The sequence below is a fragment of the Spinacia oleracea genome, chromosome 5 (assembly GCF_020520425.1).
Source record: "Spinacia oleracea cultivar Varoflay chromosome 5, BTI_SOV_V1, whole genome shotgun sequence".
Lineage (NCBI taxonomy): Eukaryota > Viridiplantae > Streptophyta > Magnoliopsida > Caryophyllales > Amaranthaceae > Spinacia > Spinacia oleracea.
Genome location: NC_079491.1, coordinates 19,382,918 through 19,449,473, shown reverse-complemented (window position 1 = coordinate 19,449,473; position 66,556 = coordinate 19,382,918). Strand labels below are relative to the sequence as shown.

Here is a 66,556-nt window from a genome sequence, read left to right as displayed (position 1 = left end):
CTTATGTGGCATAACAAGCTAATTATCAAATTAGCTTACTATTGGAGATGCTCTTATTGAGTTATTGACCCCGTGAAATTCAAACAACTACCGACTAATTTTGTCCAACCCTAGAATTAAAGGAGAAAGAGAGAGAAGGTTCAAAGACACGTAAATTTGCAAATCAATATCAAATAGAGTTCAGGGAAGTTGTGAATTCATCTAATTGCGTGATTAAGTGATCGGAAGAAAGCGATTTGTAGAAATAAAAGACGGGTATTCAAAATTTGGCAAAATGAAGTGTTTCAAGAAATGAAGGTGGATTTGATTACCTTTGAAGCTTATGTGAAGATGAATAACATCCTCGCGAGGAGTAAGAGCAACTCCAATGGTTGGAAAATGGACATGCTCACGAAAAAAAAGAATATATGAGCAGGTATTCCGCCATTGTTGCAATAATGACATCAGCAGCTACTAAAACATTGTAGCTATTTTGGACAGGTAGCTCAAAAAATAAAAGGGGAAAAATATGAATTAAATATTATAGGGAGGGATTATAGCCCACCAATGTGAAAGTTTGTAGCTTAAAATAATTGTAGCTAGAAATATGATGTGACAAACTCAGCTACATCACCTTGTAGCCCACCATTGAAGTTGCTCTAAGCGGCACTGTCGCACTGGAGGACCTTCACAGTCGCCATCAACGTCTCCCATAAAGTTCAATCATTTTACAAAAAAATGGTTATGTAAATGGATGGGGAAACGGGGAAAAAAGGAGCACAGAGAAATAACTAAATTTTGGAAGACAGGAAAGTAAATCCTGCAACACACTATTCTTAACAGAATCTGAATTTTTATGAAGAAGGATCCTAAGGTTATTGTGGCCATTATGAAAACGGTTTCTCTAACGTGTGCCCATGGACACACAATAAACCAACAAATTCTATAGTAATTATTTGATTATATGGACTCTTTGGCGGTTTTAAATAAGTCCTCTACTTAAATATGTAAGTATAAACATTACCTAAAAGTTTTAGAATAAATAATTCTCCAATATCCTCTTTTCCTTATTAAGATTTGTTATTAATGTTAAAACAGAAAATCAAAGAGTTAAAATAAAAAATAAAGAATAAAAAAAATGAGAAAGCTCTTATTTTATTTCCGTCTACATTTCTTCCCTATCTAACCTAACAAAATTGCAATGTTCCATTTATAGAAAAGAAACTAGTTTTGGGGCCGGGCGATGTCCCGGATTATTATATTAATAACATTCACATTTACTTTTATATTTTTATTTTTTTGCAATGATAACATGAAACATGTGATAGTTTAAAGTACTCCTAATTTTTCAATGGAGAACAACCATCTAAATTTCTAATTACAATTTGTTGTACCAGTTTCTTTTTATTTAAAACAAAGTTTTATCTTTGAGGATAAGCAAAATCTTTTGATTATACCTATTTAATTAACATAAGGTTTTGTTTAATTATCGGCGACAAAATCTCCAAGAATCTTAGCCGTCCATAAGTTTGGTGATTGTTCGTTAATGGTGGTGAGAACAAAAAATTTCTTGTTTAGTATGTGAAAAAAGGATACATAAGAACTTTAATTTATGGCATGATTAGAATTAAGCCGTTCAAACTTGAGCATCCATCGTCCATTTATAAGAGTATTGGACTATTGGGTCTTATGACTATCGATCACCTCTAGAGCCCTCTTTTTTTTTTTCCCTTTCTTTTACATACTGTTAAAAAAAATTAATATGGAAAAAAATCTTAATAAAGAAATGTAGAATAATAGAATAAGTTATATGAGAAACACTACGCATAATGGCAAGGGGGTATGAAATACACTTTCTGAATTTAATACACTTTCCAATTTATAAGAGTAAAATATTTCATATAATCAAATAATTACTATAGAACTTGTTGGTTTATTGTGTGCCCATGGACACACGTTAGAAAAACCGTTATGAAAATTACTAAGGGTGAACTTTTGGATTTTTAAAGGGTAAGGATTTCGTAACAATTTGACAAAAAGTTTAAATAAAAAAAATCCATCCATCATACCTCACAAGATTAAAACTAGTTACGTATTAAAAAAAAATTAAATTTACCTAATCAAGACGCTACTTGTAAAATTTGCAAGTGTTTGGCAATGTAGCGGTTAGTGGTGAGGTAGCGGTTGAGTAACTTTTACCAAACGTAGCGTTTAAAGGTAGCAACTAGCTTTTGATAAATCTGTAGTAAAATTTTAAATAATATATATAGCTTCTATCGTGTATTACGATATCAACCGCTCTATTTACCGAACACTCATATTAGTTATCCGCCACTTTAACCCGAATCCGGATTAACCCTAAGGATGAATCGGGTGCAAACACTAAAAAAAATATCAAAAGGTCTTGCATGCACAAGGTGTACACCAACATAACTTTTACCCAGTTTTCTCTAACTTTTATACAATTTTCTCTAACTTTTACATTATTAAAAAAAAAAAAAGGTTAATAGATAAACATTTTAAAGAGCTAAATGATAAATTTTATACATTATTAGTGATTTTGAAGAAATATTTTTTATTAAAATAAAAAAACAATTCAGTAAAAAATAGATAACTTTTACGTATATAAGAGTAACTTTTAAGTATATTACGTTAACTTTAACTTCGGTGTACAATATTTATCGTACACCCGTATAAATAAGAATTTGTGAAAAAATATTCTCCTCTAATCGACCCAACCCAAGCCCAATTCCCGAGTAGCTAAAAGAATACGAGCACTCCGTAAGAAATCCATAAAGAACATGAATCTATCATCTGTCCAACACAAATTGAAGAAATGGCTTTCCTTTAACTTTGCCGCGAACACAAATTGGGCAGCAACTTTATTTCACTCTCCAAAACTGAAATACTTCAACCGCCCTTCCACTCAACCACCGGTAACCATGGCGGATCAACACTCCATGAATTTGAAACCCTCTAATCGATTTTTGGGGAAACGGACAATTTTTTATGATGATGAAGAAGAACAAACCCTAACCCTAAATCGCTGCACTGTTGGGAGCAATTCTTCGAGCTCCAATCAATTTACATCATCTCAATCGTATTCGTATAAGAGGCATACCAAGTGGAAAAGTAGAAAGCTAGAATCTTCAAATACGCAGGATTTTCGAAATTGGAGTTATTCGGCGGATTGTGATCCTTATGATATTAGAGGTAATTCCACTCTGAAATTAGAATCAATCAATTTTTTTGGTCATAATGAGAATGTTGCGTGTTTTTCTTCGTGAAGTTGGTGGGTTGATTTTGATTTTTTTTTTAAGCTGAATTGCAGAAGTTCATTATAGGAGTAAAGATACAGCTGCTGTTATGTTGGATTTCTGTTTCTTCAATGCATTTTAGTAATTTTATTTGTTATATATTCAAGGATTATGATTTATAGAGTATGATATTAGTGTGTTATAAAATAGATTTCAACACACTAATTAGTGAGAAAGATAAGTAGGATAGGGAGTTAGGGACTCGTTGCGGCTGGTGGGACACTTGCCCTACAATTTTTAGCAAAAGTGAGCAAAGTGAAAACAATATGTAGTGATTTTCGTGTACTGAAAATGATATATGGGCTCAGTCGTTTTCCGCACTGATAAAATACTTGCGACAATTTTTTAATAAAGGAAGAATTTTTATTGTAAACACAAGTTTGTTATGATGTGCTACCACTGTAACCCCAAGTTATTGTTTTAATTTGCTTTTGTTTCCCCATCAAGTTATTGTTTTAATTTGGAACTTGGACTAAGATATTGAGTTTTATGTCTAGTGTTCAAAGTTTTTTAACCTACATGTCATTACCAAATACCAATGGTTATTTCTTAATAACTAAATTAAGGCAATAATTTATGGAATTTGAAGTTTTATATTTGGCACCCTACCAATCTTAGATTCTTGGATCCGCCACTGGTTGCGGTATAGGGAAATACAGGATTAAGACCTGTCCAGGATGTAAACCTTTAAGTTGGGGCTTGCATGAGGTGGAGGATACAGCATTACGGCTGATCATAACTTGTGGTTATTCTTTAAGAATACCCATACCATTCTCAGACATGTTTTTGGGTTGTGGAATGACTAGAATCAACAATTGCTATTCGAGAATTCAAGAGTACTTTAGAGTTGCTGCTCAAATGTTCTCTCATGATTTTAGCATCTTAAGCAATTTATGGATGCGGACATGTGGCCATCTTCAATTCTAACCGTAGTCACAATGATAGTCTCATGTACAGTAGTGGTGGTGTTCTTGAGGTGATGGTCTTGAATTGTAATGCGTTAATCAGTTGTATTTATAATGATGATGTGTTTCCCTTGCAAATGCAAGCCTAACCCATGCAAAAATAGAGACACATCTTCCAGACCATTGGTTGAAGATACATCATAGTTTCGTGCTTTATAAGAATATATGCGGATTATATTCACTGAGATAAACGATTTAGTAATTTCAATCCGAAGCTGAATTGTTGAGATTCTTGTAACTCTGTGTAGAAACCAATAATCTATGTTTAAATATCATATTTTCTTAATAGAATTATCATCCCGGATAACTGTTTTTCTTATTTCAAAAGCATATTAAGATCTAGAACTTCCCGTTTCTTCTGCTCTTTGCTGGATCTTTGTGCTTGGAATTTACCTCTCTTACAGGCCAGATGATCTGGAACTTTATGTAGTTCAGGACCATGTGTCTGAATTTCAAAAACTTTGGTCTGTTTAGCAATTTCCTGCTTTACCCCAAGATTTCAACAACTTGAATTGTACAACTATGATGGAACCTTTTTACTTGGTCTAATGTAGTATCAAATGTTACATGAAAATAATGTGGAATGGAGATTTTCCGAGTTTAACTAACCTGGAATTACTGTTCAATTCAGCGTATTACAATACCTAATTGTATCTAAAAGATGAATAAAAACACGAATACACCCTTGGGCTTAATGCTTAACGTTTATTCTAGGGGTTACGGTCTTGTTATGGACAGAGACATACGTGGGGAACAAATTTCTGATGGTATCTAGAAGGCACATTATGGTGCAAGTCTTTCATATAAGTAGATGCCTCATGTTCACCAGGATGGTGGATATTGATAGAAAATACTGTTGCATATCAAAACAAGTCTATAACTACCATATAGGTATCTGCTGTCATGATGCACTTCTATTCCTGGTAATGGAATAATGGCATTTGTGGAAGGGAAGTGCAAATTATCTTAGCTCTATTCATAAGCTATGCATTCTTGTGTATCCACCCCGTTGAAGTTTCTTGAAGCTTGCAACATGTTTATGTAGTATAAATGGGTGTATTGGTGCTTCAATGGATTTCTTGAAGGTACCTAGTGTTGAAATCTTCAATTGCTATTAGCCTGTTAGATTTACCATACATTAATCTCTATTTTAGTCTTCATCTTTGTGTCTGTAAACACAAATTTCAAGTATGCAAAATAAGAGAATCAAAATATGTGAACAAAATAATATTTTATTGATTTTTGTATTTCGGGTACAATCTCTAATATTTTCTCCTCTGATTCGATCTCCACTTTGAATTTGACTGGCTCACGCACTGGTTTGTTTGATATGGTTCACGGGCAGATTTTATTCGGTTCACGGACAGATTTGATTTGTACTTGAATGATGGCCTTTGGGCTTGATCTTGTTCAAGGATTTTGATGTAGAATAGTACGACATGTCAGTTTTGGATGCTTGTTGTTCTTCTTCTACGTGAAGGATTTGATGTTGTTCACGAACCAATTTGATCGGGACTCCGGCTTGATCTTCTTTAAGGTTGATTTTCTAGAATGGAAATGCACGTCAATTTGGATGCTTGATGTTTTTCTTCTAGGAGAGAGTTGTGACTAGACTGGCAGAGAGAGTATTTGAGAGTTTTAGGTTTTGCTATCTCTTTCTCCTCTACATGGAGAATGAACTGGAGCACTCTATTTTTTTAGAGTTAGGAGACATCTAGGGTTTTCAATGTGCTTTGGGCTTTTAGGTTGGACTTAACAATCACGACCCATTAAATAGTTTTAACCTTTTTTGTTGGGTTTTAACCATTAAAATAAATGAATTCAATAAAAATAACTAAAATGGGTTAAATTATATTGGTTACCCAAATTAATTAAGTTTAATTGACCATCAAATATATACCGAGTCAATATTTTGACTTTTGACTTTAATAATATCCGACATGGCACATTTGCAAATTTTCCGGGCCTACAGTGTCGATGTTTCATTTTGCTACTCATTTGTGGACATATCATGAGGATATACATCATTAGCGATTTAGCGTTGGATGCACTGGATGTATGCAACATATCCGTTGTATAGTTTAGATAGTGAGTCAGAGACACCTTGCAACTTTGCAAGAGTAGGCTAGCTTGGTAAAATTACCGGTAGCATTGATGCTGTTGCCCAATGTGATAGTTCTGTAGCAGATTTTCATTTAGTTTAATGTGTTTGTAAGAAGTCATCAAGCATGCATTATCCTCAAGAGTAAGGATGACTTGGGATTTGTTGCTAGGTGGCCTGATTCATGAGCTGGTTAGAGACTCAGGTTATCAAATCTTGACTTGCAGACCATTACTTTGACAAGCCTTGTAAGTTGGCTTATGTATCCTAGTATATAAAAAGGCTCAAGGCGCACCGTCGATCGTCGATCGGGTCCTTCTGTGCCTAGGCACACCTTTGGGGAGCCGCGGTGTGCCTCATTGAAGTGAGGCGTATCATATAAAAAGTAAAAGAATTTGACTGATGTGTGCCTCAGGTTTGCTGTAGTGTGCCTCTTTAAGGTCGCCTTGAGTGGGAAAAGAAGGCGCTTCAACCCCACTCTCTAGTGCGCCTTTTTATACCCTGTTGTATCCACATTTTGGTGGTGTTCAATCCACAAGTTTTTATTCCAGCTTGGTTAACCCGGGATTGTTCTTTGCTCTTTTGTTTGGCGACACTCCGGGTTGTTCTTGCTTTGTGATACTTGGATTGTTGCAGTGACTCATTGAGCTTGTTCTAGGTTTCTCTCTCCCCCTTTTGGTTATATTAAAAGGACGACAAAGGGGTGTCAACAATATACAAAAGGAGTTAGTCATAAATCGTCATGCCCCCAAGTAATTTATGGAAAAAAGGATACACTATTCTAATTGTTCCTCTATTAATATGTGATTCAGAAGGGTAGCCTTGTATATGTTCTCTGCAAAAATAATCTCGTGGGATAGTATAATACTAATTTTCTATTTTGATTTGGATTCTGACTTGTTGTCCATTTCTGATGGAGCCAAAGATTCATTTGTTCTTTTGGCTTTTAGATGTAACGGACTCAATAAAAATGGCTCTTAAAACCTCTTCGCTTCCTTTCCATGAAGTAGAAGATGGCCTTCCCGTTGTCCCGTTATCGCTTTTGGGTCAATTGGAAACAACCTCTCTGCAATTGCAGGGGTAAGGTTGAGTACGTCCGACCCCCCCCCCCCCCCCTTACTTCGCTTGTTGCGCGAGCCTCTTTGAGGCAATGGGGTAATGATAATGATGAATGATTTGGATTCCGAATTGAGATGCAACTGTTTGGACTTTGAATCTGATTGCAGTTTCTCCTTCGTTTTGTTTATTTATAAAATTTTACAGATAAGATTATCCTCGTATCATACAACATTTTAGCCGTGGAAAATGCATCAAAGCATCCTCATTTGTATTTAAAGGTTCCATTCAAGTACGTGAAATGGGAGCACCGGAGGGCAGCCATACGCAAAGAGTTAGCTCAGTACGGTCCTAGCATCCTGTGTTTTCAGGCAAGTCCAGTTTCTTGTTTCCTTCTCTGAATATGTGATTTATGTATATATTATGACTTCGAAGGGGATTGGGTGTATGGTGCAATACTAGAATTTGATTTCTGTTCTTCTCGAGGGAGATGCCATAGCTATTTGTTTTGCAAGATTAATATGTTCACCTTTCCCATCTCTTAAAAAAGTATTTCTGCTTTTGCCCCAAGTTTCTTTTCACTTTTGGTTTGGTGCCCTTTTCAGGTTTCAACTTTTTGGCTTTGTAGAAATTTAGATTTCTTATTCTTCTTATTTTTGCATTTGACTGCAGGAAGTTGATTGTTATAGTGATTTACATGATGCCCTTCAACAGGATGGATTTGAAGGTGTTTTAAAGGTATTAAAGCCTTTTATGCTACCTTCAAAGGGACATGTTGACAAAACTTACTTCCTTTTCTTGTCGTAGGCTCGCACTGGTGATGCTCGGGACGGATGTGCGATATTTTGGAATTATAAACGGTAATAATTTTCTGCATCTGGTTAACACGAGCTCTCTGAAAAAATGTTAGTAAGCATCTGAATGAATGAATTTTTCTCACAGTTATAACGAAGTGCTATTAAATATGTTAAAAGTAAAAAACTTCCCCGCTCCTTTCACATTAGTCCGCGGAATATAATGACCGAATTTCTTAAATTGCTTTAGTAGAAATTCTCTATAGCCTCGGAGAAGTGATCTCCAAAATGTGTGATCTGTGAGAAATTCTTCTAGTTTTCTACTTTTTTTATGGATTTTGGGAATATGGCTTGACATTTATGATTTCTACTATCTGGCTTAATGTCTTATCATGGAATTAAGAAAAAGCTGGTGTGATGGATTCTTGAACTATGCTGATATGTTTCGCATCCACCACCCTCCTTTCAATCCCAGTAACAACCTATTCCGTTCCTCTTCCTGCCTACAACCACCCGTTCACTCCCTGTTCACAAGCACTGCTACAGCCCACTACTCCCCATAGACAACCACCACTCCTACCTTGCACAAAAATATAGCCGCACCATAACTACCAGTCTAGCACTCCCTATGAAACAAAAAATCACAACGTCTATCATCCCCCATTGGCCACTAGCCCACTACTATCAAAAGAAAAATCAGGTCTGGGAGAGAGAGGAAAGAAAGAGGAGGCACGCCACCATCCATTCAAGCAGCAAAATAAAATCTTGCTATTGAGTTCCCGCCTATGGTGGTTGGAGCTGGCCAGAGCCAAAGGTTTCAATGCTAGAGCTTCATCTGTCTCCGGCCACCAAAGATTATACGGAGTATCTAGGATGGTGATTAGTGGAAAGATAGTGTGGTAATGACATGAGAAGTTGCTGGCACTGGTGTGGTGAGAAGGCGGCAAGGATTGGTGATGTCAGATGGTGGTGGTTGATGGTAGGTGAATTAGGGGGCTGAATGTCATGAATGTTGATGGTGCTTAGACCAGAGTTGAAGAGTGGACAGATGATTGGGCTGCTACTGGAGAGAGCTAGAGGGTGAAGGATATGGTTGTCGTCCTTTTTTTCCCATCCTAAACAGAGGAATGAGATTTATTCCTCAAATCAAACAAACACAAAGGTTGTTTTCCTTTCTCCCTGGTGAACTCCCCTTTTTTTTTCTTCCTGTGTTGCTGCTGTCTAGTATCCCTTTGTACGGAGGATTCTTGAGGGTTTTGCTAAAAATCCAGTGACCTATGAGGGGATTTGTGGTCATTAAAGGGGAAGACAGGAGGGACCATTTTGTTGTTAGTATGCAGAGGGTTTTTTTCGGAGCCAATTTTTTAGTAACAAGTTCTTGTGTGGTTGTGATAGCTTTCCTTGCATCTTTATTGAGTTTTACGGCTGGGGTGTTCTCGTCATAGTCTGTGATAATATATACAGTGTTTGTAGCATTACCTTTGCGAGTTTGTCTTTGGAGGGCCCTTTGTCTGTTTATCCTCCTTCGTTTTATATTAATTTCTTCTACTTAATGAACCATTATACCAAAAATAAATGCTTAGATCTTTTAGTGGTACTGGAAAAAAAAGGTCTTCCTTAGTACTGACTGAGAAGGTACAGCTTGAAGGATATTTCTCCAAGATGCTGATTTTTATGATTTTCAGTTTTTTACCATCATTTCCTTGTTTGCTGTGGAAGAAATTTCATGGAGATTATTTGGATCATTAGTCTTTAACTATTTACACTTTTCAAGCCCTCTGTTGATTATTCTCAAATCCTTATTAGAAAATTACAGGTGGTAACTGTACACGTTTAGCTCATTTCAGACGAGTTAATTTTGGTTCAGCTTTAATATTGAGAATTTACTTATCATAATGATGATTTCTATCTGCTTGGGTATCTTTCTCTTACTGAAGTTTACTGCACTTTTTGTTTGGCTGATGCTATATTTTTGCTCTGGGCACAGGTTTAAACTTCTGCATGAGGAAAGCATTGAATTTCAAAGCTTTGGTTTGCGTGACAATGTTGCACAATTCTGTGTACTGAAGGCATGTTGATCCCTTGATATATAATATGTTTATTAGGTTCCTAGACATGAATGCTGTAGCTAACTGTAGCACTACATGACATTTGGTGGAAGTCTTAACCATGGTTTTTTGTGATTTTTAATATTTTAAATCATATTAGGTTTGTTCCTTTTTTGGGGAAATTCTGAATGGTATCAATCAAATTTTGCACATAACATTTGGTAGCCAAATTGTTTTTCAAATATTAAAGATAGCCTTGTTACTGTTTTCTACTAAGAACGCATAAATGATGGAATTAACGTAAATTTAACTGTTTAATGCTAACTATGGTTAACTAAGGTTAATATCAAAATCACCTAAATGGCCCTACATTATTTTTGGAGACCAAGAATGTACTTTCACCCCTCAACATAACTCACCATCTCCCTCAATCTCTGATCATTCAACAATGCAAAACCATAGCAATTCCTCTCTTTCTTCGCGTGTTTTGCTTTCTTTGCAAATTCACAAGATTTGAATAGATGCATTGCAAGTTTTTGTAAATAGAGACATGTAAAAATGTTGAAAACAGCTGGGTTCAAGAAGTTTGGAAGTTTGGTCTGCTACTCAGGAGAAAATTTCCCAAATGGAGTCTGTAAAGGGAAATAGTTGCTATTCTTCCATAGAGAACTGGAGTATTCTTTCCCCAGTAAGAAGCCTATTTGACAAAAATAGATTAATATTCTTTGCCCCTAGGTTGCTTTTGGTTTAGTGGTCCAGAAAATGTCAATTGTATAGATTGAAAAGAGGTAACATCTGAATCACTGACCCTTTAATTAGACTGGATAGCGGTTGGAAGCATGAATCCCGATCTGCCCAAATCACTGACCATTTTATTTGACTGGACAGCAGTTGGAAGCATGAAATAATTTAAATTTTCCAACTAGTCACATCTAAGTTGAAATGGGCTAATTCAGAGTTTAGAAGCGGCGAGGATGTGATATTAAAGCTTAGTAATGGAGTACTGATAACACGGGTCTTTATTCCTAGACAAAGATGCCAGAGAAATTATTGAAGACGTAGTTTGTTTTCTGTCAAAGCTCCTAAATGTTTATGTCATAGAGGTGATTTTTATGTTAGTGTTTTTCTGTAAAAATCTACTTTGTCTCGTGTGTTCTGTCATATTTCCCTCTACCCCTATTGAAGTGACAGCTAGTGGCAGTGGACTGAAGAGTACGAGTTACTGGTCTTATACATGGTATAACATTTTCTCATTGATAGCCCTGTCCCCTGTGTTTTAGTTGATTATATTTTACCAAGGACAGAAAATGTTTTCGTAATTGACCCTGTATTAATGCTGATTCTACCTCGTGAGACGTGTGACTGATGATTAACTATTGGATAGTTTTCCCATTAAGTACATTCTATTAGGGTTAAGTAAGTAAATAACAACAAAAAACCGTATAAAGAACACTAATATAGGGTCATATGAATTGAGTTTTATGCAATATCATGACTTGTATGATTTTGTGTTCTTTATTCAATATTTCAATGATATACTCCCTTCGTTCCGTGAAGATCATCCCACTTTCCATTTTGGGCCGATCCATGTAGTTTTTCCTACTTTCACTTTATTCAGTTTTTGTCAAAGAATACTATTATTTTTATCTCAACTTGGTCCACTTTGTGAGGTTAATTTCTCTCCTCGAAAAGTAATCACATGCACTCACTTGATATGTGGACATATAGTAAGCGGGAAAAAAATCTTGGAGCGAAGTGAGTAAGTCACCTTAGGGCTAACTTCCCAACCTTTTCACTGGTTACCAAATATTTCAGCGAAAACACAGGGCTACCAATAAGATTTCCCCTTTAATTTAAGGTGCACAAGTAAGTGCTGTTATTTTTTTCTTTCCTCCTCCACACCCTTTCGATTTTGTGTGCCTCGTCTGGAGGAGAAAAGTTGAGGAAGGGGGCGCTGGACTCTTTGTTCATTCTTGGTTTTTGTGTGTGTTCAATTTATTATTGTTTCTTCTTGTTGCTCTAAAATTCTACCTGGTGTGCCAGACATTTTTATTACTTTGTGATGGTTGAGGTTCCACTGAAAGGATGAACCTATACCCCAATTGATAGAATGACCTTGTGTCTATTGATCTTTTGTAACAGATGAATGATGATCGATTGAATCCTGATTCGAAGATGTCCAAGCCTAGGTAAATCCTGTATGTATTAACTGAGTAAATACTCCAGAGTTTTATGGGTTTAAGTGAGGGCTTTTGTAATGAGTTGCAGAGGTCTATGAAAGTTGTTCTAAAATTTAATGTTAGAAATCACACTTATTCTGCTCTTATGTTAGGAAAATATTTTAGCGGAATCAAGTGCTCTCCTTTATGGATCCTTTTCTGGATTCTCTGGCCTGAGAGTGGGAAGAAGAATGGAGATTGGTTGTGGAGCGGGAAGGAGATGTCACACTCTAAAAAGGATAACCTTGGGATAATGTGTAAACTTTAGAAGGGGTTTTGTTAATTAATACTTCCTACGTTTCACTAAAGTTGCAACACTTATAATTTGCTCAATATTTTTGGCAAGGGGAGAGAGAAAGCAAATATGTTGCAAACCCATGTGATTATGCAACAAGTACCAAGTACAAAAAGTATATTTTAAGGAAGATAAAGAGTAGAGAAGAGAGAATTAGTGGGACACGTTTGATGAAAATAAATGGGTTAAATTGTACTTCCTCCGTTCCACAATAGATGCATCGTTTATCATTTGCGCACTATTCATCAATTAACTTTGACAATCATTTTTTCACTGTTGTGTAGAAAAAACATAGTCAAGTGCGATCTTGTTAAATTCGTATTAATGCAAGGATTTCAAATATCAACTTTTTATATTTTTCACTTATACGCATTTAGAGATATTAATGTTCAAAGAAGTGTGTTGGCATGCGTGCAAATAGAAATGATGCATCCTTTGCGGAACGGAGGAAGTAGAATTTACCAAAAAAGAAGTGTGACAATTTTTTTGGAACATCCTAAATTAGCATGTGTTGCAATTTTAATGAAACGAGGAAGTACGATGTACTTACTAGTTACTAGTATACTCTCATATTTTTTGGTGATGATTAATGTCTCTTATAGGCTACAGCGTAAGCATGAATACTACTCCAATATATATTTAGAATTATCATTTTAGGATTTGGGTTTTTTTCAAATAATTTAACATTTTTATCCTGTTATTTATTGGAATGTGAGATTTGAAGCCTTTGAAATACTCCAGCATCTTCCTTTTCTCCCGACTAAAGGGGTGACTTTTAAGAGTCATAGGAGTAAATGGTTTTTTTTTAAGAAAGTAAATGCTATTGATGTCTCTCTTGCTATTCTCTTTTGGGCCCTTTTTTCTCTCTCTTTATAGTCATCCTTGTAGCCTGCTAGACTGTTACTCTCTTTCTTCCATGAGCCTGTGACTCCCATAAAAGACTTACTTTAGGAAAAGAGAAAATATGCGTCTTAGTTCTTGTGCCAATCACTAGAATGGCAATTATAAAGAAACAGAGGGAGTCTTTATTGCTGAAGTTCGTTCACTTAAATGATGTATTTTTTTAACAAAATATAGTTTATTTAAGCAAATTGAGCATAACCTTTGTATTTCCAATCAACTTGTGAACTTATCTATCACAAGTCTTTCTTTTTAAGAAGGATCTGAGATGGGTTGGCGGAAAGATGAGTGTAGGATTAGTTAGTAAACACTTTCATGTTATCACTCTGTTGTTTGTCTTTCTTATTTCATGTCAGCCCAGTTACAGATACTTCATACAAGGTATTATACGAGTCTTAGCAAAAAAAATAACTGTTTCTACCTGTGGCTTCATGTAGATGTCTGGTTGTCGGAAATATACATGTTCTTTTCAACCCAAACCGAGGGGACATCAAGCTAGGACAGGTACTGCAATGTATAAACTATTTACATCCGGCTTCATCAAATTTGTTTCTATTTTGTCTATAGACACCACTGACTTGCCTTTCAAAACAATTGTTCTAGATACGTCTGTTTCTGGAAAAGGCACACAGACTCTCAGAAGAATGGGGTGGGATCCCTGTTGTACTTGGTGGTGATTTTAATAGTGTTCCTCAGGTATTCCTACAGTTTCAGCTATGAAAGTTTGCTGCGTCTCATAAGTTATTGTCTGATAAGAGTATTTGTTTTTTCAGAGTGCTATGTATCAGTATATATCCTCTGCAAAGGTAAGCAATAGTCTTTCATGATGAACTATCCTTGATTGTTAATATTGTTATACATGTGTACGTCTTATTTGCAGTTTGCTAACAGGTATGTTTTGTGTCTTTTGAAGTTGGATGTTTTACAACAGGATCGAAAAAGAATATCTGGGCAGATTGAGAAGCCACTATGTCACTCTTTTTTAACCAAGGGTACATTCAGGTATTTCCTTTAGTTCCCACTTCCCAGCCTCTCCATGAGGCGTTGAAAGCCGCATGCAAATTTCATAAAAAAAGGCTTGCTTTCCTCCTTCCCCTTCTGTCCTCACCTTTTTCATATAAAGATTGTCTTCATACAATTACTTAGCCTCTTAGGTAATAGTTGTCCTTGAATTTGTTGTTTAATTAACTAGATGAGCTTACAAATTAGATGGAAAAACTGTTGCATGCAAAGTGTTTACCAATTAAATCTTATCGGCGTAGTGCAAGTGAAAAAGAAGATCCATCAAGGATGAGATTTTAACTAGGAAAAGAGATGATGATTGCAAGAGATTCTAGATCATAATGCTCAAAGCCCCAAACTCATTTGTCCTGCTTCTGCATCCTTTGGTATGAAATTCTCCAGAATTTAGCAAAGGTATGATGTTAAATCTGTGATATATTCTTGGGATGTTATAAAGACTTTTGATTGAAAGATGTTATCCTTGTGATTGTCCACAAAAGGTGCTTTTATGGATGCTCTCTTTAAGTCAAGGATCATTATTTGTGGCAAGACTTTCTAGATTTTGAGAAGCTTACTATCTTATGTCAATGCGCAAGAGTGCCTTAAACAATCATTGGCTTGTTTTAATTGAAGATTCTGAATGCTGAAAATGAAGATAAAAGTTAAGTTGCAAACCATTTGAAGAAGTGTGTAAAATCTACAAAGCGTAAGATGAAACAAGTTATCTTGTCCCCAGATCTTTTGTTGTTACGGTCTGTTATCTGGGTTCTAAGGATGTAAATGCAAGAATTAAGAGAACAGGAATAAAAAAAAAACCAACCACCTCCATGCAAAATATAATAGGAAGTTTTGCTAAACATGGGGCTCTTATTTCACTGCTCGTAGTAGTGGTACATATTCCAAAAAACCAGTTCCTCTCAACCATCTTCTGAAACCCGCTCTTTCCAAACATGAAATTAATTGGAAACTTGTTTCATCTTACTCAACTCGGGTATAGTTAGCCGTTTGAGGATGTTGGAGACCAAAACCTTGTTCTCCATGACTTCCATGACCGAATTGTGGGCATCTGGTTTCTATTTCATGGGATGAATGTTACACCACTGCCACCTGATTATCCTCTTTCAGTTTTCTGCCGGCTTATTTTTCAAGGCAAAGAAATGTTGTTGTCCTCCCTTTCCGAAATCCTTATCTCCGATAGTTGGTGAAAAGCCATTAGGAAGAAAAGGAGAGAAATTGAGGTACTTGAGAAAAACAGAGTTAGAGAAAAGAAGATGATGAGTTAGATTGATGGAGATAATTCATTGTTATGGAGGATAGAGGAGAGAGTAAAGGGTTTTGGGAACCTGTGCTTATAGCGTGGGAAAAAAAGGCAGCTTTTATCCAAAATATTATATAAAAAAATCAGTTAAATTTTATACTATGCAAGGACTACAGGATCACAACGGTAATGCGTCTTATATTTTATTTGGCATTTTCCATGAATTATTGGTAATTTTATGCACATCAATGTTGATCATTTTTCATGTTAATTGTTATTGATACATACCTTCTTTTAATAACTACAATCAATCAATATGGTTATTACTTATTGGTAATACTTAACTCCGCTAAGATATAGTGACCTTTTTAACGAAATATATGATGGAAGAAAACACAAAGAGCGAAAGTTCAGTCTTTGCATTATGTCTTAAAAAAGTATCATAATGCAAAGACTTTTAACTTTGACATATTCAATGAATAAGGGGTGGGTAGACTTTGAAGATGATAAAATAGTTGGGATTGAAGTTATCCGTGAAAATTCATTCTTTGATCACTTATATTGTGAATTGAAGTTTGTATCAATTAGGTTCACCTTAACACTTTATCCTTCCCCTTTATTACATGGACCCTACTTCGAATCGACTTGATAATGTTTGAACTCTTTCTAAACTTTGAAAAATAAACATTCGTTTTAAGAATTATTTTGCATTCTACACTATCAATTTAATTGTCGCAATTTAATTGTCCGTCCCAATTTAATTGTCGCAATTTCCTTTTTCGTCCGTCCCAATTTAATTGTCGTAATTTCCTTTTTCGTCCTTCATAATTCAGGGTGTGTTCTATTCAACTTACTGACCCGAACTACTACTCCCGCTACTACTACTTTAGAACTTCTTTGGTTGAATATGTTTGGAAATAAGCTTTTACAAGGCGTTGTGAATTTTTTATACCCCCCTGCACTTGTGTGAGTTTTGTTCAACCTTGCATTGGGACCTGATTGTTGTTACACCTTGCTGGTGGCTTTTCTTTTTTACTTTGGTTGGTGATTTTAGCAAGATTTTTGTCTTAATTAGGTGGCATTTATGATCTTCAGATATTTAAGTGATGGTCTAATTATCCTTATACACCTTTTTTGCTTGGCCACTTAACAACTCCATATTCCATAGCCACAAACCTAGTAGTGCTATATGCAGATAGCAAGAGTATAAGATGCATCTAATCAGTATTCGGAAGTTTTAATGTGGATGTGGTCAGTATCAAATTAGATATATTTTGCTGACTGAATCAGTTTTCCCCTTTGTTCTGATCTAGTGTACTTCTCATGGAATGGCAGGCAAAAGCGATTGACATATACATGGACTGACGAAGAATTGAAGCTTGCTACTGGCAGTGAGGAAGTCACTTGTCTACAACATAGCCTAAACCTCCGCAGTGCATATCTTGGTGTTCCTGTAAGATGGTCTCGGGTCCCCAAACATCTTTCACATCGCTATGGTCTGTTTAAGATATCTTCAATTTTGGATTTCATTGTATTGCCTGATGTTTGGCAATTGATTTGGTCAGGGGACTGTCACAACAAGAGATAATCTCGGAGAACCCTTGGTAACATCATTTCATTCCAAGTTCATGGGAACTGTGGATTACATATGGTAATAAAACCTGCATGTTTAATATCAGGAGTTATTTGAACTCGAGATTAAGAGCTGCTTATATCATTTTGTTGCTTGCTGCAGGCACAGTGACCAACTTGTTCCTGTCAGAGTTCTTGAGACACTACCTAGGAATGCATTGGAAAAAATGGGAGGGCTTCCCAGTAAGGTACTTTATAGACTGAAAGTTGTTAATCTGTTATTCACCATGATTATGAAATTTCTTACTTCCTCTCTTACGGTTGATATGCTACTGCCTGCTGGTAAAAGGATTGCTTGGTAAAGAATTTTTTTTTGTACCAGCTGCAACCTGGCCTTTATTGGTTGTTCTTAAAATTTTGTTGTCAATAGCCAAGTGTCTTTGTCAAGAGCTATGATCTTCCAGGGTTAGGCTCATCATGAAAGTCTAGAATATCTGGTCTCCCCATACTCATATGAACATAGAATTGAAATAGCTTATGTAAACATCCTGAAGTTGGTCAATGAACTAAAATTGTCTATCTTGTGAATTTTTGGTATATTGTTGAGAACTGGGATTACTTCATTTCTGTAGAAGGAATAAGAACATTTAGGGTTGGGGGAAAAGTTGGTCTCCGAATGAATGCCACTATGAAGGGTTGATGGTCAATCACAAAGCGCTGATGGTTTGTGCCTTTGTGGTTCACAAGTTTGTCAAATCACTAGTGGTCATAAACTGTATACGTAAAATTTATGGTGGATATGCTTTTGATTACAAAGTTATTAGGAGTTGAACTTGTCTGGTACAATTTTGCTGCTTTTTAAATTTTTATTTAAAACTGATGCCTTGGCCTCTATATTGCTTCAAAGCAAATAATAGTGAGTTGACAAAGTTGTTGGTTGTGGTGTAGATTTGGGGCAGCGACCACCTAGCATTGGTGTGCGAATTTGCTTTTGCCAAGAATGAAGCTTAAAAGAGGTAGCAGCTGCTGCCTGCTGGCACACTTGTTCCCAAATGGAGTTGCAACCACCAGACTTGGAAAAGTTTGGTAAGTCTATTTGGTTTCCCCCAATGAAATTCTCAAGCAAATGAACTATTGGATGATTGTGATTCAATCACTCTTTTAGAATGCCAAGTTACCGAGCTGTTAAGTTGTCTGAGGAAACAGAATAGGATGAAGAAGGGGGGGTCAAATCACGAGGACGAGCATTTCGGCACTGAGTCAATGGCAGCTAGCATGGGTTGAGAAGGTTGGGCATATGACTGGATATTTACTTAATTAAGGCTTAGGCAAAAAAGTATACATGGGTTGAGAAGGTTAGGAATAGAGAGGAAGAGACAGAGTGCAAATGGGAAACATACCATAAGAGGTGTGAATCAAACTCAAAGAGATATCCCAAGTGATACGGAGCAATAAAAAAGGTACGGAGGAACGAAGAAGTTCCATTTGAGTATATTCATGGTCCTTGTAGGCTAATTTAATGTCATTTTTGGGTTGTTCTTGTTGATGTCTGATTTGATTATTGAGGTGAATTTGCCATATTTGACCATGTGAGGTTAACTTGTCGTATTCAAGCTCATTCTAGTGTAGTTATGGACTTGTGGTCAATTTGGTTTGCTTTTGGTTTGTTTAGAATCGATTTGGCACCAGCGAGGTATTGGCCTGGTTTTTAAATGATTTTCATACTTCCGTATATCAACAAAAATCAAGGAAATGATGAGAGAATTAGTGAAATTTGATTTTTTTTTCTTTTATTTATTAATGTAAATGTTACTTTTAACGTTATTCACAAGTTTTACTATGACTATCAAAACACTTATCCTAAAGTACTCTGTAAATAATTAAGTTAAAATTCCCGAAAAAGTCTTTCTAAATTACTTTCTCTGTTTCTAAATAGTTGTATCATTTTGACTTTTAACACCATTCACTTGTCTTGCTTTGACCTCAATTTTCTACTAATAAATAAAATTAAAAATTATTATACAAAGTATTATTAGGTTTGTCTTAATATATATTTTAAATATATCAACTTTTTATAATTTTTACTAGTACATAATTATAAGTGTTGATGGTCAAAGTTATGCGTTGGCAAACGTGAAAGTCAAAACGGTGCAACTATTTAGGAACGGAGGAAGTACAAAACAACACTTGGATCCTTGGATATTTCTCCATCCTCGACCATTTCAACCTATAGCTCTAATAGAATTACATCATCGGATCAAAATCAAAACTTGCCTTTATGCATCGTCAAAAAAAAGTCTCTCCCTCGCGACGGCTAGGGTTTGAGTGTACTCTTGAACAAGCAAGTTCCCCCTTGCCCTAGAGCAAGTTTCACCCCGCAATGGCGGAAGATCTATCACAAATTTGCGCTCAGTTAACGATCACTGACGGGGAGGATGATATTGTTGACCTAGTCGAGGGATCAGACGGCAAGGTAGATGCAAAAATCGAACTATCGCTGGTAGGGAAAGTATTAACGGAGAGGTCCTACAATTTTGGGGCGATGAAAAATACGATGAACCAAGTATGGTCCCTTTCAAAGAAAGCTATTTTCCGGGAGGTAGAGAACGGATTGTTTGTTATTCAGTTTTTCCATTGGCGAGACAAGGAAAAGGTGCTCGGGGGTAGGCCTTGGTGTTTCGATCACAACTTGATCATATTACAAGAATTATCGAGTGGTGTTCAGCCGGGGGACGTGGTGCTCGACAGGTGCCCGTTCTGGGTCAGAATTTATGACCTACCTTTTGGGAGGAGGACTCTGGAGAACGTGAAACTCCTAGCAGGGAAGGTGGGGGAGGTAGTGGAAGTGGAGGAAAATGAGATTGTATGGGACAAGTCAATGCGAGTTAGGGTTGAGATGAGCGTCCACAACCCGTTGCGAAGGATGATTCGTTTTAGAGGAGGGGCTGGGGAAGTTCTGGAAGCCAGGGTTAAATATGAACGGTTACCACACTTCTGCTATCGGTGTGGCAAGATGGGACATACAGAGAGGGATTGCATGGAGGAAGCTAAGATAGTGGAGGGGAGAAAACAATTTCTATGGGGGCCTTCCTTAGTGGCATCCCCGCGGAAGGGTCGAGCAATGATGGAGGAGGAGGTTATGGAGGTGAGGAAGGGGAAACGCGAACTGGTGTTCCACACGAAGCCGAAGAACCAGATAACAAATGAAGGAGAAAGAGATAAGAGAGTGGAGAGGGCTAAGGAGGGAGTGGGTAATAAAGTGTCGGTTGTGGAGGGGGATAAAGGGCTGGCGGGGAAGGACAGTAGCGATCGAAGAAGGGAAGAAGGGAGTGGGGTGGTAAAGTCAGTGGAGGTGGTGGAGGTAGGGGATAAGTGCGTAGGTGATGAGGGAAGGAAGGTGTTATTAGGGGAGGGCAAAGATAAGGGGGGAGAGATAGGAAGAAGGAAAGTACGAAGGGTACCAAGGAAATTTGGAGATGTGGATGGTAGAGAAGGCGAGATAGAGGTGGGGAGCCATGTTGGTTCGAATAAACGGGAAAGAGTAGAAGAGATGGAGGTTGATGTGAGTAGCAATCCCCTGAAGAAGGCCTCCATTGGGAGTTTGTATGACCATCCTTTGGAGTTTGTTCGTAGGGAGGAAATTCCCAGGGCGGAGGTTGGCGTGCACCAACCCCGCCTCCCACAATGAGTCTCCTTAGCTTTAACTGCAGAGGGCTGGGCAATACCGCTGCAGTTAATAATCTTCGAAACCTGGTTCGAAGGGAGGCCCCGTCTTTGATTTTCCTAGCAGAGACGAAGTTGAGTTGTGGCGAGATGATGAAGGTAAAGGCGAAGTTAACGGGGTATGATGGGTTAGCGGTTGATAGCTGTGGAAGGTCGGGGGGTGTCGCATTATTATGGAGGAAGGAGATTATGGTGGACTTGAGGTCAATGTCAGTGCATCACATTGACGTCTGGGTCAGGGAAGGTTTAGGGGATGTGGAGTGGAGGTTCACAGGATTTTATGGGTGGCCGGAGATACAGAATAGACACTTGTCTTGGAAATTGATGGAGGAACTACCGGCTCAGGTTAATGCTCCTTGGGTTTGCATGGGTGACTTTAATGAGATAATGTATGATTGTGAGAAAAAAGGAGGAAGGGATAGGGCGACTTGGCAAATGGCCAACTTCCGAGAAGCTGTGGTAAACTGTGGATTGCGTGATTTCCCGTGCTCTGGCTACGAGTACACTTATGACAATGGGCAAGCGGGGGAGGATAATGTGCAGTGCCGACTTGATCGGGCACTAGTTAACGATGACTGGATGGGGGGTTTTTGGTGATGCAAAAGGCTCTAATATGGACCGTGAATGGTCCGATCATGCGGCCGTCAAACTGGTCCTTCGTGGAGATGAGTTGGGGGTTGAGAGAAAGGAGCGGTTGTTCCGGTTCGAGCAAGTGTGGACGGAAAGTGAGAGGTGCGGAGAGATTATTGATGAGGCATGGTTGATAGGAGGTCCCACGGTATCGCAAAAGATAGCTGCTTGTGCCGCGGACCTCAAGGCGTGGAGTGACAAGGAGTTTGGACAGCGGTTTAAAGAGCTACGAAAGAGGAGGAAGAAGCTCAAAGGCCTAAACAAGGGGGGGCTCTCGACAGTCCAGTTAGTGCAAAGACGAAAGATTGTCAAGGAGATAGCTGATTTATTACATGTAGAGGAGCTTTACTGGCAACAAAGATCCCGAGCTATCTGGTTGTTTGCGGGCGATAAGAACACTACGTTCTTCCACCGAAAAGCTTCACAAAGAAAAAAGAAAAATACAATTGGGGGCTTGGTGGATGAGGATGGTGCTCGAAAGGTTGGGGATGAGGAGGTAGGTCGTATTGCCCGATCATATTTCTCGAGGTTGTTTTCCTCTCCAGGATGTTTGGAGATTGATCGAGCATTGGAGGGAGTAGAGAGGCGTGTCACAGAAGCTATGAATGGTATCCTGCGTGCCCCCTATAGGGGGGAAGAGGTCCTCCAAGCGTTGAAACAAATGCATCCGCTAAAAGCTCCGGGGCCTGATGGCATGTGCCCTTTATTTTTTCAGACCTATTGGCATATCGTTGGGCCGTCGGTCACAAATATGGTACTCGCGGTTCTTCGAGGCTCCCCTTTGATGGACGAGGTAAACTATACGTTCATAGCTTTGATTCCGAAGAAGAAAGAACCGGATAAAATGGTGGATTTTCGCCCAATAAGTCTGTGCAATGTAATTTACAAGTTGGTGTCAAAAGTCCTAGCTAATAGACTGAAAATGTTCTTGAGTGATATTACCTCTATAAATCAAAGCGCCTTTACACCAGGAAGGCTTATTACAGATAACATACTAGTGGCTTTTGAGATGTTTCATTTCATGAAGAGTTCGAAGCATGTGGAGGGATCGATGGCCGTAAAGTTAGACATGGCCAAAGCATACGACAGGGTTGAGTGGCTATTCTTAAAGGCGGTGATGGAGAGGTTGGGACTCGATGGTGAGTGGGTCGACAGAGTTATGCATTGTGTGACATCAGTATCGTTTGCGGTACTAATCAATGGTGCCCCCACCCAAGAGTTTCGGCCTGCCCGGGGGCTTCGACAAGGCGACCCTTTGTCGCCATATTTGTTCATCCTTTGCGCGGAGGCCTTGTCGGGTCTCCTAAGAGTGGCGGTGGAGAGAAACAGCCTTCATGGTATCCGCGTAGCCCCTTCAGCACCGTCGATCTCACACTTGTTTTTCGCCGACGATAGCATCATCTTCGCGAAAGCAAGTGTTGAGGAGGCTAATACTATTAAAGAGATTCTGGGCATCTACGAAAAGGCCTCGGGGCAAATGGTCAACTTTGATAAAACAACAGTGTCGTTTAGTAAGGGTGTCGGGAATGATCGGAGAGAGGAGCTGGCTAGAGAGTTAGGGGTCCAAGCTGTTGGAGTGCATGATAAATATCTTGGCCTCCCCACGGTGGTGGGGAGGTCAAAAAAAGTTTTGGTGAAGGGCGTGCGGGAGAAGGTATGTAAGAGACTTCAAGGGTGGAAGGGAATGTATTTATCTAAGGCGGGAAGGGAGGTTTTGATTAAGGCAGTGGCCCAATCTATCCCTACCTACGCGATGAGTGTGTTCAAGTTCCCTTCCTCTTTTTGTGATGAATTGCGGTCATTGGTGTCACATTTTTGGTGGGGAAAAAAAAAGGAGGAACGGAAAATTCATTGGGTGGCATGGAGGAAGCTTTGCAAGCCTAAGGCGGCGGGGGGTTTGGGGATGCGGGATTTTAAATTGTTCAATGCAGCTTTATTGGGGAAACATGCGTGGAGGTTAGTAACGTGCCAAGGGAGCTTGGTGGAGCAAGTGATGAAGGCACGTTATTACCCGCATGGGGGGTATTTGGATGCGGAGTTAGGCTCAAATCCTAGCTACACTTGGAGGGGCATCTAGGGGGTGCGATGGGTGGTAAACAGAGGGCTCCGAAAGAGAGTGGGGGATGGCGCGAATGTGAGGGTATGGACGGATAGATGGATTCCAAACACTCAAACTGAGTTGCTGATATCTCCCCGTGGAAATGCGGACGAAGACTTGCGTGTTAGTGAGTTTATTAGGGCTGATCTGGTAGGATGGAATGTAGAGCTACTTGATATGTTTCTGCTGCCTTTCGAACGGGATAGAGTATTAAGCATCCCGTTGAGCACTCGGCGGCCAAGGGATAGCTGGTATTGGAGCTTGGAGAAGAAAGGGGAGTATTCGGTAAGATCGGCATACCGGGCAATTTTTGGTGAGGATGAAGGGGAGCTGCGGGCTGACTGCTCAGAGACGAAGGTGGGGCTATGGGGCAAGATTTGGCACGCAAATACCATTCCAAGGGTCAAGTTGTTCTTTTGGCGTGCGTGTTTGGAGGCTTTGCCAACTCGAGCAAGCCTACATAAGAGGATCGAAAGCATGGATAGCTTGTGTGGAATATGCGGAGCGGAGGAGGAAACGGTTATTCATGCGTTGGGAGGGTGCATTTTTGCGAGATTGGTGTGGGAGCAAAGGCGGGTGTGTGAGGAGGTGGACGGGGTGTTCAGATCTTTTAGGGAGATGGTGGAGTGTTGTTTCGAGAAGCTCCGAGCGGATGATAGGGCTCTACTAATGAACCTATGTTGGGTTATCTGGGGGGTCGTAACAAATGGGTTATGGAGGGGGAAAGATTTGATGAGAGGAGAGGGGTGGAGTACGCGGAACAACTGTTACGAGATATGGGGGATGGAAGGTGTGGGGGCGAGCCAACTGGTGTGCCGAGGGGAGAGGGAGGTGGAAATGTGGGAGGTGTGGGTTGGACCCAACCGCCTAGGGGTGTGGTGAAGGTGAACGTTGATGCGGGCTGCATGCAAGGTCTAGGGTCGAGTGTGGGGGTTGTAATCCGTGATGATAAGAGGGAAGTCTTGGTGTGTATGATGGAGTGTTGCTCGGACCTATGGGAAGCGAAGGCAATACATATGGGCATGAGACTAGCGGCAGAGCATGAGAGCATGGATACAGGAGAGTGGTGGTGGAGGGTGACTGTAAGAGTGTGATTGATGCAATTCAGACGAAAGAGGCGGGTCGAAGTCAATTTCATATGGTTATAGATGACATTAGTCAGGTTTCAGAGGTTTTTAATAGTGTTTCGTGGTCTTTTGTAGGGAGGGAAGGGAATAAGGTAGCCCATGATCTTGCTCACTATGGGCCTTGGGTAATAGGTAGGAGAACTTGGCTTACTGATTTTCCTGCTAGTGTAAGTGCATTATTGCGCAAAGATTTATCCAGCAATGTAGCTTAGTGCCTGTTAGGCTTTACTCAAAAAAAAAAAAAAAAAGAATTACATCATCGGATCGTTTAATACTTTTACTCCCCTCCACTCCTAAATAATTATTGTTTAAACTATCTTCTTCTATTTCTTAATAATGGTTATTTATTGACTAGTTTTTGGGCTCGGGCGATGCTCCGGGTTACAATATACACTAATAACATTTATATTTATTATATTATAACTTTTGTAATTATAACATGAAACAAGTAATAGCTTAGTGGTAAAAGTTTTATCGTATAAACTCAAGGCTAAGGGTTCAAACCTTGCGCCTTTTAATATATAGGATAGATGTAAGTTTCACTAAAATAACCTAAAGTATAGATAAGAAAAACTTAAAGAGTCCGATTATTTCCAAGATAATATAAACATTGACGAAGCATTGAAATTGATTGTTTATTTTTTTCCCCCGGTATATGCCTCAAAAGATCAGCTATAAAGGAAAACAACGAATTACGATACATCAGTGGGGAATTATGGACGAAAATTCTAATTTATAGGGTCGAAAATAAATATACATGGTTCAATCATGCTATGATAATTACTTATAATCAGATGACCAATTGCTTGTTGGTTCAGTGGTGATTGAGGCTGAACTTGGTAGGGAGAACTCGTGTTCGATCCCCCACAACAACAATTGGGTGGGAATTGGAACCTGACCAACCAAAACTCGTCCCGAATCCTGATTCACCCTAAGGGTGAACCGAGTGCTAAGTGCTAACAACAACAACAACAACGACAAAAACTTATAACCGGATGAAAATTAAAATTAGTGCATATTAATTAAATACTCCGACCGTATGAAAAATGGTCAAAGGGTGTATTACCTCATAACAATTAATGAATGAATTAAACATAATTACCTACTAAAATTTGTCGTAATACTTGGCTAATTATTAATCTTTAAAAAAAACACATAAAAGAAAAAAAAATTAATTAAGCCTTAAGCATATCTTTTCCAAATCTAAAAAGTGTGCCCTTTCAAAAAATGTGCGATAATCAAATTATTTTCTATGCAGCTTCACATAAAGAGAGATTTCCTTTAATATTGTTTAAAGAACGTCAAATTCCCAAAATGTGCTACTTTTTAACTTAATTCTCATCATACCGTCCACGTCAACATTAAAACCGACCTTTTTTTTTAAACGAAGCGGCACTAAACCGCTATCTCAGGTAGCGGTTGACTTAAGTAAACTGCTATCTGAGATAGCGGTTTATAATCACTATTTATAAATGATAAAAAAAAAACAACCGTGCGTCAGGTAGGGTACGAACCCACGACCTTCTGCTTAGAAACAACACACTCTATCCACTGAGCTACAAATGCAAATTGATGTCACAAGAGGTTACTTCTAAGTTATATTTCTATTTAAACTGTAATTCATGTTAAAAATAATTTACAACTAAGCTTTAAAACGAAACCGCTATCTCATATGGCGGTTCAATGCTGAACCGGAAAAAAAAAATTACTTCTCTTTTTACCTTGCTTACATGGACGGTATGGTGGAACATAACTTAGAAAGTAACGTATTTAGAAAATTATTAGATCTTTATACAATATTGAAGGAAATCGCTCTCACATAAACTCTAACAAACAAAAAGTTGGACATAAACAACATTCCAAAGGCAACAACAACAAAGACCCCGTTGCTATTCCATAAAGTACTCTTCGGTCATCCGGAAGTCCATATATAGAATTCTGATAACTTGATGCTTTCAACAAAAAATAGACCATTTCTTTTCCCTTCCCAAATGAAAAAATTTATCATAAGTGACTCGTGATAGAAATTTTACTGAATGGCAACAACCACAAGAACACCACTCGTATAATTACCTCACTACATAATTACAAATAATATTTAATAGCAGGAGAAACAGAATAAGCCTTAAACTTGAGCATAGCAATTCCCAGTCAATTAATTTGTACCCACGAACCAAATAAGCCTTAAAAATTAAATCAATGTAACATAATGCAATTCAAGGACATAAAATCAACAAGCTATCAAACAAAGTCGTGTTACATTTTATGAACAAAATGAAGGGCTCACACTTAAACATATGGTCTATACAATACATGTTGCATATTCGCCATCACACTGTTAAATACGGGCCTGGACCGCACCCGTCACCAAGAGAGAGAGTCCACCTAACAAGATCGTATAAGTGACCCAAGATTTCTGTCAATTTCACATTAGGATCCGACATATCCGACTGATATCCGGATCCACTACGTTCAGAGCTACTCGATGTACCACTTCTGACGATAAAATGTACGGAGTAGTTAATAAATTGTAGTCGATGAAAGATAAAATATCAAGTCTCTTAACACAGCGGGCATTGTTTACCCAGCATCAGAAGTAAGCTTGATATACTGCTGCATTTGGAGATGATTAAGCCCAACAGCCCCAACTCGTTGGTTCAATTCTGCAGTCACACTATGCCAGAATTGTTCCGAATAATATCTTGATGGTCCAAGTTGTCTCCCTTCCTCGTCAAAACGAACTTCCTTGAGCATTTCATCAACAAATTTATACAAACCACAACAAATTAAAGGGGCATAGACAAGTACAATTTTAAGTGTTCAACTAGTTAAATATCAGGTGTATTAAATGTTGGTGTTCAACAGTACGTACAAGAGCACTTGAAGGGAGAGTATATATCTCCCCACAGCCTCCAACCATGGCCAACAATGTGCTAACTCATGAGCGACACGAAACTTATTAATTATTACACTTAATTTCTACCAACCTAAGACCAATACTTAGCTACATTCTACCACTTCAGAGTTCACAAGTTACTACGCTCAGTTGTTTTCATTAACAACTTTTATCATTTACTTGCTAACACAACAGAGAACTCATATGCCACGGTAACACTAGTTTAACTAGTAGTTTTCAATCAAGGAGTAAAACAACCATCAATTTCTATCATAAATTCATTTTTTTATAACAGTTGCCTAAAAACTAGTTAATTTGGACATGAAAAACCACTACTATATCTCAGTCTCACCATTATAGGATTATCATAAACAACTAACACTAAATTTGTACAACACAAAAAAAGAAAGAAGTATTAAATATTTTTTTGATTAAAACTAAACAAATGATGCATGTATAATTAACGAACAATTTCAGAGACTTACACGATAATCATCGAGAAAAAGGTCCTCCGGCGAGACAGACATAGCTGAATCAACGGTTTGCTCTCCTTCCTCCTCTCTTTTTCCCATCTTTTGATTTTGAATTTGATGACTCATACCAGCTATTTAGAATTCAATGAAACAAATATATATATATATATATATATATATATATATATATATATATATATATATATATATATATATATATATATATATATATATATATATATATATATATAAACTAGAATTTTAAAGAGGAAATAAGAAATGAGAAATTGTCTTAAATAAAGACAACAAGAAAGAGTAACATTGTTTTGGCTTCTTTGAGAAGCCTCAGCCTCACCCAGTCACTTGCCTTTCTCTATAAGCTACGGAGTTGTAGTAAATGAGACAAACACAATGCTTTGATGAGTATCGACTCTAATCTCTAGAAATGCCCTAAATATATCTAACTAGATTTTAGCCCGTGCGATGCACAGTTTCTATTAAATGGTTAAGTTTAAATAAAACTCTTATGTATATACCAATTTTATATTTTTTTTTTTTTGGTAAAACCAATTTTATATATTTGGTATTAGATTAGAATAGTTTTTGATTTTGCATTGAATTTTATTTTAGATTTTTTTTTTTAATGATGAGAGTGTTTGTTTTTGGATGAAATTGTATATGCATAATATTAATAATTAATTAATTAAAATATCTACGTGGCACTTAATTATTTATCTACGTGGAACTCGACTTTTTTAATTCAAAATTAATTTTGAAATTTTATTTTTCATTGATCGAATCCATTAGATTTCCTACGTGGCGCTCTAATATTGGATTAATGTTTGATTTTAAATTGTTTTTTATTTCTGATTAGTGTTTGATTTTTGACGAATTTTATTTTAGATTTACTTTTTAATTATTAGAGTGTTTGATGGAGTTGTATATATTAGTAATTAATTAATTAAAATATCTATGTGGCACCTATTTAATTATCTACGCGACAATCGATTTTTTTTTATTCAAAAATAAAGTAGAACTTATTTTTCATTGGCCGAAACCATTAGTAATCCTACGTGGCGCTCTAATAATTCAGCAAATATGCTTATTGGATTAATGTTTGATTTTTAAATTGAATTTTATTTATTTTATTTTAGATTAGTGTTTAATTTTGGATGAATTTTATTTTAGATTTATTTTTTTAATTATTATAGTGTTTGATTTTAGATGGAATTGTATATATTAGTAATTAATTAATTAATTAAAATATCTATGTGGCACCTAATTAATTATCTACGTGGCAATCGATTTTTTTAATTCAACAATAAATTAGAAATCTTATTTTTCATTGGCCGAAACCATTAGTAATCCTATGTGGCGCTCTAATAATTCAGCAAATATGCCTCCTTTATATATATATATATATATTAGATTTGGTGTATGTTAATTTGAGAGCACTTACCTTTAGAAAACAAATTAAATATATGATCGAATTGGAAATTACTTGGCATATAGGATAAATAACTTAGTATGTCTGTCTAATTGACGAACTTAAAGGATTCTTTCACTTTATGGACTAATGTGATTTGGTCAAATTGAAGTATATATACTCCCTCCATCCCAGATTAGTTGTTACATTTTCTTTTTTCATCTGTTCCAGATTAAACCCGAGCAACCCGAAAAGTAATCGGTCAAAATCCCGATTGAAAATCATTTTGTTTATAGTAATAAATGAAATTATGAGGAACTTTAAGCATAGCAAACACGTTGTTGTTACTAATGTTGGGTGTAATATCATTCAGGCATCCCTCAAAACAAATCCTTCCTTAGCAAGTTGTACATGTTTAGCCATTAACCATAAAGGTTTTGACAATCCCGTGGGCCAAAATGTTGAATCAAGTCCCAATTAGTCAGAAATAAGTACAAAAAGACGGGGTTATTTTGGCATTGTAGATAACAATATTCAGTTCAACTTACTGTCGACATACAAGTAAAACTGGAGATGCTCAAAATGATTCAACTAGAGCAATTTCCCTAGGTTTTTTGCTTTCCGAACACAATCTTGATAACTTCGGACCAAATTAGCGCATTTGAGTGAATCTTTGGTGTGCTCTTTGTAACATGCCGAACATGCCTCTCTCTCAGACTGACAGACAATAGATTTCTGCTGAGGAAGCTTGAATTCTTTCTCATGTAGTTCCTTTGATCTCTGTGTCACTTGTTTCAGCATGTTCTCTTCGTGTTTCTGCATTTTCTCCAAAACAGCTTCACTCTCCTTTAAAACAGATCGAATTGCTTCCAGTTCTGGATTTGTGGACGGAGGCACGACGGGCATAAAGAATGGAGGTTGAAGAGGCCATCCAGCTGATGGAGTTTCTTTTTGAGCTTTAGACTCGTCAGGAAGTTGCTGCTTCTGAGGTACCTTCTTCTGCGACTTCTGAGACTCCCTTGGTACCTTTGGCTTAGTTTTCTTCGGCTTTTTCTTTGACTTGTCATTGTCATCGATAATCTGACATATTAAGTTTTGACTGATTTGAATACTGTCACCCATGAAGCAGCACTAATAGAGAACCTGAAACATATGGTAATACCATCAACATCAGGTAGGCACCAAAGATTATATACTGTACAACTTTTAGCAAGTGCACTATAAATGAGGATAGTCGTAGGTTTCTCATTTACATTCCCAAATATCCTTCAAATTTCAAAGACTGCAGTTATCCTGAGCTCATTAAACAACCACAAAATCTCTTGATTCTGTACTCTTCACCACTCCAACTTTTGAAATAACCATAAAGAACAAAGTATATATTCTGAACAGAGTCAAAATTTTATTATCCATGTGAACAGACATGATGTAATAGACGCAAAGGCTAGTTTTAACTCAACTTGACTTTAACCTGAATAGCTAAGAATTTCTAAAGGGTCAGAAATAGGTGAAGTTTTTCACATATTAAGATGTCATGCAACTTCCAATAATGACACAAGAGATGGTGATGTCATTGAGTAACAAAACCAAATGGCAGGAATGTCCTGAGTTAGGTAATGTCAAAAGTTCCTTGGGCTCAACCTCCTCGATATGTTGTTAAATTATACAAGTACATAAATAAATAATTCAAACAAAACAAACAGAATACAACACTCCAGCCTAATCTGGTGTTGTTGGATAAGAGCTTGTAATGAGCTAATTTGAGGTTTAGCATAACTCATATCAGGCTCAGTCAAATCAAGTTGGACCCAAAGACTCGCAGAGCCTTCTTGGCTTAGCGCCAACCTCTTAGCACGGAAACGAGAACTGGGAATGCCAATTTTCAAATAACTAGGTCATGGGGAAATGCTGACAAAAAAAACAAAGTTCTACAAATACCTGAAAACTTAACCAAATAGGCAATCCAACAACAAGTCAAACATGACCACAAATTTGATACAACTGTAAAAAAATTACAACTGGCCCACACGAACACCAAGGTGCGGCCTCATACCATGCCACAGAGAGGCTACAGGCCCACAAGCTCACAAGTCAATAAATTGCAGAGAGATTGAGAAAAGAGATCAGCAAAGAGTAGTCAGAAACCAGTCAAGAAATGACACAACTAAGTAAAAAGAAGTTCCAGCAAAAAACACTAAACATTCTATCACAAAGGAATGCACCCAACAACCCAGTAGAATATCAAATTCTCCTAATACCAATGAACTCCAAATGATTAAAAAGGAAATTTGCATTACATTACAATGAACCCCAAATGATTGCAGACCACAGGTGAGAAAGAACAAGATAAACTTGAAAAGCTCACAGGTTCTACCGCCAGTTGAGAAATCAGAAAAAGAACAGCTTAGAAAAAATCTCTAAACAAAGAGCTACATGTCTACTTAGGACCTGCCTGGATTGTCTGGAATAAGAGGGGAATAAGTTAGGGAGGAAAAAGTATGGTGTTTATACAGGTTTGGATTGAATGTGATAATTCCATTGGATAATTAGTTCCCCTATAAATAGGGGAAACTATTCCCCCATGAAAGCTTTACCCTTCTTCTTCCTCATTTCTCATCCATACCTTTCTCTTTCTCTCTCCTCTGAAACTTCCGCAACCAGCACGCTAAATCGCTAACTCTAATTCAGCCCAATTTGGTGTTGTCGACAGCAAGATATCAAGAAATCTTCTTCTTTTGATTTAATTGAATTTGGATCTCCAACTTATGAGAATCATGTACTCATTTGAAAATTATCTTTGCTGAATCTTTTCAATTGTTCTGGAATTTATGAAATTTCTTAATAATTTGAAGATTGCCAATTTTGTTTTACAGATTTGTTTTTGGTTGATTTTGATGTGTTGTTTGTGTAAACCTGTTAGAGAGAGTAGAGAACGAGTCAGGAAAAATTACTCCTGGAATTATTCTTTGGGATACCAAAATTATATTTTAGAAATAGTTACCCCCTTAATTAGTCCCCAACTAATGATTCCCCCATGAAATTTTCTCCCCTAATTACTAACCCCAATCCACGCAACCCCTTAGTGAAAAGAACCACAACAGCTAATGAACAAGCACAAAGAAAACAACATGAGAAACAACGACAACATCAGCCCATGATGTGCAGGAACAACTTGATCTCATGAACATACATCAATCACCTCCTCCCCCCCCCCCCCCCCCCCCCCCCCGCCCAGCTGCCCGACACCTAAATTAAATTAAAAGCAATCATTAAGCCCAAAGCCAAATTTTGGGCAAGGTGTGCAATTCAATGACACTAGATTCGTAAACCAAAATGTCTAGTTACCCAACCTAACAACACCAAACAAACAAAATGAATTAAAACAAAAGCACAAACAAAGACAAACGAATAAGTGAAAACCCACACAACACCTCTCACAAAGACAAATATTTGAAGCCAAGATTGGATAAATTCAAGGTGGCGAAAGATGACGGATGGAAGGAGATAAGACATAAAGATTATATGAAGAAATTGGTTTGGAGCATATAGCCCTTGACACAGGTGAACGGAGAAAGAGGATGTTTGTCAACAACCATTGGTGATGAAAATTATTTGGTTCATGCAGGCTACCCAGTGTTAACTAATTCCCTAATCGCCTCACGAACTGCGAACCAAAAAGGCAAATTATAACATGAAAATTGCACATTTTTGTGTCTACTTTAGCAAATTAGATAGCGAAGTGCGAACCCGTGCCTAATCTCATACTAGCGAATCAGATAACAGTGAGCCGACTGCATCCTATTAGAATTAAGGATTTTACATTGTTGTTCTCAAGTAACAGCATATCTCTATGTCTAGTGGCATTCTAACTGGAAGAATCCCTTTTTTCTATTTGACAGGAAAAGCTCAATCACATCCATTCCTAAATTCTTATAACATCTGAAACTTACAGGCCACCCTTTCGGATCTTCTTAGGTCAAAACTCTTAACCAAACTGCAAGCTCATCCCTGAGCAACGGCAGGAGGGGCGCCCGCCCTTGGCCCAAGGAGAGATGAACGGTGATAATCGAATCATATCAACAAGAATTAAACGAATTTGAAGTAGAATTTTGAAGTGGGTATAGACTAATTAGACATAAAACAACACCAAAACAAACCCAAAAGAATATGTTTAACAATTTGAAACCCATCCTATCAGAAAAATCGAATCATATGAAAACAAAGATAACAAAAAATCCAACAGAATATAAATCACAATTCAGAAAATTACATTTTAGAATCAATAGAAATACAATTAAATCAACAGAAGAAATGGATGGAAAATAGTTGTAGATAATTACCGAGAATAGAAGCAACAGAGAAGGAAAGGTGGAAGCGCCGGCGACTAGAGATACAACTACAACTACAAATTGCTGATTATGTTGGAGGGTTTCAAGATGAGGAAGGAGATGCAGCTGCGAGCCTGCGACTGCAACAATGCGAATTGGAGTTGAAGAGAGACACAATTTTTTTTTTCTTTTTTTTTTTTCTTTATAATTCTTGGATTACACTTAAAAAAAATTAATTGTACACTGGGGTAAAAGTTAACACAAAATATTTAAAAGTAAGGAAAAATTGGCATAAATAATCCCAATTTTCACGCATCTTCTAAAAATAATCCCAACTTTTAATTATTTTATAATAATCCAAACTTTAGGGGTTACCTTCTCAAAATAATCCGAATTCTTTTTTTCTTGTCTTTACTAATCCATTTTGGGTCTATTATACATAGGCAAATTGATAGTTTAGATTATTTTGAGAAGGAAACCCCTAAAGTTTGGATTATTCTAAAATAATTCAAAGTTTGGATTATTTTGAGAAGATGAGTGAAAGGTGGGATTATTTATGTCAAAGGTGGGATTATTTATGAAAGATGAGTTAAGCTTATATAGGTAAAAGTTATTTATTTTTTAGTGATAAATTTTTTCATTTCAGTAAAACTTATTTCTTCAAAACCACTAATAATGTATAAAATTAACCATTTCTATCAACTTTTTTTTTACTAATATAAAAGTTAATCAAAATTAGGTTAAAGTTACAAAAAAAATGGATAAAAGTTATGTTGGTGTACAATAAATTTATTGTACACCTTGTGCGCGCAAGACCTTTTGTTATACTTATGGCCTATGGGTAATAATTACTTGCACAGTGTTTGGAATACAAATATGGTGAATTGTATGAAATGTGAAAAATCAAAACTATGAAAATGTATTAAAAAAAAATTACTTTATATTAGATCTGATAAAAAAAAAGGTAGGCTGGGTCACGACCTAAATCAGCCAATGCCAAGTTTTCGGCCGATTTTATGTTTCAAAACCCGCTATTTCGGGCAAAAAATTGAGTATTTTAGGTCGGGACAGACCTGAAAAACGTGCCTACATTTTTTGCCTAAAAGCCGCTAATTTTGGGGATAGGCCAACATGTGGGACTCAAGTTGATCAAGTCTACTACGAAGTATATATTAGTTTTGTTTAATAGTTTAATGAGAGAAATTGAAAATAGTTTATCGGAACTAGAAACCTACTAGGATTCAACTTATCTAATTCTATTAGAATTAGATTCAAATTAAATTTATTAGTTTTAGTGTTTTGCATAACAACTAATTCTAGTAGTTTAAGAAAAATATTCTAATCGGATAAATCCTAAACACTTAAGGATTCGAAACACGCACGAACACTACGACACACACGAAGCCCGCAAGGGGCCCTGCCCGCGCGTGCGGTGGGTTGGCTCGGCCCAGCAGCTGGTACGCGGCCCACGAAGGGCGCGCCAGCCTGCTGGCCTTGCCGCTTGCTGGGCCTGGCCTTACTTCATTGCTTGGCTGGGCCTTGCATGCTTGGCGGGCTGCTTGCTCGCCTGCTGTGCTTGCGCGGGCTTCGCTAGGCGCGGGCCTAGCTTCGTGTTGGGCCTTGCGTCTAGCAAGCTCGTCCGATGTTTATTTCGTACGTTGCGCTTCCGATTAATTTTCCGATTCCGGAATTCATTTCCGATTCGAACAATATTTAATATTTCCGATTCCGGAATTAATTTCCGTTTCGAACAAATATTTAATATTTCCGATTCCGGAATTAATTTCCGTTTCGAACAAATATTTAATATTTCCGATTCCGACAATATTTCCGTTTTCGGCAATATTTCCGATTCCGGCAATATTTCCATTACCGGTAATATTTTCCGATACGTACCATGTTTCCGTTTCCGGCAACATCTGCAACTTCGATAATATTTATATTTCCGATACGATCCATATTTCCGTTTCCGGCAATATCATCGTTTTCGGAGTATTCATAATTTGCCTTTTGACGATTTCAGCTCCCACTGGAACCGAGATCAGTCGATTCCGAATATTCATAAATGGAGTATTTAATTCACTTAAATACTTGATCCGTTCACGTACTATTTGTGTGACCCTACGGGTTCAGTCAAGAGTAAGTTGTGGATTAATATTATTAATTCCACTTGAACTGAAGCGGCCTCTAGCTAGGCATACAGTTCACTAGCTTGATCTCACTGAATTATTAACTTGCATAATTAATTAATACTGAACCGCATTTATTAGACTTAGCATTGAATGCATACTTGGACCAAGGGCATTTATTTCCTTCACACACCCCGCTTGTTAACTGGCAATGTCCAGGTTATCTCAATAGCATATTGATAAGGAACAATGGGAGTAATATCACTTGAGTCTTACGTTTCATCACAAGTCTTAAAGGATTAAAATAAAATGTCAATGTTTGGTTGCTTGTATTTATGTCTTGTTGTTGTGTCTTGAGTTCACCTTGTGCATAAAATATTAATTAACGTAAAGTGCAACCCGAAGGAGCTTCAAAACTCTTGGAACGTATATACTTTGAGTATGAACAATGGGAGGAGTCTTGCCGGAAAACTTGTATTCCTTGATTGATACAAGACGTTGTTTCATTCTTTATTTTAAGCGCGGGAATTCCGTCGGTATGGTCCGACAGTCGGCATGGTCCGATATTTATTATTTTGGTGTGTGGTTGGCTTCCATTAGATTTTTTACGTGGCTCTCTAATATTGGATTCGTGTTTGATTTTGGATTGAATTTTATTTTAGATTAGTGTTTGATTTTAATTGGATGAATTTTATTTTAGATTTTTTTTAATTATTAGAGTGTTTGATTTTGGATAGAGTTGTATATATTAGTAATTAATTAATTAAAATATCCATGTGACACCTAATTAATTATCTACGTAGCACTCGATTTTTTTAATTCAAAAATAAATTAGAAATGTTTTTTTTCATTGGCCGAAACATTAGTAATCCTAGGTGGCGCTCTAATATTTCAGCAAATATGCCTCCGGAAGCTAGGGTCTGACATAATAACAAATCACTAAAAAGTAGAGTAAAAACAATACTCCGTAGTACTCCGTATATAATACTGACTCCTTAACTCTAGACCCCGAAAAAGAAAAAAAAGAAACTCTAGACCCTAATATAAAAGTATATAATGCTCTAAACCAAAGTAGGCTACAGGCGATTGTCATTGTAAATTCTGTTTTTGAACGGCGTTTCCAGTTTCCTCCCCACACACAGACAAGGCCGTGAGGGCTCTTGAGCAAGGTCCGGCAGAAGGTAGGATTTCAATTTGTGAAGGTTCTATTTCGGCACGATAGGTGTAGTGTTTCAATTTTAATCCAATTTAAATGGTTTTTTTTCTTTATTAATCGAGTGTTTTTTATTGATTAGGTTACCGGAAAATTTCAAGGGTTTCAGTTTGCGAAAGATAATTTAAATCAGGTGGTTATCCGAAAATTTTCAAGGTGACACTTTGTTAGTAGAGGATTTGGACGATTAGTGTTTCACTTTCCATCCGAGTTTTATTGATTTTATTTTTAAAAATTTGGTAATCGAGTAGTCTTTATTTCCAACGTTTTGATTGAATTTCCCGAAATATTTTAGGGGTTAGGGTTTCAATTTCAATTTGAATGGATTGATATTTATTTTTTCTTAGAATTTTGTGATTTATTGGATGATTTAAAATATTTCAGGAATGATTCATTCAAGAAATCCGGTTAGGAAGGACGCAAATATGTCAAAAGGTTGTCCGATTGGCAAATTTCTTGACGTTAAATTTTTGTTATCCGGTGGTATGAATAGCCGAATAAGTGAAGAAAAAAGAATAAAAACGGGAATAATAATGGTTATCTAGTTCGCAATGATATCCGTTCAAGAAAAGATCCAGTGAAGATTGAGACATTGGAAAAAAAATACATATTGGTTTGTTGTTTGAATGTCACCGATGTCTGCAGCGAGTCTGATTCAATCTATCTACAAAACATGATAACTACATGTTCCAAGTTGTATTACTCTCGGGCCGATTTTGAGATTGTAGTGGTTCCAAAGATTACTAACTTGCCCAATAAAGAGATGGAGATGGTGTTGTCCTTGTTCCGGACTCGTGTCGTTGTAACTTCATATGCGAGCGCATTGACTTATGTGATGCTGATTTCTTTAAATGTGTCGTTCTGAATGGCAAAGGAAACATTTTGCTGAATGGACGTCCAGACTTTTCTTTCAAGCATCTTCATGAGTTTTTCGCAGAGAGTTCCATGGATTTTATAGGTTTCTTTGACAAGCTAGTAAAAACAACATGGCCTGTGATCAAGGGGCAGGAAATGGATTCCCAGACCCTCTTATATTTAAATGGTAATCCTGTAGCTAAAAAATTGGGAGCTGTTTTACCCAAATATCCTGATGATGTTTCTGAATCAAAAGCAGGTTTGCAATCTATCATTGAGATTGGGCAGTCGTTTAATGTTATATCCTTGTTGTCTGGTGATGGTGAGATGAATTACCTTGATCGAATTTGTGGCGATCGAGTTGAAGTTGAGGAGAAGATGTTTAGTAACAAGAACATTATGGTTTGTTGTTTTCATGTGCCTATCTTCCGTGTAGACGATGATTCTCTGTATCTCCAGTCTCTGATAAATACATGTTCTGAATTGTATTCTAAAGACAATCTTGAGATGGTAGTGGTAGCAAAGATGAACACTTTGGCCAATTATGAGGGTATTTTCGATCACTTCTTGTCTGGGTTTCCTACTTGGTGTCTTGCGGTACCGTTTGAGGACTCAAAACGCCGTGACTTTATATGCAGGTACCTTAACCTTGGTCATGGTAGTTTTAAATGTCTCCTTTTGAATTCCAATGGAAGTGTTTTGCTCCATGAAAATGGTTGTCTTCCTAGTGTTGTATTGAATTATGGAGCTGAGGCCTTTCCCTTTACTCAAGATTGTCTACACAAACTTGGCTAACCGGACATCCCATATTGGAAAACTTCCTCTACGTCCACGCTTGAGGGACTTTTGCAGTGCAATTCCTCTTTTGTTCTTGGTAAAACTAATCCATCAATATCATCGACATGTATCTCACAACTCAAAGGGAAGGTTGTTGGGTTGTACTTGTGTTGGGAAGGAGATTTTATTCCGAAGCTGAATGACGTCTATAAACAATGCAAAAAGAAGTCGCTGGCATTTGAAATAGTGCTGGTTTACATGCCCTTTGGTGACTGTCTTGACCTTGAGGTATTCATGGGCAAAATTGATAGTATGTTGCGGGATTGTAACGCATGTTGGTGGTGTTTTCCGTTTAACAACTCTGTAAGCCACAGACTGGGTCGACTTGCCTTTGGCTGCAGGGAGGATAGGCTCATCATTGTGGGACCCAATGGTGAATTTGTAGATCCTTATGGAAGAGAGGTGATGAACAGTTAAGGATGTGATTATTATCCGTTCACTAGAGAGGCCCTTGTCCAAAGGAAAGTGAACAATTTAAAGGCACTTAAGTTGGAGTCATTATTTGTTCACTGCAATGATACTTTTCTGCATCTGGTGCAAGAACTACAAGGTAAGAATATACTTGTTTTTCTTGATTCTCTTTCCCAGTTTGAGCTTTCTTTGGAACTAAATCGATGGTATCAAAACATGAAGAAACAGGAATCTTCCTCTTCCTTTGAGGTGGTGTTTGTTCGGCTATATAGAAGGCATGTTAATATAGTGGATACTGATTCAAGCTTATCTGAATCAATGCCTTGGTTGGTATGCCCATTTGACCCTGATCACTCAACTTTTGTTGAGAAGAAACTATTTGGTGAGAGAGGAGTATCTAATGCCCTTGTCGGATTTGATCAAAATGGCCGGATTTGTACACTTGACGCTCGAGAACGTCTAGAGAGTAAGGGCTCAGCTGCTTTTCCATTTGATGATAATCTGCGCCAGGATGTCATTGATCAACTCCGTTGTCACGCATTCCATGACTTCATGAATTATTTTCAATAGTAATATCATCTCCTTAACTTTCGACTTTTCTTTAATTATATAACTTGTAATTAGGAATTCAATTGGTGCTTCACCATGGTTGACTTTTACCACTATAACCGTTACTTCTCTAACCGTTACTTTGACTCTTAATATCTCAAATTGCGTGCAAGTAAAAATTACAAAAAATATATATCGATACGAATCTAACATGACCACATATGACTAATATTTAATTACGTACGAATCACAACAAATGGACAAAGTCGTAGTGTGAATAGTGCAGAAAAAAAATAGTGCGATATTTCTAAAATGGAGGAAGTATACGAAGGTGTATGTATCAGAAGTTGTGGTTTTCAACCCATACAAACATTAAAATATACTAAGACCAAGACTGGGGTGGCATCACCACATTAAATGGTTCTTGATGTTGATAATTTTGAGGACTAACTTGTTGAATCTCCAAAATTTCTACCCTTCGATTTGTTTTCTTTCTGATCTTGATTGCCACATCTTGAGGGATGAAATTTCCAAATACTATCACACTACTCGTTTTGTTCTCGATCATGTGAGTTTCTATTTCTTCACACAAAAAAAGTACAAAAAAGAATTAGCAAATTAAAGCCACATATTGGCTTTAATTAATGCATAATACAAAACCTACGTTACCTTTCTGTGGTCTAATCGACATGATTATTGTATTTGTTTCGTTGTACAAGAAGCCACAAAAGGAAAATGGTGCAGACTACTATTGTGGGTTTAACTAATTTTAAATTCACGACTTTTCTAAAATTTGGTGACTTTCAAAGTTGTAAAACCAAAAATTGAAAACCGGTAATGATATTGAACGGGGCAAAGAAGTAATGCTTACCACGAATATGAAGAAGTGCTTGTTTAACCTTCCTGTAGCAACCATTACAATCAATTTTGATCCTCAAGATCATGCAAAAGTACTGCTAAAAACAGTTGAAAATGACATAATTATTAAGAATGGTTTATTCTAGACACAAAAATAATACATGATGGAGCATGGAGATTACCTTCTCTTTCATGAAGCCAGAAATTAGGAAGATATTGATGAATGATGGATGAATGTGTGAACAAACTGTGTATGTTAAAAGCTACTGTAAAAAGCAGAAGCAAGTAAACATATAACACTACAAGAATCCGCGTTCTTAACAACCGTACCAAACCCAGTCAGGAAACCAACGAAAAAATCATGGATACTTTGGTTCATTTGTTCTGTACTAGTAAAAGTCATGTATACTTTTTTATGTAAAAATGAGGGAATCTGGTTCTATTTTGGGGTCTAGCTAGCTAGGTAAATGACTAAATGCCATTAACTTTTAAAGATACATATCTTAAAGGCAGGCAGAGAGAATTATTTGCTTTAAGCAGCATTTTCCCAGCCTAGCTTGTTCCGGCCTCCACAGCCAATCCATGATGATTCTTTCTATGTTCCAAAATGGTAGACGGACAAGACTTTACCGACTACAGAGTATATGACTAAGCTAGTTGACATCTACTAGACAAAACTGAATTATATATTAGTCGATATTACAAGTTTATAACGGGTAATAGTTCAGGAAGAAAAGTATTCCTCCACTTTTATACAAGTGTTGTGTTTGAACTTCGGCTGAAATTTTGTTATGAGTGATCTGATTACAAAAGAAAGCTGATAATATATACAGTATGGAGTACAAATCTGGCAGTATAAATTTAGTCTAAAAGTGATTTATCGTTAATGCCGGACTACAGAAAAGCGAAAAACACTTGGAAAGAAACGAGTAGCCTCAGACGGTGTCAGACCTCTAACCAAACATTTTGTTCTGATCAATTAGATTTTTGCTTTCACGCTTTTTGTTTAACTAATACTAAGTCTTACAAATAAGAGCTTATTATAAAACCGTCTTTTATAAGAATTGCCCTAAGAAACGGGTGAAAAGTGTTGTTAAACACGAAGTATGAATGTAAGAATGTCTTTTTTACAACTTTGTTAATACATAGAAGAATGTTTTTAGAAAATGAGGAATCAGATCAGAATAAATACAGTCTGCTATTCTGGAAGGAAAATAGAGGAAGTGTTTGTTAACTGGAAAATACAGTCTGTATGTTAATTGTGATATTCCATGGTCAAAATAGAGAACTGATAATCAGTTTGTCATGAAAGTCAGAGGTTTACAATCACAGATAGTTGTCAAGGTTTGTTATTTTGAAAGGAAAATAAGAGATGCATGTGGATGTAACACACAACAGGCATGTAGCTACTCACACTCACCATATGCATTTTCTTCTCTACTCGACGACTCCTATATATATTTACCCAAGTCTTAGCACCAGTTGACAGACCTCCATCTTAATCAAAACCTAGAAAACACAAAAAAGTAACAGAAAAATGGCCATTTCATCTGGAAAAATCCTCACTCATACCACCATTGCTCCCTTGATTTTCCTCGTATCCTTCCTTACCTTAAGCCACTCACAAATAACTCCAAGTACCCCTTCAGAATCAGAACCCACCATGGCAGAGTGTGGGACACGCCTCCTTGTATTGGCACCTTGTGCCCCTTTTGTGCAGGGGCAGTCCCCAGAACCTACAGTGCAGTGCTGTAACAACCTGATGCAAGTGTATAACTTGGAGCGAGGTTGCCTTTGCCTCTTTCTCAACGGCACTGCCTTGGCCTCTCTCCCTATCAACTCTACCCTCGCTCTTCAGTTGCCTGGCCTATGCAGTCCACAAATTGACCCCTCTACTTGCTCAACTTCAGGTACTGTATCCCTAACTTCTTACTGTTTAGCTTCTTACTGTTTATATTAGCTAACATGTTTTTTGTCAATTTAGTTAACTAACATGTTGAAGCCTTCTTTGTTTTCTCTTGACTAAAAGGTGGAGCAGCACCTCCTACATCATCAGCACCTCCTACATCAGCCGCATCACCAGCATCGCCAGTTTCATACACAAGGAATCCAACTGTTGGTGCAGGTAAAATTCCGGAATTTTATTTGTACTTGAAAATTTCTGAACTTCACTTTTCTGCTACTTATTTCAGCTACTATTGAGTTGACAATCTTTATTTAATTACATCTTCTGATTGTTTAGGAGCTCCAACTGTTACTATTTCACCAAGCACGGTCAAATTTGGGTTGAAGAATAGCTCAGCTTACAAGTTAGCCTCCTGTCAATGGGGAGTTGCAATAGCAATGGTCTTTCTACTGTTACAAAAGTTACTCTGATTAGGTTAATCACACTGGAACTGGACGATCGTTTTGATTATGGCTGTTGAGTAGTGAAGCAACTGAGATGTAGTGAGTAGTAGTAGTTATATTTAGCTTGGAGAATTTAGCAAGACAGTATTTCTTTGTCCATTTTATTTATGGTTTCATTCTAGTTAAGAAGTCAGAACCATTGTTATCAATCGATTCAGAAACAAGAGTTTACATTTTCAAAGAAATTTAGATGTCATATAGTTATCTGATCCACCACATTAGTTAACTCTCAACACTCTCACCCCCAGAAACGACCCCACACTCCCCTGAAGGAAGAACGAATTGTAGAAGAAATACTGGGAAATCAAGTTTAACAATCACGGTGAGGTTAAAAAAAAAAGGATACTCATTTATAAAACTGCAAAAGATTTTTCTGATTAATCGCGCCTTATAAACACAATGATTTGCTGTGGCTGAAAAAAGGAAAGCCACCATTGCTGCTGCTGGTCACAGAGCATGATTAAAATCCCATCTACTTCATTTATCTGAGTCAGGAAAACAATATTTCAAACTCAAGGAAGCAAGAAACTAAAGTAGCTAGATGTTCATTTAATCCAAATTCCTCTTCCACAAACAATAGGTGTTCCACATTCTGAATCCTCAAGTCTGAAAGTATAGATCTTTGATTGCACGGAAAACAAACCAAGAGCTGCAATATCATATTTCAGTGAAGAAACAGAGACTAAAATCTAACATCTACCCTTGCAGTTTATTCACCAAGTTTTCTTGGAATTGGGTTGGGATAGTATGAGCTAGAGTGCAATTTCGGCAGTCCAGCTTGTTTTCTTCCCTTATCAAAAAACAAATAGACGAATAAACAAAAAAAATAAAAAGATTATGTAACCCTGAAGTCTGCAAGTAAAATCTTATGAGACAGAATATAGCAGGAAAAAACTTCCATTCTAAATTTGTCAATTCTAATAGTTTACACAAAGTAATCTGAGCCTATATATAAAGTGGCAGGATGACAATAATACAGGAAAATATTTAATGCTAAGATAATTAATGTAAACTATAGATTCATAAAACGTTCCAATAGGGCTTCATAAGTCTCATCATAACCCTTTTGTATAGAGTGTGATACCTTGCCGTTATTCCAAAGCAGGAGCCTCCTCTGTAGGGTTGGACTCAAACACGTCTGTGTCAGATCCCTCGGGTCCTTCTAAGAGATCCTTTGATTGGATAGATTCCTTGAATGCAGGAGTTTCTCTAAAATCTGTAGCCCCTTCGTTATAGGTGGCTACAGCAATTCCACTTGAAATCAGCTGTGAGGACCAAATTAAACATTCAGTCAGTCAGTACTTATACGAACATCAACCTGACTCCCCCGGTGTGTTAATTTGAAGGTGGAAGATTCTTAATTCCAAGCATAGACAACACATATATCTGCATACTGTTACATTTCAAGACTAACAATCTGATACTTCAGAAAATGATGATTATGGAAATAACTTTTTGCTTTGACGTCAATCTGCTGAAACGTTTTCTGTGCATTTCATCTACTAGTAATATCTTCAATTGATGGGTTCAATCTCAAATATACCTCGCAGAAAAATTCTCCATGTCATATAATCATACCTCCAGCCTTTATATCAAAACCTATAAGTAGGAACTTGAATCACATAAATCTGTAAGTTAAGAACGAGACTCTAGATTTTCACCCCCAGGAAGGGGAAAAGAGGAAAGGATGATTCTGAAAGCCTAGGCAATACACACCTATGCTCCAGAGGTAAGACCACACCAAACTATCAATTAAGTCAGGGTTTGTCTCACCTTAAACGTCACATCATAAGAACTTAACACAAATGAAAGGTTCACACTAAGAACATGTTTGGTATAAACTTAGGAAAGGAAATAGATAAGAAGGGGAAAGGGTAAAAAATGGTGGTAATGGACTAATGGTTACACTTAGGAAATGGATTGTGTTACCACTCATCTCATACCAAACACTAGGTAGTGGAAATATTTAATTGATTCCATTTCCATCAATTAAAATCTCTATACCAAACATGCTCTAAGAGTGAATTTTGACCCTCCAGAAACAAAATGTTAAAAATGGCAGTTCAAACGACTCAAGAGGCTTCCCAATTTAGTACATACATTTGAGTACCACGTACCATGTTTCCTATAGAGGGAAAACTAATATGACCTGGTTTTCTCAGGTAGAATGCACAAATGGTCTAGTTATCTGTATGAATGATCCCAATCATTTATCTGAATATGTAAAACATCAAATTACCATTTAGTTCTAGTAGACTGGTCTGTATACATCTCCTGATCTGATTTCACAAACTTAGCTGTGATACAATAGAAAAAAGGACTCACGGCAAGTTGGAACAGAAAAACTACCAGTATCGCCATGATCTAGAAGGCGACTAAAGATAATAGATATTTCTCATCAACATATGAACACTAGATAATGTGAAGAACAATGTGCTATCCTAAATGCCTTCATAAAGACAACAGCCATAATTAGTAAGAGCCAGTCAGAACTCAGAAATCTCCAACCTCATCACTTCTCAAAATACGCTTAAATTAACCCTGCAACCACTAAACATGGAGACTCAGCAAATCATACTGCTGATATAATCTTGATTCCTCTGCGACTCAAATCAACACCGACAGAGACGTTCAACCAAATGTCGGAACTTGCTATATACCACACAATGGTCTATATTAATACAGTATAAATAAAGTGGCAAACAAAAAAATCATAAAGATGTGGTGAGTGATCTATAAGATAGGTTAGATAGCAATAGTTAATCAAGTAATGTTAAACTAAGAATCATTGGATTTATTAATCAATAGAAAGTACCTAGCAATCTAGAATCAACATCAAGCACTACATATTTCCACTAAAAAATCTATAGCACCCCCTCCAACATCACATGACACCAAAAATGATTGAATAACTATTCCTTGTGTGGTTAATTAAAGTCATAAACTTAGGTTGGTTTCAAATCAATAACTATTGTTTATGAATAGTACAAATCACATAACATAATACTTCGTAGAAAACTTTCAAACGGGACCAAATTATTCGTTTCAACTCAACTTATATTTATTTAAGCTTTATTCATTCAATCTCAAATTTATGCATTTAAATCAAGCTTTCCTTTTCTTTTCTTTTTTTTTCTTAGTAACATATTGAAACATACAAAAATTACCAAAAACAAATTGAAAACAAGCAAAAAGGGATGAATTTACTGAAATAGTATTGAAGAGTATGATAAGTTGATTACCGCGAAAAGAATACCAAAAGCCCACATATATTGAACAAAGAAACCAAGACCATCCCATTGTGAGCCCTCCCAAAAATTAGGCTTATCCCCAGGAAGGTCTGGCAAGAAATACCCATCATCAACACTACCATCAATTACATCCGCCGCATCAACATCCTCGTAATTTTTAAGCAACCCATTCCTCTCGTCCGCCGCCGTAGATTCCTCCTTGGTTGAGGTGGAGGAACCTCTTTTATTCCTGCTGTCGAATTTCCCTGTTCGGGAGGTGAACTTACCAGTGGCAGCTACTGTGAGGGTGGAGGTTGATGTTCTTGAGGAGAGAGAAAGAGATGAGGGGAGGAATTGGCGGTGGTATTGGTGCTGGTGGAGGATAGGAAAGCGAGGGTAGGAAGTGGTTGTAGTGGTGGTGGTGGTGGTTGTGGTGGTGTATTTGTTGGATATGGTGGCGCCACCAATGGGATTGTTTATGGTGAGAGCCATTTTTTTGAGTGGATGAGAAGCTTGTTAGCCTTTCGCACTTGTGCTCCTGTTTTTGTTTGATAATGAGTATGGGTCTTTTATTTATTTATTTTTCCTTTTTATTTTTCCTAAAATGAGTGAGAGGGATAATTATGGGAATAATTAGGCATTAACGGGTCATTTGATAGTCGATCATGAATGGTGTTAATGGGAAGAATTTATATGTACATTTGTAAGGAAAATTAATAATCTTATTTCAGTCTGCTATTGCTAGTTCACTCAATATTAATATCTTTATTTCATTCTCTTTGTAAATTTGCATTACCATCCTTACCATTTGAGGAATGGTATTAGTTGAAAATGCAAATTTATGAAGAAAAACACCAAGTTTGTGACAAAATATCATTATCATGGACATCATGATGTTATTTTCTTGCCAGACAACACTTAGTTTTATTCTCATTCCCACCAATTATTACCGGCTACTAAACCAGTCGTTAAGGTTTGTTTCAATTTATTTTAACAAAATAAGTTATGATAAGTTAATACAAGCTGTGTTTTTTAAGGTTCTTTACTTTTACTATTTGCATTAAACTTAGGGAACTTGATGAGTATGTGATAATGTAAATTAGGAAAGTAACGTGTTATAAGTTAACCAATGATGAACATTAAAGTATTATAAGAGGATCTCCAACAGTAAGCTAATTATTAAATTAGCTTGTCATGTCGCATCTTATTTTAAGCTATTTTCTTTCCTAGCTAGTTAATACTCCAAATGGTTAGCTATTAGCTTTACGTTTAATTTAGTCAGACTTATAATCAATGTTTTAAATTTAAATTTTTTTAATATAATTTCATTGGCCAATTTTTTTTCAAACAAATTAGCTTGGGCAAGCCAATTTGCTAACCCAAACTAATTTCCCATTTCAACTTCAATTGTCAAGCTAGTAACTTGAGATTTCAAAAATAAATAAATTGCCAGCAAGTCTCTAGCTAGAACCATTAGAGTTGCTCTTAGCTTAAGTTGTGGTGGAGTCCATAATAAATTTTAAAAGTTGTGTGTTGCGGTGGGCCAAATGAGGGTATACATATAAAATTCATTTGCCAAAAATGGATTAAAACTTAAAGAACTTCCAGTAACGAATTAAAACGAAAATCGTAAAAATCTTTGAGGAATGAAGGTAGTGTAAGATTAGTTCAGAAACAATTTAAACACACAAATTAGTATCAATGATATATTGGTCAAGTAGTTAAGATTGAGGTCATGTGTACGATAGGTCTCAGGTTTTGAATCCCCCATCCCTATTTGTATTTTGTATTGCCTTTGTGGCTTATTCGCACAAAATACATTCAGATAAATTTATTTCAATTAAACTCAATTGAACTTTTTTTTTCTATTTCAATTCAACAGAAAAACGGACTAACAAGTATACTTTAAATATTAGTGGTATTAACTAATGTATTCCACATATGCATATAATCGAATTATCAAATCTATTTATGTACTCCGTAGTATATAATTTTAAACTCATATTCATAATAAATAATAAAATAATTAGATATTTATGTGATTCACTGATTTTGTGAAAGAATATTCCTTACGTACCTTTCAAAAATATTTGTCTCTATTAATATGGTTTGAAAAACCAAAACCCTTTCAAGTTACTACAATACAAAGTACTACTCCTTATTCAATTTGGAGTGTTAGTGTTCAATTCTTTTGGACATTTATTTTTTCCAAAAATTCAATTTAATTCAATTTAGTTCATTTCAATTTATTCAGTTCAAGATAATAGGCGGACGAGAGGAAATGATCAAAATCTGATGGACTAACTTTTTGCCCTATTATTTGCTTTACTACCCAACAACCTTAATCAAAATGATCATACAATTGTGACTAACCTAATCCGACTTATGGCTTATTCAATTGGTTCATTTTCCCTTTACCTCATAGTACAAACCATACAACTCATAGTAAGGAGGATAAAAGAAAATCCACTGGCCCGAAAATGGTCCATCAAATCTTAAACTCATAGCCTAAAAGCTTTCCACCAAACTATGTACTACTTTTTTTGTAGGTAACCAAGCTTGCTTCGAGCCAAGTGAAAATGGGAATGAAGAAATGTTATGGGGCTTCATCAGTCAAGGGCTGACGATCAAAGTATTCACTGCCTTTGCGGTTTTTAAAGTTTACTGTTTATTTTGGTTTGTAAGAGCTAGTAAAGCTCTAGTAGTAGTTTGTTGTAATATGTGAACCTTTTCAATTATGTATGTTTAAGCCTATGTCAAAAAAAAAAAAAAAAGAATTGACTTGCTGACCTGAAACCTTACACAAGGCAACTTAGGTCAGCAAGAAAGACCTTTTGAAAGCGGGGTTAAGATAAACGGTCCTATACTCATCTGAATTATCCCCATCCTTGAAATGTACTTGTAGCCTAAATTAGAGTAGTCGAGCACTCAACCTCAAGATTAAAATAAAATCATCCGTTTCACAATACATGCGACATTTACTTTTTCACGTACTTCAACACGCTTCTTTGAACATAAATATCTTTAGTTATGTAAAACTAAAAATTATAAAAAGTTGATACTTGAAATCTCACATTGATACGAATTTAAAAATATTACTTGAGTATATTTTTATTTACATAATGGTGAAAGAAAAATTGCCAAAGTTAATTAATAAATATAGTGGTTAAATGAGAAATATAGTACTGTATGAAATACTCCGTATATATTATTCCCTCTGTCTCTTAATACTCGACCTGTTTTGACCGAACACGCTTGCCAATACACAACTTTGACCACCAATTTCTTTAACTACATATTATAAAAACTTATAAAAATATTAATATTTTGAAAGTATATATATTAAGATGAAGCCAACAATATATTATATACTACCATTTGTTTTCATATAGTATAAATAAAATAGGGTCAAAGTGAATTATGTGAATAGTACAAAAAGTCAAAACAGGTCGAGTATTAAGAGACGGAGGGAGTATGAAACAGAGGTACTCCGTAGTATAATTGTTACTAGTGGCCCAAATTTGGTCTACTTGTACTAAGAGAGTAGGAGACAATTAATAGGAAACTTCAACGAAAAGAGAACATATATTTGGCCCAAAATTTTGTTATTTTTTTTGTTATAACAGAAGAACAAACTCTTGTAGAGTTGTAGCAGTTCAAGATTCTGTAATCAAACCCAACAAATATCGTATTGGAATTTCCCAAATCCATATCTTCTCCAACTTTCGAGGCAAAAAAACAAACATTAATAATTAACATTTCTCGTGATCTTCTCATTCACTCTACTCACTTTTTCCACTTTCTTCATCATCATCACCCACTTCCCTTCTTCTTCAATCTTCAATGGCAGCACCTAAATTAGGATCATTCCGCTACAGTTTTGCAGAGAGAAGGGAGAAGAAAAACCTTTCAAAAGGGTACTCTTATCTGGGTATACCCTTCTTAGATGACCCACTTGAAGATGAAGAACAAGAACAAGATAGAAATTGTTTCTCTTCGCTACGGAAAAAAATTGGTAATTGGGGAAATGGGTTTCGAGAATTTGTGATAAAGGCGGTTCAAATGGGGAAATCGGATCCTAGGAAGGTTGTTTTTTCCGCGAAGATGGGACTTGCTTTGACGCTTCTCTCTTTTCTTATTTTCTTGAAGAAGCCTTTTGAAGATCTTGGCCGTTACTCTGTTTGGGCTATTCTAACTGTCGTTGTCGTCTTCGAATTTAGTATTGGTAATCTCTATTTTCCCTCTATTTTTATTTCTTTCAATTGAGAAATATTTGTGATTGTGTTTCGATATTTTCAGGTTTTTAGTATATGATTGAATCAATTGTGTTTATTTTTAGCGAGAGATTGTAGATAGTTTAGACAGAAAATCTGGAAAATAGGGCAATTTTTGTTATACATCGGGAATCATTCACATTTGGGAACAAGATAGCTTGAGTGGCTTCTCTTTGTTTAGCTTTTATCTATCCTTCTGCAATACCTTTTGTTTAGGGATTAGGGTGTGTTCTTTTCACCGAATGAGACCTGAACGTATTTGAACTGAACTTATCTGAATTTTACGAGACAATATTAGACGTAAACATGATTGACCTGATTGTAATGTGTTATCGCGCTAGTGGGCAGCGTTCAAGGGTCTTGAAAACCGTCAGCACGTGGCGTTGAAGTGTTTTAGGTGTTTTCTTGGAGAAGGCTTTGTAATGACTACATTGTGATGTTCTAGTTTTGATGATAACATATTTTATTTGTTTAGCTTTTATCTATCCTTCTTGATGAGATAGAGGTAAGAAAGCATTCTTAAGACCAACATCTCTTAAATAGTCAGAGAGATACTGGGTTATATCATGGTCCATATAAGTGATGTAATCATTTGATTATTATATCTGTTAAATTGGGTCTTGTTGTTCTCTGAGTACTGTGTTGAATCTATGAATTGGGTGAGAGCCGTACCTTAGTACTGTATTAACTTCAAGAAGGTATTGTGTCAACTTCCCTTCCTATCTTTGGTGCAACAACATGAGTAATACCTTTTGTCTAGAATGATCTAAAGAGATTTGACTCCCCATTTGAAGCCACATTCCATTTTCGAATTATTTGAGGATAATGTTATTCTGATTTACAATCAACATGATTACATAGTTTGTTTTTGCATTAATCTCTGGTTTCTTGATATTATGATTAATCAAATGCATTTTACCGCAATATCTTCAACCAATCTGCATCTGGTATCAATCTGATTCCTTGTTAACTTTCCTGATGGCTGACTTTTATCTTGTTTTCACTGCTTCTGGTATTCATGATACTATTGATGTTCGCTTCAGAAGCTGTTCTATATCAGGCGAAATAAGTAGTTATATCGACGTTAAACTAGATTATCCATATATCTTGTCTATTTTGTCATGCTGATATTTTTTTTTTCCCTGCCTGATTGTTGCATTTACAGGAGCAACTCTTAGCAAAGGATTCAACCGTGGATTAGGGACATTATCCGCTGGAGGACTTGCTTTGGGCATGGCGATGTTGTCGACGTTAGCTGGAGATTGGGAAGAACTTGTAATTATCATTAGCATCTTTATCATAGGTATAATACTAACCATAGTAACACTCTCCTATATGAATTCTCATCCTTCATTATTAAATTCTGACCTACTTTCCTTTTATGATGCTGCACAATGGTAGGATTTATTGCCACATATTTAAAACTGTATCCTACAATGAAGCCTTATGAGTATGGGTTCAGAGTATTCCTGTTGACGTATTGCTTCATCATGGTATCTGGGTATAGAACAAGAGAATTTGTCAATACAGCTGCTACTAGATTCATACTTATTGCGTTGGGTGCTGCTGTTGCCTTGTTGATAAACACTTGCATTTACCCAATATGGGCTGGAGAGGATTTGCACAGCTTGGTAGTGAAGAACTTTATGAATGTTGCAGTTTCTTTAGAAGGTTAGAAATTGTTTCAATGTTTCGTTCATGTCTTTTGAAAGCATACTTTCTTATCTGTTGCAGTAATGCAAAAGCCTAACCGTTGATTATTAATGTATAAGCTACTCTTTAGGTGTTGTGGGTGGGTATCTTAGCTGTGTTGAATATGCTCGAGTCCCTTCAAAAATTCTAACTTTTCAAGCTTCTGATGATCCACTTTATAGTGGGTATAGATCAGCTGTAGATTCAGCAAGTCAAGAGGAAACTTTGGTAAGTTCTTTTCTGATATCTCAGTGCATCTTCTTCTAGTACTCCAGCAGTTATCTGGTGACTGAGAGCTCCTTTTGTTTGTTGCATGTGTAGGTAGGTTTTGCTATTTGGGAACCGCCTCATGGTCCTTACAAAATGCTTACATATCCATGGAAGTCCTATACCAAAGTTAGCGGAGCTCTGAGGCATTGTGCGTTCATGGTCATGGCCATGCATGGATGTATTCTTTCAGAGATTCAGGTTTGGGTGCTTAATCATCTACACATTTTGACATAATTGTGACATATGTATAACAAAATTCCATTCTGTGATAATTTAAGATTGTACCATGTTTTAATTATTTTCTTATGATATTCATTGGGTTTTTTGGCTGTTCATACTCCGTCCAGGCGCCTGCTGAAAGAAGACAGGTTTTCCGTAGTGAGCTTCAAAAACTAGGTAACGAAGGTGCAAAAGTGTTGCGTGAACTGGGAAACAAAATAAAAAGGATGGAAAAGTTAGGTCCAGAAGAAGATTTACTATACGAAGTAGATGAGGCAGTAGAAGCATTACAAACAAGGATTGACAAAAAATCATATCTCCTTGTGAATTCAGAGTTTTGGGAGATTGGAAGTCCCCAACAACATAATCCTGGGCAAACTCAACAAGATCTTCTGACAGCAGATGATCATGAAAGTTCAATTCCAGAAGTGAAGTCAGTAAGTGACCTTGAAGCACTACATAGTCTTGCAACCCTTAATGGTGAAAATAACCATGGAAATCACCGGAAGCAGGCTTCTTTACCTGCTCCGTTGTTATCCTTTGGTGATAACAAGGAACCAAATCTAGATCATGAATCAAAGACTTTTGAGAGTGCAAGTGCTTTATCTTTAGCAACTTTTGCTTCGCTTCTGGTTGAATTTGTTGCCAGGCTTCAAAACCTTGTTGAAGCATTTAAAGAACTAAGTGAGAAAGCCAATTTTAAGGAACCTGTTCATTATCAACCACCAGAAATACTAGTGGCTGCTACTTGACTTGAATCTTGAATTTCAGTTACTTTCTGAATATTATGGTATGAAGAAGAAAAACCTCGCAAAGGCACGGATTGTAAATAGTTATGAGCAATGTGAAGCCACTCTTTTGTCTACTCAGGCGGTGAAGTTAGAGATGTTGCGGCTGCAGCACGTGCTTGGCAAGTATGTCTGCAACAATGAATGTTATATTGGCATGATGGTTTTCAGTTACAGTTTCAATCATGAATAGTGAAGCCAAAGATATGCTTCTTGTAATTGAGAGCAGCATTTGGTTTTGATAATCTAACAAAAATGTATAACTCAGATGCACATTCATGATGGAAACGTAGGTTCTTATTTCCATCTAATGCATTAATCAAATGTATACATGTCATTTCGAATTTTCGATTATTGCGGAACTAAATTTAGATTTTTCGATTGTTGCAGAACCATAAAAAACTTGCTATTTTAATTAAATACAAAGATATTTGCAGCCTAAAACTTGCTATTTTGCTATGTTGTGACATAGTGTTTTAAATCTAGATTGTCCAGTCGTGACATAAATAAGCATATTTGAATTAACTGATTGGAGTCCTACTCATTTTGACATTGTTGTTCAAGTTTTAAACAATAGATGCATAATAAAGTTTCCAAGGAAAGTACTTCATGGCCCGATACGAGGGAACGTGGGTTTGGGTTGTGTCTAGGCTCAAAACAAGTGGGCTTGACGTTGGATGGACTCATTCATGCCCATGGCACGAAGCAAGGCCTAACACGACCCACAACCATCTTTATATACTAATGCCTTATGCCCTTAAGAGCTATAGAATAAATCTTACATTACATTTTTAACTTCATTTCTTTGTCTTCCCACTCTTGAATCGTTAATTCAATATTTATAATTTCAATAGGCTGTATCATTTGAATTTTATACTTGCTTACGAATGAATGATTGCATTTAACTTTTTAACACTATAAGATTCTTTTTACAAAAATCTTATTAAGAAAAGTCGAGCTCGAATAATAATTTGGGGCGAGCGGTTATCGAGCAAATTTAAAGTACAAATCTAGCAATCGAGCCGAACTCAAAAGTAAAACTAAAACTAAAACTAAAACTCGAGCCTAGAACTGTGTCCAACCCTTACAACTTTTCATCGAGAGTTCAAGTCCGATTAATTTTGAAACCTTGGGTTCTTCTTGGTTTTCACTCTGGCTTTTTATGCCTTTACCATTTCCGTAATTTGATCCCCATTTCTGAACACATATCTCCAAATTTAACCTCTTTCCTCAAATCCTTTGCATTCAATCGACCCACCTTCACGCTCATCTTACTCCTCTGGTACGCCCTTTTCTCTTTCCTCCTTTTTCTCTACTTCCATATTATTGTTTCTGATTTCCGTCAATATTAATTTATTTTCTGCAGATTTCCCTTTTTCTAATCTAAATTTTGTGTAATTTAGATCTCAGATTTTCATGCTTTCCACCGACCCATTTGCAGTTTTCTCAATGTCTGAATCAAAATATTTTTGAACTTTTCTAATTATCTGTTGTTAGGGTTAGATCTAATCTTAAAATGCCTGTTAATTTGTACCCATTGATGTTCGAATTCGAATTTAAATTTCAGATTTCTGTTTAATTTGGTTACAATTAGAAAAGAAAAAAAAAACATTAAAAGGGTTCTTTTTTGTTTGTTTTGTTTTGTTTTGGGTGAAATTGTTAACAGTAAATCGCGAATCGGTGAGGCATAATGGCTATGGTAGACGAACCCCTATACCCAATTGCTGTTTTAATAGATGAGCTGAAAAATGAGGATATTCAGCTTCGTTTGAATTCGATTCGCCGTCTCTCAACGATTGCCCGGGCTCTGGGAGAGGAGAGGACCCGAAAAGAGCTGATTCCGTTTTTGAGTGAGAATAATGATGATGATGATGAGGTGCTTCTCGCAACGGCGGAGGAGTTGGGAGTGTTTATTCCCTATGTTGGTGGTGTGGAGCATGCTACAGTTTTGCTTCCGCCCTTGGAGACCTTATGCAGTGTTGAGGAGACTTGTGTGAGGGACAAAGCGGTCGAGTCACTTTGCAGAATTGGTGCCCAGATGAGGGAATCTGATCTTATTGACTCCTTTATTCCCATGGTTAAGGTTTGATTCCACCTCCTTTTGATTATAACTTTTTTCTTTAATGATTTCTGTTCAGTTTGGGTATAATTTAAGTAGTTTAAGCTCAATTGTTTCTCCTGGTCTCTTTGGAACTCCGGATTGAAGCAAAGAGTTGTGGAGCAACTTAAAGCTCATTTTTTGTGATTGGACAAAGATATCATTGATCATACTTTCTGGATAAATATGCATGTAGAGTTTCGAAAAGTAACAGGGAGATATGTAGAATTTTTTTAAGATAACTTCTGAAGAACTTGGTTTGGTAAAAATATATTGGCCAACAGCTTGTATTTTTCTGATTGTGGCTTTTAAGGTCAATGTAGTGTTTGAAAAATGCTAGATACATTTTTGAAGACTTTCTTTCCTTTTAATGGGAGTTACTACGTTTTAATTTCGTAGCATGCATAAAGCTATTTGAACCTGATGTGCTTTTTGTTGGAATTGTTTGTGATGGTAGTTGTGTGCCCTTGTGGCCGATAATGAAGCTTATCTTACATGGCATATCGTCATGGGAATTATGGAAGAAATTTACATTCATAATAACCTGTATTTAGATTTTAGAGCCATTTCTCCAACAATCCTAACTAATGTTAACTTTTCGATTAACTCGTAAAAAATCTATTACTAGAAGTTGCACCTAAATATCACCGGTTATTGGTATAGGTATGTGAAATCACATTGTCGTCTAATTCTTCCTTCTAAATAACAATAATCAAAATCAATGCCTTTTGAAATAAGGTTATACTTAAATTTTAATATTTCGAATTAGTTAGTCTCATTTGAGAATGTTCCCCAGTAAGTATAGGTCTGCCAGGCAGATCCATTGTTATTACCCCAACGAAGAGGCTCCCGAGACAAGTGGGGTAAAGGGGAGGAGGGGGGGTTGGACATACGTAACCTTACCCCTGCAATGCTAGAGAGGCTGTTTCCAATTCACCCATAGATAATTTCTCAAAATGAAAAGAAGGCTAAGTACCAATAAGTTCGACGTAGTACATTTTTACTATTTTCCTTGTGCATGTTATTGTAGTAGTCTCTTATTGACAATTAGTCATATTGACAACCTGATTATTCATTTTAGTTCCTGGTCTTTTTCTCTTTATACCTGTCTCTTCTGGTCTTATCAGAACATTTGTTATTACTGTGAGTTCATGAATTCATGGTGTTAACAGAAATGGAGATGGAGAGAGAAAGGGACATACAGGAGAGAATTTCCAGGCAAAAGTTCTGGTTGGTGCGCTGCTTGACAAATACGTTAGTGCTTAGAGTCCTTAGCTTCAAATCAGATATTTGGATTGCTTCTCTAACTAGTTATGAGGATGTCATTCATTTATTAAGAACCTTTGAAAAAAAAATTAAATTTAATGCATGAACTTAATAATATAAATAAAGACCTTACGTGTTATGTTGATATGGTCAAATATCTTCTCACTATTTTCCTTCAGGTTTGTTGTATTTTTGTCTATTGTAAAATGTGCCCTTGTAATGAAACTTTATTGACGCCAATTAAATCTTCTCAGCAAATATATTGAAATCTTTTTTGGTTAGTTTTTGTTGTCACTAACAGGAAAAAATATATATTTGCTTATATTTGATAATTAAGTGAATGAAGTTATTTCTGGTTCTTTAAACTGGTGAGTGCTATATTGAATTTCAGAGGTTGGCTTCTGGTGAATGGTTTACTGCTCGTGTTTCTTCATGTGGATTATTCTATATTGCTTACCCAAGCGCACCAGATAACATAAAAACTGAGTTGAGAACAATATATAGCCAACTGTGTCAAGATGACATGCCTATGGTGAGAAGATCAGCGGCTAGCAATCTGGGTAAATTTGCAGCTACTGTAGATGCTACCAATTTGAAGGCTGACATCATGTCAATGTTTGAGGACTTGACACAAGATGGTATGCTTTAATCTTTTTGAGGTTTCACAAGCAGTCAAGATTTTTATTTATGAAACTGATTTCAACATGCAAAGTCTGTAATAGTAGTACAGTACAATAGATGAGTCTTTAAATGTAAGTTCCTATGTTGTAAGGTGCTTATATATTTGGTGCCTTTTTATGGATAGATTCGGATTAAAACCTTGCTGTCTTTGATTTATCTACATCAGTTCCAGTAAAAAAATGTTTTGGTCATTAAAACTCAATTTTCATCAGCCAGTTTTAAATAGCAGAAATCATAGCTGCATATGACTTGAGCATTAATGAATGGGCAAATATCAGCTTCAGTTAGGAACAATTAGCTTTGAAAAAATCTATTGAAAAGAACAATTAGTTTAGTTTACTTAGGTAAAAGAAGAAAAGAAGTGACTGGTAAAAGTTAGTTTAGTTCAATAAAAATCTGTTGAAAAGAACAAGACCCATGTTGTGATAGTTAGTTTTAGGGATTTGAATAAACACCAAGGTTGTCGCTACTGTTGCTTGCTTTCGCAGTGCGTCATGTGAGCTGGGGTTAAGGCCTAAAAAATCCTCTTATCCAGAAAAGACAAGCTATTCCTCATATCTTCATCTGGGGCTGAAAGCTGAAACAAACAGCTTATTTTGTTAACAAAGTACCGAGTATAAACTTGACAAAAGTACCAGATTTCCCCATTTTGTCGTGTATCGTATCAGCGTGATTTCAGAGGGATGTTTTATAAACTTGATAATAATACCAGAGTATCCTCGTTTTATGTGTTTCTTCTTTGCATTGTTCTTTATGTACTGTTAGAGGGATGTATTTTTCTGTATTGTTATTTATATTACAGATTTTCTTTTCAGATCAAGATTCTGTTCGTCTATTGGCTGTTGAGGGTTGTGCAGCCCTTGGAAAGCTTTTGGAGCCACAAGATTGTATTGCTCATATTCTTCCCGTGATAGTTAATTTCTCTCAGGTATTTCAAATTCACCTATATATCATATTCCTTTTTTCCCCCGAGACTTCTCACTTCTAGCGTGACGTGAAATCTTGGAAGTTTATGCTTATCATTATCTCTTTATTTCATTACACTATGGTGTTGAAATACATATTTTGGTGGAGAAAGGTTGTGTTATTCCCTTTTGGACCAGAGTTTGTCTTATGGAGTTATCAAGAGATATATGAATTCCGACATAATTATTTGAGGATTTATTCTTCTCAGTCTACAACACTGCATTCTAGTTATGAAAATTCATCTTACTTGTTCTTCTTCGTCATGGTCATGCATAGACAGTTGTTTGGGCAGATTCAGGTTTTGGCCTTTTGGGTTTGGTAGGGAGTTTGGGCAGGGAGAACCATCTCTATATTTGTTTCCCGTGTGTTTGTGCCTTCCCTCGTTGCATGATGTGCCAATTGTCAAGCTCCTTGCTAGAGAAAATGGTAATTTTGGTGGTAATTTTCCACTTCAAGCGATGTCCATATCGAATAGCCATGGAGTTGATTGGGGTACGGGGAATTTCTTTTGGCCAATTCTCTAGAAAGGAGGATGAATCCAGGGGATTCATGTGGCCTTTCACATATGCTTCTACATTTCATTTGCCGCCTATAATAATATCTGAGGTCCTTAAGAGGGCAAAGCTGTCTGTTTAAAAAGTATTTTTGGAAAGGGTCAATATTCACGGCAATTTGCATATTAGAGGACTTAAGCTTTTTAAGTTGATGAGTATGTTTTGTGCTTATAAAAAAACCCTCTTAAACAGTTAAACCCATAAGTGTCATGATTCAGTACACCTCTTGTTAATGAACGCACTTTGCATGTCACATTGGTTGTCATTGCTGCATACTCCCTCCGTCCCGGAATACTCGACCCGGTTTGACCGGCACAGAGTTTAAGAGACTTGAATTGACTTATTTAATTTAATAGGTAGTAGTTGATAGTGGGTATTATTTTAATGTAGTTAGTGGGAGGTAGGTTAAGAGGTGGGTTGGGGGAGAGTAGGGGTTGAATTTTTAATTATTTTTTGTATGGAGTAAGGGGTAGGTGGGTTAATAGGGGTGGAGTGAGAAATAATATAATATTGTTAGGATATTTCCATTTTTAGAAACAGGTCAAGTATTAAGGGACGGCCCGATAAGGAAAACAGGTCAAGTATTCCGGGACGGAGGGAGTATGTTACATCAATCAATAAATAGCTCAATGAGCCTGTTGCTGATATATGTCTGTTGGGTTTTTCTGACTGGTCATGAGAGATATAACCACTTTTTACTTGAAGTGGGTATGCTTAAGGATGAACTATGTTTATATGCGTAAAGAAATTGGGTAATATGTTTTTCTTTCTTTATCTATAATTAATGAACTCTATTTTATATTAAATAAAACAGGATAAGTCATGGCGTGTACGTTATATGGTTGCAAATCAACTTTATGAGCTTTGTGAAGCAGTTGGTCCTGAACCTACGAGGTATGTATTGACTATTTGCTAATTGTGAGCCTTTTTAAGTCTATGATTTGTCAGGTCATATCGTGCTTAATTGTTACTATAATGCTGTTAAGGTCGGATTTGGTGCCTGCATATGTTCGGCTGCTTCGTGACAATGAGGCTGAAGTACGTATAGCTGCTGCAGGAAAAGTGACCAAATTTTGTCGTATCTTGAATCCCGAACTTGCAGTACAGCATATTCTGCCTTGTGTCAAGGTATATGTGGATTAACGTCAATGGAGGTCGTTTAAGTGATTCTCTTTTATCAGTTGAAGTCTGTGCCTTATGTCATATTAACTGTTCTAGTGAGTTTCCTGATATACAAGCTTGTTTCTTAAAGGAATTGTCATCAGATTCTTCTCAGCATGTTCGTTCTGCTTTGGCTTCAGTTATAATGGGAATGGCACCTATTCTGGGAAAGGTGAGAAATCAATTCACTAATGTCTATAATGCTCTACATTTGTGCTGTTGTGTATAACCCGTTATCACCATTGTGGGTTTGTCGTGGACTTATGGTGAAGGAATTTCAAGAAAACACACAATGTTGACCCACCTCATATGAACTTGGGTGAGGTCAATAATCTACATATACCAACTCACCAACATGCATCTCAGCATCTATGTATAGCTACTCTCCGAAATATACACAAATAACTGATAGAAATCAAAAGTCTATATTTGGTTTCTTAGGCCTTGTTCTGTTCACCTTATTTTCACTTATTTCAGGAAAAATAAGTTCAGATAAATTCAGTTAAGTTTAGATAAGATAAGTTCAGGAAAAATAAGGGTTGGCCAAGTACAATTTATAACTAAAATAAGTTTTGATAAGTTCTAATAAGTTCAGATAAGTTCAGTTAAGTTCAAGAAAAATAAGTGGAAATCGGGTGAATAGAACGCAGCCTTAATGTGGACCAATGATTTGTATTGTATTTTGAGAGGATAGGGAGATAACAATTAAATGGAATATAAAAATGTACATCTGGTGATAAGTTGGAAATTGAGAACAATCCTTTTGTCTATCTGAGTATCTGTAACCTGGTATGTATAATGAATCATGATACTAAACTTGTATTCTCACGTCTGAAACAATGTGTATTGTCCAAAGGGAGTCATCATTATTTTAAGTTAGTGCGGTATGCCTTTTCTACACAAGGTTTATGCTGCCAGAAAGTAAAGATGGTGGGTCAATTTTTGTAGAAGTCGTGATTTTCAATTATTGCTGTTAATTTATTTCTTTTGTTACTTATCTGTCCATTTATTTCTTTGGGTTTTTCTCTTTGGTAGCCATGAACTTTTGCAAATTCTCAATGGTAACAAAAGTTTTGCCATATTCTCTTAAATAACATTAGTTTTTAAAAGTTTCTCTATGGTAGCATTGTTCTTGTAATTAAAACTTAATTAAAAAAAGACCTTTCCTCTTTGCTGGAAGAAGACCCATTTGATCATTCAGATGATTCATATGGTGCAGTTTCTCCCACCGCTTATCTTTGTCTAATTCAAGCTCTTTGGCAATGCTGGCCTCTGGCATGCTTGAATCAATCTGTTAAGGGTTCTCATCGCAATGGGCTCATGGGGAAAAAGGTTTAAAGAACTGACGCAAAAAAAAAAGTTACTTTAATTTTACAATTTGTTATAAGAAGTCCCCATTTGATCAATAGATGATTAAACTTTACTTTTACCATAAAAAAGTTTTAAAAATCGAAGCCATGGTTTATGGCAAGAAGAGCAAGAAGACGGGTGGAGTTTAAGAGAGGAGTAATGAATTTCCTTTTTCTTTTATTTAATTATTTATAATTAGGTTAATTAGCTACTAATTATAAATATATTGCTATATTAGAGAAACTTTTAAAAACTAATGTTATTTAAGAGAATATGGCAAAAATTTTGTTACCATTGAGAATTTGCAAAAGTTGATGGCTACCAATGAGAAAAACCCTATTTCTTTTGATGTGTTTTTTAATACCCTTTCATCCCTCGAAATTATACGTATGTTATTTCAATTGATTGTACCTTACTTTGGAAGCAAGCCAGTAATCACCATGTTATTAATTTTCTCTGTAGTGTTCAGTTGAATCTCCTTTACTTTATTTCTACCAGGATTCTGTTGCTCTAAGATCAGGCTCATTATTTTATATTTTCGTTTTTCTACTATGATATTTTGAGATGCTTCCTTCTCTTAACATGTTTGGTTTGGCTATTAATTATTTAAGACGAATCTCATTCATTGTCCTACACTTAACTCAACCTTCTTCTACTTGGTCGCAGGAAGCTACAATTGACCAGCTTCTTCCCATCTTTCTTTCTCTTCTGAAAGATGAATTTCCTGATGTACGTTTGAACATAATCAGCAAGCTTGATCAAGTGAATCAGGTTTGTAAAAAGCATTTATTATTTATTTACTTTATATATTCGGTTAGATTCCTCTTCTATTTCTTTAACTCATTTATCTTGTTGTGCGCCTTTCTCTTTTCTTTTTTCTTTCGTGCGTAGCAATTTTCTTATAGGTTAGTTGACAATGTTTCATAGTGCAGGTCATTGGAATAGATTTGTTATCACAGTCATTACTTCCAGCAATTGTTGAGCTTGCTGAAGATAGGCATTGGAGAGTTAGATTGGCCATTATTGAATACATACCTTTATTGGCCAGTCAATTGGGAGTTGGATTTTTCGATGACAAACTTGGTGCTCTCTGCATGCAGTGGTTGAACGACAAGGTTTGTGAAACTAGGTCATTTTTTTCCACTGAAATTTCTGCACCCTACTCTATGCCTAAAGAAAAACAAAAGAATCGCAAAAAAAATTGGTCCCCACCAGTTCTACGACAGGAAAGCTTGGGTTTGAAATCGCTTGAGTCCCATTGGGGTTATAGCAGTGGATCCTTGGCCAAAGTATCTGTTGAAGAATATGTTTTCCTCCCCCTTTTCACTATAAATGGTGGAAATTCTACAAAATGACCTCCTAGTGTAAAGTCATGCGAGCCTATAAATGCTTCCATATTACTTGCAAATACAATTCTGTAGTTGGGGTTTTGTGAAATTCTGGGCATTGTTGACACATGATTTTTTTTCCAATAAATGTACAATGCATGACCATTGTAGTGGATAAATTGTCTGTTTTTTTGTAATTAATGTGCTGAACGTTGGGTATTTGATTTTCAGGTCTACTCCATTCGGGATGCGGCTGCCAATAATGTGAAGCGCCTCGCTGAAGAGTTTGGCCCAGATTGGGCAATGCAACACATCATCCCACAAGTATGTTATAAATATTTTATTGATTGGCACAACAATAAACTTTTGGTTTCTCAAATATACAACATGCTGGTCTTGTTGAGCTATCATCTGTATATGGCGGTTGTGAGCCTGTGACTACTTTTTTCTGTTGTAATTCTTGTAAATACCTAGCAAGTGGCATGATGTGAATCCTTTCCACAGGTTCTGGACATGGCTACTAACCCACATTATCTGTATCGGATGACTATCATACAATCAATTTCCCTTCTTGGCCCTGTCATGGGTGCAGAAATAACATGTTCCAAATTGTTACCAGTGGTTGTTAATGCATCGAAAGACAGGTATCTTGCTTCAATTCTCTTTGATTATTTGAAATGATTTGCACAATAGGGTTGCATACTTTTTTCTTTTTCACTACACAAATGGGTTGCTAACATGAAATTTTAATCACCTCAGGGTACCAAACATTAAGTTTAATGTCGCAAAAGTGTTGCAGTCGCTTATTCCTATCGTTGATCAATCAGTAAGTTCCCTGGAAAATAATGTTGTATGAATGGCAGTTTAATGTTTCTGTTTGGCTTCTGTTGCATAATGAATTTTCGGAGATTCTAATCTTAGGGGAGAAAGGATAAATGTAAACTCGTAGTTTACTTGTCAGTTGTCAACTGTAAAAGACGTGATGTGATTGTCACCTCCCCCGCGTTCTAAAAAATAATAAACAAAACACACAGAACAAAACTAAGAGATAATAGGCTATGATACAAACTTCAAATAAATATATTGTAAAAATGTAATCATAGTTTACACCGTTTGCTCTATTTTGACTGCCATGTGTGCTGTTTATAACTGAACTGAAAGATTGTGAGGGTAATGTGATGCCATAAAGACACAGTGGATGGTGCAGTTTGATTTTTGGGACCATGTTATGCTACGCCTTGTATAGTAAGGGGAATTGGTAGTCCTTGATCTGAATGTAGTAGTCATTGCTTTTATTCGATTTCATGTTATATATATGATCCTCCCCAATTCATCAGATTGGTGACAACTTTCTCATTGACCTCCTCTCCCTCTGAAATAACAAGGCTCAATTAGGAATATAGAAAATGTTCAGGATTTTATTGCAAAATGGGTAATCACTGATGTAATTACGTCTTTTATTCAATTCCATTTTATATATAATCCTCCTTTGCAAGTTTGAGAAACATAAGATTTGCTTATTCAATTGATGATTAGTTTCTGACCGACCTCCCTTTGATGTCTAATAAGAACAGCTCAATATTGTAGGAACCTTGATTCTATTGCAATATTACGTGTGTGCTTCCTTTACTCTTATATAACCATAACCCCCAACAAGTGATGTTCCATGATTATTTTGGTGGTAACATGTTGTGAAGCTATTTTGAAAGGTTACACTAAATTCTTGTGTTTATTTCAGATGGTTGAGAAGACGATTAGGCCTTGTTTAGTTGAACTAAGTGAAGACCCAGATGTGGACGTGAGGTTTTTCGCAACAGAAGCATTGAAGTTAACAGATCAAGCTGTGATGGCTAGCTAGATTTTCATTTTCCCTCTATTATTTTTTGGGACCAAGTTCTTTGTGTAGCTCTAGTTCTTTGTGATATGTTATAGGCATTCTTTACCCCCTACTCTTTTAACCCTTCACCCTGCTAAACTAAGAGACGATATCTGCCTCTAGTGTTGTATCTTTGCTGGAATTTCAATTCAAACTGACCAGTTTTGGTTCTTTTAAATGTCAGTAGACTTCAACGCTTGTCTTCTTTTTGTAAGGAAGAGACGATGACACGCTTAGTCTTTTACTGGCCAAACTGAACTTGAGTTTTTCTATGCATATGCTTGTTACTTGTTATATATATTAGTGTTTATTACATTTTATTGCGTCCCGGCTGTTGAATTTATTATGAGTGTATTTGTTTGATTTAATTTCTTTTTCGGCAACTTTGTGTAAGTCCGTCTTACCGAAAAGACCACTTTAATTGCTTAACTAATTCGTAGAATTGCTTAACTAATTAGTTTCAGCGCTTAACTAAATTAGTTTCAGTGCTTAACTAAATTAGTTCCATTGTTTAACTAATTGTTTCCCGTGCTTAACTAATTAGTTTGAGTGCTTAACTAATTGATTTTATTGTTTAACTTATATGACACTAAGGCGGTTTTTTGTGTAGGAAAATTTGGTAATATTAATCCAACCTTTTGCCGATTTTCTTTTATTAAGCCCACCTACGACATATTTTTTAATAATCCCACCTTTACCACCCAACGTCTTTTATTGGGCCCAACACGTCATAAACCTATTGTCAGCGGTAATATATCCCTACGTGGAAGTACTCTCTCTAGATGTATTCAGTCATCATCATCAATTCATCACCATCTCGATGATTTTTTCACCAGTTATCGGTCACTTAAGCCCAATAAAAGTCGTTGGGTAGTAAAGGTGTGATTATTAAAAAATATGTCGTAGGTGGGATTAATAAAAGAAAACCGGCCAAAGGTTGGATTAATATTACCAAATTTTCCTTTTGTGTAAGACCGCCTTATATAAAAGTTGTATTTCTTTTTTCAATGTCGTATGATGTTATATTAATGAACTAGTATAGTATTCGTGTGATGTACGGTTTATAATCTAAATATTAAATATACGTGAAATTTAAACTATATATACAAATATCATCTAAATATTTCTTAAGATATTATTCTAATTAAACTTAATTATGGATAGATATGTTGTTTCCCAGTTGGTGGCTTACTGTATTTATTAACAGTAAAACAAACAACGGTACACGTAGGTAACGGTTTTTTTCATCCTCGTCCATTAACTGTATCAAACATAAAGTTATTTTCATCCATCTATATCGTTTAATTCGATAGTCATGCCCATATAATACTTTTC

The 66,556-nt window shown here is 36.4% G+C and overlaps 7 protein-coding genes across 14 annotated transcripts; 4 read left to right on the top strand and 3 right to left on the bottom strand.

The window, feature by feature from the left end:
- The first annotated feature begins 2,762 nt into the window (after window positions 1–2,762).
- LOC110796430 (carbon catabolite repressor protein 4 homolog 5) lies at window positions 2,763–19,099 on the top strand. 3 transcript variants are annotated; one of them, XR_002535587.2, is made up of 15 exons: window positions 2,763–3,192; window positions 7,626–7,789; window positions 8,091–8,156; window positions 8,226–8,278; window positions 10,200–10,281; window positions 12,403–12,449; window positions 14,112–14,178; window positions 14,278–14,370; window positions 14,448–14,480; window positions 14,588–14,676; window positions 17,270–17,387; window positions 17,500–17,585; window positions 17,670–17,754; window positions 18,455–18,592; window positions 18,672–19,099. XR_002535587.2 is itself a non-coding variant. In XM_022001488.2 (14 exons), the coding sequence occupies exons 1-14, from the start codon at window positions 2,781–2,783 to the stop codon at window positions 18,515–18,517; spliced, it is 1,458 nt and encodes a 485-aa protein (XP_021857180.1). In that variant the 5' UTR covers window positions 2,763–2,780; the 3' UTR covers window positions 18,518–19,099. The 3 variants fall into 3 exon arrangements, 2 of the variants coding, with proteins under 2 accessions (XP_021857180.1, XP_056686394.1); XM_022001488.2 differs by having other exon boundaries at window positions 18,455–19,099; XM_056830416.1 differs by having other exon boundaries at window positions 7,626–7,793; window positions 8,095–8,156; window positions 18,455–19,099.
- Window positions 19,100–27,260: 8,161 nt separating this feature from the next.
- LOC130462063 (uncharacterized) lies at window positions 27,261–28,613 on the bottom strand. Its single transcript, XM_056830417.1, has 3 exons — window positions 28,466–28,613; window positions 27,669–27,829; window positions 27,261–27,580 (listed from the first exon to the last, which is right to left on the bottom strand). Exons 1-3 carry the CDS (start codon window positions 28,577–28,579, stop codon window positions 27,415–27,417), a joined length of 441 nt encoding a protein of 146 aa, XP_056686395.1. The 5' UTR covers window positions 28,580–28,613; the 3' UTR covers window positions 27,261–27,414.
- A 1,642-nt stretch (window positions 28,614–30,255) lies between these two features.
- LOC110796431 (uncharacterized) lies at window positions 30,256–34,382 on the bottom strand. 2 transcript variants are annotated; one of them, XM_022001490.2, is made up of 2 exons: window positions 34,220–34,382; window positions 30,256–31,022 (listed from the first exon to the last, which is right to left on the bottom strand). In XM_022001490.2, the coding sequence occupies exon 2, from the start codon at window positions 30,999–31,001 to the stop codon at window positions 30,471–30,473; it is 531 nt and encodes a 176-aa protein (XP_021857182.1). In that variant the 5' UTR covers window positions 31,002–31,022; window positions 34,220–34,382; the 3' UTR covers window positions 30,256–30,470. The 2 variants fall into 2 exon arrangements, with proteins under 2 accessions (XP_021857182.1, XP_056685165.1); XM_056829187.1 differs by lacking the exon at window positions 34,220–34,382 and adding an exon at window positions 32,503–32,737.
- A 326-nt stretch (window positions 34,383–34,708) lies between these two features.
- Window positions 34,709–43,653, top strand: LOC110779867 (non-specific lipid transfer protein GPI-anchored 10). 5 transcript variants are annotated; one of them, XR_008921595.1, is made up of 6 exons: window positions 34,710–37,517; window positions 37,632–37,682; window positions 37,934–39,791; window positions 39,875–42,969; window positions 43,089–43,184; window positions 43,302–43,653. XR_008921595.1 is itself a non-coding variant. In XM_021984329.2 (3 exons), exons 1-3 carry the CDS (start codon window positions 42,597–42,599, stop codon window positions 43,433–43,435), a joined length of 603 nt encoding a protein of 200 aa, XP_021840021.1. In that variant the 5' UTR covers window positions 42,440–42,596; the 3' UTR covers window positions 43,436–43,653. The 5 variants fall into 5 exon arrangements, 1 of the variants encoding a protein (XP_021840021.1); XR_008921594.1 differs by having other exon boundaries at window positions 34,709–37,517; window positions 37,632–37,705; window positions 37,934–42,969; XR_008921592.1 differs by having other exon boundaries at window positions 34,710–37,682; window positions 37,934–42,969.
- Window positions 43,654–44,349: 696 nt separating this feature from the next.
- Window positions 44,350–47,257, bottom strand: LOC110796432 (uncharacterized). The gene is made up of 2 exons (XM_022001491.2): window positions 46,711–47,257; window positions 44,350–44,733 (listed from the first exon to the last, which is right to left on the bottom strand). Exons 1-2 carry the CDS (start codon window positions 47,188–47,190, stop codon window positions 44,560–44,562), a joined length of 654 nt encoding a protein of 217 aa, XP_021857183.1. The 5' UTR covers window positions 47,191–47,257; the 3' UTR covers window positions 44,350–44,559.
- A 3,064-nt stretch (window positions 47,258–50,321) lies between these two features.
- On the top strand, window positions 50,322–54,308 carry LOC110796434 (aluminum-activated malate transporter 9). Its single transcript, XM_022001493.2, has 6 exons — window positions 50,322–50,923; window positions 52,138–52,275; window positions 52,374–52,643; window positions 52,756–52,892; window positions 52,986–53,132; window positions 53,282–54,308. The coding sequence occupies exons 1-6, from the start codon at window positions 50,542–50,544 to the stop codon at window positions 53,903–53,905; spliced, it is 1,698 nt and encodes a 565-aa protein (XP_021857185.2). The 5' UTR covers window positions 50,322–50,541; the 3' UTR covers window positions 53,906–54,308.
- A 699-nt stretch (window positions 54,309–55,007) lies between these two features.
- Window positions 55,008–65,541, top strand: LOC110796435 (serine/threonine-protein phosphatase 2A 65 kDa regulatory subunit A beta isoform). The gene is made up of 13 exons (XM_022001494.2): window positions 55,008–55,223; window positions 55,608–56,024; window positions 57,697–57,943; window positions 58,802–58,914; window positions 60,321–60,400; window positions 60,493–60,634; window positions 60,759–60,839; window positions 62,684–62,788; window positions 62,950–63,132; window positions 63,577–63,669; window positions 63,850–63,989; window positions 64,105–64,171; window positions 65,084–65,541. Exons 2-13 carry the CDS (start codon window positions 55,632–55,634, stop codon window positions 65,201–65,203), a joined length of 1,764 nt encoding a protein of 587 aa, XP_021857186.1. The 5' UTR covers window positions 55,008–55,223; window positions 55,608–55,631; the 3' UTR covers window positions 65,204–65,541.
- Window positions 65,542–66,556: the final 1,015 nt, after the last annotated feature.

Bases quoted from the DNA above. Each gene is read 5' to 3' on its own strand.
- LOC110796430 (XM_022001488.2), top strand. From the start codon at position 2,781: ATGAATCTATCATCTGTCCAACACAAATTGAAGAAATGGCTTTCCTTT. The intron at 14,371-14,447 runs GTATTCCTACAG...TTGTTTTTTCAG, and splicing joins ATTTTAATAGTGTTCCTCAG to AGTGCTATGTATCAGTATAT. The intron at 17,586-17,669 runs GTAATAAAACCT...TGCTTGCTGCAG, and splicing joins GGAACTGTGGATTACATATG to GCACAGTGACCAACTTGTTC.
- LOC110796434 (XM_022001493.2), top strand. From the start codon at position 50,542: ATGGCAGCACCTAAATTAGGATCATTCCGCTACAGTTTTGCAGAGAGA. The intron at 52,276-52,373 runs GTATAATACTAA...GCACAATGGTAG, and splicing joins CATTAGCATCTTTATCATAG to GATTTATTGCCACATATTTA. The intron at 52,893-52,985 runs GTAAGTTCTTTT...TTGCATGTGTAG, and splicing joins CAAGTCAAGAGGAAACTTTG to GTAGGTTTTGCTATTTGGGA.
- LOC110796431 (XM_022001490.2), bottom strand. From the start codon at position 31,001: ATGGGTGACAGTATTCAAATCAGTCAAAACTTAATATGTCAGATTATC.
- LOC110796435 (XM_022001494.2), top strand. From the start codon at position 55,632: ATGGCTATGGTAGACGAACCCCTATACCCAATTGCTGTTTTAATAGAT. The intron at 57,944-58,801 runs GTATGCTTTAAT...TTTTCTTTTCAG, and splicing joins TGAGGACTTGACACAAGATG to ATCAAGATTCTGTTCGTCTA. The intron at 60,401-60,492 runs GTATGTATTGAC...AATGCTGTTAAG, and splicing joins GTTGGTCCTGAACCTACGAG to GTCGGATTTGGTGCCTGCAT.
- LOC130462063 (XM_056830417.1), bottom strand. From the start codon at position 28,579: ATGAGTCATCAAATTCAAAATCAAAAGATGGGAAAAAGAGAGGAGGAA. The intron at 27,830-28,465 runs GTAAGTCTCTGA...GAAATGCTCAAG, and splicing joins TTTTTCTCGATGATTATCGT to GAAGTTCGTTTTGACGAGGA. The intron at 27,581-27,668 runs GTAAACAATGCC...TTTTATCGTCAG, and splicing joins AAGCTTACTTCTGATGCTGG to AAGTGGTACATCGAGTAGCT.
- LOC110796432 (XM_022001491.2), bottom strand. From the start codon at position 47,190: ATGGCTCTCACCATAAACAATCCCATTGGTGGCGCCACCATATCCAAC. The intron at 44,734-46,710 runs GTAATCAACTTA...TGGTCCTCACAG, and splicing joins CTTTTGGTATTCTTTTCGCG to CTGATTTCAAGTGGAATTGC.
- LOC110779867 (XM_021984329.2), top strand. From the start codon at position 42,597: ATGGCCATTTCATCTGGAAAAATCCTCACTCATACCACCATTGCTCCC. The intron at 42,970-43,088 runs GTACTGTATCCC...CTTGACTAAAAG, and splicing joins CTCTACTTGCTCAACTTCAG to GTGGAGCAGCACCTCCTACA. The intron at 43,185-43,301 runs GTAAAATTCCGG...CTGATTGTTTAG, and splicing joins GAATCCAACTGTTGGTGCAG to GAGCTCCAACTGTTACTATT.